Source organism: Homo sapiens, chromosome 20 (genome assembly GCF_000001405.40).
Source record: "Homo sapiens chromosome 20, GRCh38.p14 Primary Assembly".
Lineage (NCBI taxonomy): Eukaryota > Metazoa > Chordata > Mammalia > Primates > Hominidae > Homo > Homo sapiens.
In genome coordinates, this window is record NC_000020.11 from 11743144 (window position 1) to 11803354 (window position 60211).

At 38.3% G+C, this 60211-nt stretch overlaps 4 annotated features.

Moving 5' to 3' along the window:
* Nucleotides 21536-22094: an enhancer, noted in NCBI's record as "OCT4-NANOG hESC enhancer chr20:11745327-11745885 (GRCh37/hg19 assembly coordinates)". NCBI's record gives its function as "activates a minimal SCP1, AML or CMV promoter by ChIP-STARR-seq in primed H9 embryonic stem cells {active_cell/tissue: H9 hESC(primed)}" and the evidence as "EXISTENCE:reporter gene assay evidence [ECO:0000049][PMID:30033119]".
* Nucleotides 23629-24167: an enhancer, noted in NCBI's record as "OCT4-NANOG-H3K27ac hESC enhancer chr20:11747420-11747958 (GRCh37/hg19 assembly coordinates)". NCBI's record gives its function as "activates a minimal SCP1, AML or CMV promoter by ChIP-STARR-seq in primed H9 embryonic stem cells {active_cell/tissue: H9 hESC(primed)}" and the evidence as "EXISTENCE:reporter gene assay evidence [ECO:0000049][PMID:30033119]".
* Nucleotides 39844-40773: an enhancer, noted in NCBI's record as "OCT4-NANOG hESC enhancer chr20:11763635-11764564 (GRCh37/hg19 assembly coordinates)". NCBI's record gives its function as "activates a minimal SCP1, AML or CMV promoter by ChIP-STARR-seq in primed H9 embryonic stem cells {active_cell/tissue: H9 hESC(primed)}" and the evidence as "EXISTENCE:reporter gene assay evidence [ECO:0000049][PMID:30033119]".
* Nucleotides 49408-49908: an enhancer, noted in NCBI's record as "H3K27ac hESC enhancer chr20:11773199-11773699 (GRCh37/hg19 assembly coordinates)". NCBI's record gives its function as "activates a minimal SCP1, AML or CMV promoter by ChIP-STARR-seq in naive H9 embryonic stem cells {active_cell/tissue: H9 hESC(naive)}" and the evidence as "EXISTENCE:reporter gene assay evidence [ECO:0000049][PMID:30033119]".

Genomic DNA, 60211 nt, shown 5'->3' on the forward strand with positions numbered 1-60211 from the left:
GTACTTTCTTAATGGTTTCTTTGTTGCTACTTTAGCCTTACAAACTGGTGACTCAAAAATGGACTGCTCTAGCTCTTCAACTCTTTTCTTATCTAGCTAAAGATTTTAGGGTATATTCTGTTAAATCTATTTCAGGAAAGATGGGACCAAAATACATGTTTGGTATCAAAGTTCTAAAATGGAAGGTGAAATTACTCATGTTTGACTATGAATTTCATGGAGTTGCTCCCCAATAACTGGAGGAAAAAAGAAAAAAAGATGAGAGACATTCACTTTATTTAAGAAAAAAATCCACTCTTCCATTTAAACAATTACCCCTAAAAGACAACAAAAGAATGTATTTTGGGTGATTTTTCTTTAGGACATGCCCACACATTTTATCATGATACATGTACTATTCCAGAAGGGCGGGGAGAGTGGGACTGTTGAAAGTCCATGTAAAGAAATCATAATGTGAAGCAAGCAACAAGAGAGAAAACCCTTCTTATGGTTTCACATCTATACATCAATTGCTACGATTTTTTTTAAGTTTTAGTGTAAGATATTTAAGTTCATGTTTGCATATCAGTGTGCAGCGTAGAAACATACATATTTCTCCGGGCTCAACCACACATGTGGCAATGTCTCTCCAGCAGCAGACTCCTCTCACAGTAAGTCTAAGGAGCGTTGGCCGAATGAGACTTCACATTCAGTGAATTTCCACTATCTCTTCAGTTTCTCCGTGCTACTGAAATCTCATTGTTCCACTCAGAATTTATCTTCTCCTAGGAATCTCTTTCAAAGCATTTCACTGACTATGTCAAGCCAGAGTAAGTAAAACGCTGATGAGCTTGGATTTCCACTCCAGTCTCTCAGCCTTTCTGTCTTATAGTTTGGCATCTCATTTCTACATGATATCAGATGCCATATTAGAAATTCCTGCTTGATCTTGAGATACATCAAAGGTACTGACTGACAGGTCATTAGGTACAGCTTAAATTCAGTCTTTAATCACTACCACTTTTAAAACATTTAATAGTGTAATTAGGAAAAATTCATAAAGACTTGAAAACTTCACATCATAATAAATCCAGATTTTAGTGAGGCTGTCAGATGTTGTTACCTCACTCTCAATACCAGTACCAGAAGGATGAGACCGATTCTCCACATATTCAGAAATCATATTCTAGATGAAGATATGAGCTAAATGCCCTATTCTGGTCTATTCTTTTCATGTTTGTGTGTTCCCTTCTCTGTTTATTGAAAGATGTCACTGAATTTAAAAAATGATAAGATTCAAAGTTCTCACTTAAAAGTAAGGATACAAAATGTCTTAATCAGGGAGAAAATTTTGGGAAAGAAGAATACTTTTTTGTATCAAAAGATTAAAAGTTCTTTTCAAAAATGCTATTAAATATGAACTAATACCACATTTGACTTATTATACTGAAACTAAATCATCAAATCATCAAGCACCCAACATTTTGCACTTATAAATTTAAGATGTCCCAGATAAGGAGGCTATGAAGAAAAGACAACACTGGGAAATATTTATTTTTCAATTAGTAAGTTTTCTCAACAGGCTGTTCTATATACCAAGAATTTTATTTCAGTGGGAAAGAGGCCATAGTTATTTTTATTTCATTATCAAATCATAGCATGATCAATAAAACATATAGATTGCATATTAAATACAAATCTGCTGATAATATTGACTATGCAACTATGATCTTTTTCCTGGAGGGTGAAAAAGGTTCAGAGTGCATGCTATCCAATATAATCATGTGTTTGGTATCATATGCTTCTTATGCCTTCAACAAATCTCTAATTTTACATTAAAATAGATGTTGGGTTTTATGCTCCTGCAAGGAGAAAACCTGAATTCACAAGCAGAGCCATATGACAGGAGATACATTCAAAATATTTTGCAAATAGAATATGCCAGAGTTAGCACAAAAGTCTGCTTTGGGGGAAACTTCTATTATGAATAAAATTGTTGTTTGTCACTTTTATTTTACCAAGAGGCAAATTAGTCATTGCATAGCCTGTTCTATTTTTTTCTTGAAATCAGGTCACTTAATCCCTTCTGGGATGTACTCAGAATGAGAGCCTATATTTTCCTCTCAGATTAATCTGGAGAGAATTTCAAGTTGCAGGTCTTCATATAATAGGGCATATGGAAATGGAGTCTAAAGTGTCTGACACTTTAAATGATATAACTTTATTCAAAATGGCATTACTTGTGAATATGATTTAAATAAAAATGTAGGTGAATTAATCCCCACATGACCTCCACTGCAGTAAAATTATATTCCTGCAATGTGCTTTGTATCTCCTATATCCTGAATACAGCCGGTAACCTCAAAATGCCAGCATTTGTGAATGGAAACCTATTTCTGAGCACAATGTATTATTTCTTCCTAGGATGTAACAGTTATTATTCATTTTTCTTGGACAAGGATTCATGTTGAATAATATGTATAAAGTTAGAACTAGCTAAATGCAGGGAATTCAAAAGTGCAGGTGAACAGTCAATTCTTTATTCACATGCCTGGCTTTCTTCATGTTTCTAACTATTGTGGCACACTCTGAGGATGAAAGGTGAGGTTGTTTCAGTTCCATGACTTAAAAGCTGAACAACTACTGCATAATTATTCGACTGATATTATCTGTAAGAGAAATCTGCAAGATATAAGATTTCTTGTTTTCATAAAGAGTCAAAATATGGATTTGAATTCTTATTAGAACCCTAACTACATAGGAAAAAGATACAGAGAAAAATAAGCCTAGAAGTAGATAAATAGATATACAGAGCAATAATTAGCAAATGCTCTATAGTGAAGAATCAATTCATTATATTTTTAACTTCCAATCTGTCAAGGATGGATACTTTTGTAAAAATAAAATAAAAATGATTAATAGAACATGAAATAAAAAAATAAGCAAAGGGATACAAAAGACAGGCCCAGATTTTTATTATTTGTTTAAAGAGTCACAGAAATTACATTGCAATGAATATGATTATAAAAAAGCATAACAGAAAAACTGCTATAAAAGTTTCCAACTGCTCGCTTGCAACTCCTGTACTTTTTTCATCACAGATGGGCACTAGTCCACGGACCTCACTTTGAGAAACATCGAGATAGAACATATATTCTTGGTTTTTCCTTCTCCATATTTATTAGGTATTTGGTACATATCTCAGCATTTCTAAACTGTATGCTAGCAGCAGCACTTTAGGAAAACAAGTATTTCTTTTTCTATGCCTGCCTCTTCATCCCTGAGTTTGTAGCTGGGGATGATATCAGGAGGCTGGCAAAGGTATTCTGCTACAGGAAAAAAAAAAAGTAAGACGGTTCCTATCCTAAAGAAGCATAACCCAGTAGAAAAGAAAAACATCATTAACTTGCTAATGTAGTGTCTTCTCATAGTGGTCATGGATGAGTGGCATATCATAAACTTATTTCAAGGTGAGTTTCCTTATGTACACCACGTAGTGTCAGTAGACAGAAAAAATATTCTATGTATATGGATTCTCCCACATTTCCAATAAATGATGTCGCTGTGATTAATAAAATATTTGTTCATTTTTAACTGGTACCTAAATTGATAGTAACTATTTGTCAATATGTATACATTCTGTGAATAAATTCTAGAGATGCAGCTACAGTTGTAGAGGGTGGCATTCAGAAGGGGAAACCCTGGCCAGGCGCCATAGCTCACACCTGTTATCCCAGCACTTTAGGAGGCCCAGGCGGGCAAATCACGAGGTCAGGAGTTCGAAACCTGCCTAGCCAACATAGTGAAAACACCTGTCTACTAAAAGTACACAACGTTAGCTGGGTGTGGTGGCGGGCACCTGTAATCCCAGCTACTTGGGAGGCTGAGGCAGGAGAATCACTTGAACCTGGGAGGCGGAGGTTGCAGTGAGCCGAGATCACACCATTGCACTCCAGCCTGGGCAATAATGCAAAACTCCAAAAAAGAAAAAAAAAAAAGGAAAGAAAGAAAGAGAGAGAGAGAGAAAGGAAGGAAGGACAGAAGGAAGGAAGGAAGGAAGAAAGGAAGGAAGGAAGGAAGGAAGAAAGGAAGGAAGGAAGGAAGGAAGGAAAAGAAAAGAAAAGAAAAGAGGAAGCCCCAACAAGAGCTTGTAGAGAAGATGGAGCAACAAGGAGAGCTGAAGTGGCTGGAGAAGGCAATGGGTAGAATAGAAATTTGAGTTTGCAATGAAAGGATGGGTATAACTTTTTTTCATAGGAGTCTCTCTAGATGAAGGGACTAACAGAAGTCAGAATATAATGCTATAAAAAAAACTCTCCCATTGAAAACAAAATAGATTGTGGAGTTGAGTTGGTTGAGAAGAAAACATGTAACTTGACTGTGGGCAACTTGGAACACTACTTAGGGTGAACTTATCGGGCCAGAAAGAACAAAAACATTTCAATGTAAAAGTTGGAATCTCTGATTGACAAGTAGTAAATTCCTAATGCTCAATGTTGAGAATAACTCTGAAGTTGTCCCACACTCAAAGAGGAAAAGCATTGTCATTGACTACTCATATCTGCCATGGCACCTGCTAGAGAAGCAATGGTAGATGTTTATTATTTTGACCACAGAACCATGGTTTCTGAGCTTGGCTAAGAGTTAAAGAAAATAGATGCGTTTTTAAAAATTCAGCTCTGTGCAGCGTTTAAAAGCTGGTCTATATAGTGGAGGGAAATTAAAGATTTTGGGGTAAAGTGAGGTATAAGATGGAAAGCTGTGCAGTAGGCACAGAAGGGACAGGAGCCCAGAACATGAGCTGATGAAGGATTGTAACAAAATACCTTCACAATAAAACCAAAACCTCATTTCTGAAACATTTCAAAAAGTCATAGACTATTAGAGCTGAAAATTAAACTTAAAATATCACTACCCAGCTCTTTCATTTAGAAAATGTGGAAACAGAGACACATAGAAGTTAAGTCTCTAGCCCAAAATATCTGTCGGCAACTTGAAGAACAGAAAGAGAACCACAGTCTCCTGTTTCCCAGCGTTTCCACTCTCCATTTCCTATGTCAATAGAATTTAGCTAACCAGTCAATGTGGGAATCAAGATTGAAGAATCACAGATAATTCCCAGATTTTGAGACTCAATTACTGAAAAAACAATACATTAACTGTCAGTATAAATCTTTTATTTTAACTCTGATGACGAAATATTTGTCAATAAAATTAGCCATTGAAACATAATGCTTTGATGAGTAGAGGTGTTTCACCCTCAGTTAAACTACATGGTTTATTCATCAGGATAGACTGAGTTGGGCTGCAGCAACAAAGATCTCTAAAAATCTCAGCAACTTAACACAAGAAAAGCTTATTTCTTGTTTTCACAAAGTGCACTTATTGATCCAAGAAACTATCAAGGCCATCTGTCCTACAGGTGTTAACTCAAGATTCCAGCTTCTTATTCTGGCAATTAAATGCTCCTACCCAGCAATGACACACATTACATCACTGACATTTCTCTGGCTAAGGCAAGTCACGTGGCCATGACAACTTCAAGGGAGAGTGAGGTACAATCCTCCTGTGTGTGTGCAAAACGAGATGCTTCTGAACAGTCAGAATGTGGCCACCAATAACACATGCAATAAGATTTAAAGAAAATAGATTGTGCCCCAATTTGATATTTGACTAATATCTAATATATGAATGTGTTCTGCTTACTTTTTTGGGCCAGAAGTCTGGTGTGAGTTTCATGCAATCCCTGAAGGGATTCTAGTTCACAAGTATGTAAATAATCAGTAAAGCTGTATTTTTCTACTTCTCCATATGGTACATAGCTCAAAGGGAAATGCTGTAAAGGAAAAGCAAGTTTTAGGTCAAGATGAGGATACATTTTATGACAACATTATGCCAAGTAACAAACATAAATTTAAAAGACACCCATTTTAACAAAATAAAATTCTAATTTACCTATGAAGTAGAAACATAAAAATGTATTACGATTTTACAAGTTAGGAAAGAAGACATTATAATATCTAGCTAGATATACATGTGTATGTCTTTTTTGTTATTCAAAAGCTCGTGTTTGTAAATTATGTTCCTGAAGAATTTTTAAGGGATTCCTCAAAATTAGTCAGAAGTACTATGTCTACATCATCTCTATTAAGTCTTAGCCATAACCTGACAGGTCAATTTTGAAAAAAAAAAAAAAAAGAAAAGAAAAGAAAATGAAAAAATAAAAGACGTGAAGCTGGAATTCCCAAACCCCAAATACTGGTTGGGTAGCCACCACAGCAATGCAAATTATTAAAAATTGAGAAGTCTTGATGATCATAAGTTATTTGTTGCCATGGTTCCCAAGGGCCACGCTGTATTTTCTAGACAGCTAATGGACCATAGTGATACATCCTCAATTCTTGATCTTCATGTCTCAAAAATGTTAGAAACCATGTTATGTTAAGAGAAATGCCAAGAGGAAAAATTGTTGCTTCGTTTTTTATGCAGACTCTAAATGAGGGTGATGTTTGGTGACTTTTATGCCCTGAAGTCAGTTCTCTCTGGGGGTCAATGTGAGAAGCAGAAAAGGGCCCCTCCCTGATCTTCATTTGCCTATGAGGGTTGCTCCTCTGCAGGCAGGGAATGACATCTTTCCACATGTTGCCACCTCACTGGCTTATAGCATGTCAGAAAGGAGCCTGCAGGGTACCTGAGCCACTTTCTTGTAGAATGTTTTGGACACAAATGTTGTGGATGTACAACTTGAGTTCCAATGCCAACTTGTTTTTCAAAGGGGCTCTGCCAAAGTCTACTCCCTCCATCGATGTCTGAGAGTCCCTTTGTTCTATGAAGTGCAAACAAGGGCAGCTGACCTAGCAGTGAATACATCAAACCTGCTGAAAAAGTATTTGCTGGGGAAACTCACAGAGATGCGGTCTGTAGTAGATGTTCCTCCATCACACTCTGGGGCAGCACATGCAAAACTAACCTGGCCCAAAGTCAGTTTCTGGGAGAAGGATCCCACATCTTGGTCTTAGGGGGGGTTTTAACATTCATTACTGGGAAGCATCAGTCTCTCCCCTCATATGATGAGAGGCTCCAACACGACACAAATAAGATGTGGCAGAATCTTGGCCCCAGCCCTCTCCTTTCAGCTCATTGTGTATAGCTGGGGTATAGCAGGTGTCCCTCCCCTGGCATGATTTGAGGACTACAGTCCAAGCCATCAATTGATCCCTTATATGCTACACTAGAGCCAGTTTCCATGGAGCTTGAAGGAGACCGGTTTCTTTTTGGGAAGGCCAGTCTTGAGAGTACCAGTATTGGAAAAATCAGCCTTTCCCTCTCACTCCACATCTCTTTCTTTTTGGTATTATTTTGTTATTAATCTCTAACCTAATTGGCTAAATTAAATAAGTAAGTGGTCATTAGTCTGAGGCTTTGTACTTTGAGTTCCTATGTTAAAAATAAAAACTTCACCCTAACTTGGCACGTAAACAAACCAAAACCTGGTAAGAGTATTTTTTTTAAAAAACAAATAGCCTGGTTTCAGCCAATCACAAACAGCCATGATTTAGCCAATCACAGGCAGCCAGCTGATGAGACCTTGCACAAATAAGGCCAACTCCTAGCTGCAGCCAATCAGATGATTTCTCTACAATGCTTCCCTATTCAGCCTCCCTCTGCTCAGGCTGCCAGGTGTAGCTATTTAAGCCTCTTCTGGCGCTAAGTGCTGCCCAATTCATGATTCATGTTTTGAAGAAATAAACTCTGTTAAATTTAATTCTTTTAAAGTTTTTCTTTGAATGATTGTACTAGAGTATATGGTATGTATGACTATACATTTTTTAAAGTTAAGAGTTTTGGCCTAACATATCATTAATTTTCATAAATTTTCTATATATTGCCAGAAGCAATGTAACTATTATATGAAACCTTTTAATTATTTTGTTGAAAACTTCTTTGGCTTTAGTCTTGCTTGACTAACCTATTAACTCCTTAGAGAGCTATGTTAAACTTTTCTAATAGACTGGTAGATTTTTCAGCTTTCTCTATAACATTTTATAATTTTTTGGCTTATTTTAGGCCTATTTTGTAAGATGCATACAAGTTTTTAACATAGCTTTCTGGCCAGTAAAAACTTTTGTCAATATATAAATAATCCTCTTTATCTCCTATAATGCTTTTTACTTTAAGTTAATTTTGTCTAATATTTACATACTCCTACCAACTTATTTTTAATTACTTTTGGATGGGTATTTGTTCTATATTTCTATTTTCAACTTTTCTGTGACCTCTATTTTAGGTGATTGTCTTTTAGAAAACATTCCCTCCCCCTACCTTTTTTATGGACAGAAAATATTTTGAAATTTTTTAGTGGGGAATTTAGTCCTTTATTGATTATGGGTGCAGATAAACTCATTTTTTAAATTTTTCTGAGAATATTTTGTACCTACTTGTATTTTTGTTTGTTTGGTATGTGTTTATTTACCCTTTCTCAGTGCTATTTGAACTGAGGTTTATTTTCTCCATTCATTTTTAACATCTACTGGCTTGGAAGTTCTGCATTTAATTTCTATCCTGTTAGGGATTTCGCTAAAAATTTAACATTCAGTCTTAGCTTAAGATGCCTAAAGTTGATCAGTATCTTACCTCTTCTTCTGTATAACACACAAACTTTAAAACAGCTTTACTCACTCATTCTTCTAAATTAGATTCTATTTTCCAGAATTCAGGTCTCTCTTGATTTTTTTAATCTCACAAATTAAATATTATTATTGTTATATCTATTCAACTTTTGTTTAGATTTACCAAAATGGTTATTATTTTAATTTTTTTTGTTTTATTGTCTGCTCAGACACATTCTGGAATTTTCTTTCTACCTGAGTATATTCCTTATATGTGCCCTAAGTAAGGGTCTGCTGCTTGTAAACTCTCCCAGTTTTTGTCTGCGATTGTCTTTATTTCCCACTCATGCTTTCTCAAGTCATACTTTTATAGATTGACGGTATTTTTAGATCTTGCTCCCTGACTCCTGTCTTCCCCTGTTGCTGCAGGAAGCCAGCTGTCAGTCTAATAATCATTCTTCTGTAGGTGATTCTTGTCTCCTTTTTCTATAGCTAATTGTAAGATCTTCTGTCTTCAGTGTACTATGAATTCATTACAATGTGTCTAGATCAGTTTCTTTTTATTTACTTATTTTTTGAGATTCATTGAAATTTTTAATCTGGGACTGTTTTCTTTAATCGATTCTAGGGACATCTTAGGTATTATCTTTATGAACATTCCTACTCCCCTTTCTTTTTTTTTAATCTCTGTTTAGACATACTTAGCTATATCTTTCATGTGTCTTAACCTGTCTTTCATATTTTCCATTTCTTTGCCTCTCTGCACTGCATTCTAAGTAATTTCTTCAGATCTTTTTTCCAGTTCACTAAGTACCTCTTCACTTGTGTCTAATCTGCTGGTAAAATCTTCCATTGCGCAGCAAATTCATATCTGAAACTATATGCCTTAGAAATACACAAGTGCATGTAGGTTTTGTGTAAGTAATGTTTCTTGCAGCCTTATTTGAAATAGGAAAAAGAAAACTCACACTTCTCAGTAGGAAAATGGTTCAATAAATTACACACATCTGTTCTATTAAATTAATACTATATAGCTACAAAGCTATCTCAACCAAGGATGTTGCTTTAGCTATTCCAACTTGGACCAATGCCAGCCATCTATACATAGTGGAAGAAGGTAGGCTTCTGCATGTGTGTGTATGTGTGTGTGCATGAAGAATTGTCTAAAAGCAACTATTCCAAATTGATATTGTGCTGTAAGTATAAAATCCACCCAGAATTTCAAACTTATGAGAAAAAATGTAAATTGTCCCATTAATAATTTTATATTGATTACATGTTGAAATAATAATATGTTAGATATATTGGGTTAAATAAAATACATTATTAAAATAAATTTCACTTATTTTTACTTTTTCATACTGCTAGTAGACATTTTTAAATTACATACTATAAAAGTGTTGATTTTCTAAGTTAATATTGTGTTTCATATTTCTATAATTACTATTTGCTTCATTCACTGGTAAGAAGAACTTGTATTCTCCATTGTTTGTGACACTTTCAATACTCTTATTTCTCTGGACATATCCTTATTTTCTGTTTACTACCTGGTAATTCCAGTATCGACTGTTATTGTAGGTCTCATTCTGAAATATATTGTTTCTACCGACTCACTCCCATAGTGACTCATTTCTTCTTGTACTTATTAACCTTTAGCACTTTATCTATGAATATTCTGAGTTTAATTTACATTTCTCCAAAACAAATATGCATTTTCTTCCCCCAGGTATGTTAGACTCTACCACCCTGGGGCCAAATTAAGACAAATATTCATCTTAGGAGTTTGTGAAGAAGTCAGATAGGTAATATAATATTTTTATTTTTTATGAAAGTAAAATACGTATGCACAAAAATGTGCACGTATTACAATGAAAGGGAAAAATGAATTTTCACAAACTAAGCATATCTGTGAAGCCAGTACCGAAAACAAGAAACAGAAAATTATAGGTACCTAGATGCCCCCCACACGCTCTGCCGTGTGTGTGTGTGTGTGTGTGTGTGTGTGTGTGTGTGTATATAGTTTGTTTGCTTTTGTTTTATTTTTCTTGGCCCTGAGCAAAGGCTGAGTTCAGGAGGTGCCCTCCACGTCTCCTGTATGGGTTTAGCTCACCTGTCCTGGGGCTGGGCTCTGTTTTCTCACCTGTTGGGGTCCCAGATATTATCCACCCACGGTCCCAGGTTGTATCCACTCTTCTGTCTGTGATTGGCCAAATTACGCTTAGGGAATTAGAAATATGTAAATATCCCCAGGGCAAACATTGTTTCTAGCACTTGAATATTCTCCAGATTTAAGCTTTTCTCTAATTTTGGGTTTAGAAAAAGTCCTTGTTTTCCCCTAAGCTCAGAAATGTAAGACAGCAAAAAAGAGAGAGAGAGGGAAAAAAGGAGAGAGAGGAGAAATACTGATTTTTTAACATTTAACCCATAAATAGAGACTTGGTTCAACAAATTATGAATAATGATAAAAATGAAAATTCTACACTATTAAAAACCTTGTTATTAGGATCTAATGATATGTTAAAATATCTATGACATTATTGAAAAGAAAGCAACGATTCAAACCTGTAAAGTATAATCCAATTTTGTAAAAAATTTAAAAAGATATGAATTTTTACATACCTACAAAACATAAAATAAATGAATTAAAGCATTAACAGTGATTTTCTCTTGGGAATGGACTCACACGTTCTTTTATTCATATGCTTTTCCATTATTTCTGCAAGGTTCACATCCTTATTGTGTAATGCGAACAAAAAACAGGAAGAATTCAGAAGAAAAACCAGGAGCTAGAAAACACTTTTTCCACACACCTGCACTCTTAGTCACACACTCAGGCTATGTCAGTGGCATGACAGAAACTGGAAAAAAAAATGGAATGGCTCCAATAACATTCGACAAGACAAACCTACAGCCAAGCAGGCACAACACTGCTGTGCCTTCTACTCATGCTGATTCTCATCAAATGGAAAATGCGACTTCATCCAGGAGGAACCTTTTGACTCTTCCCACCCAGGGCTTTTCTTTCCTGTTGCACCATTAAGCTGCCTTTCTCTAAGCAGCGCACTGCAGGTGTGGACAGAATATAACAAAACTCTTCATAATCTTTAATTTAAGATTGACAATTTTTTGTCCCTCAGCTTGATTGACTTTGTGAAATACTGGAAAGCCTGAGATTCAGGCAAGGAGGCAAAAGCAAGAATACATTTTTACCAATTCACATTGTTTGTAAATAAGTTATTAGAACTGTACCCTTTTTTCAACCTAGCATGGTTGATCTGCAGTCATCTTTTTGAGCAGCGATTTGAAAACAGGACCAGTATTTAAGACCTCCCTTTTAGGACAGACAATAATAGTAACAATCATAATGTGCCAGTGAGAATGCTTTTATGATTCTCTCTCTTTGGCATTGTTAGTAGAGATACCTCAAACAGACCAGTGCCAACAGCAGCTTCTGGGAGCGTGCTGGGAATGCAGACTCTTGGGCCTCACCCCAGACTTACTGAGTCAAAATCTCCAGGGATAGACGGTTTAACAACCTCTCCAGTGATTTGTATGCACACTAACATTTTGAAACCACTTGAGAGCATCCAAAAATAATGTTGAACAATCACAGTTCAAACCGAAAAGAAAAGACAGTTTTATTCCTCTGTTTATTGGTCTCTCCTCTGGGAGGAATTTTGCTATAAACCCTCACCCTAGTGGCAACAGTTAGGTGTGGAAACTCTTAAGTGTATCACGGAGCAGAGGTCAGGGCTTCATATAAACAGCCTGGTCCCTAACTGCTTCCCTTCTGCAGTCAACCCCAGGAATGGACTTTTTGTTCAGTGTCTCCTTTCATCCTCTTTGAAGAGATGCAAATTTGAACAGACAGTGTCGCTGTTGGGAACTGTTTTGTCCCTGCCATCAATTGTATGTTCCTCTCTGTGATTATCTGGTGAGACAGTGCAAAAATAGGGACAAAACTAACAGGAAAAAATACAAGGAAACAGGAAACTCTAGCGTACAGGAGTTGGCCAGCATAATTTATTTTTTTCTTATGCATGGTCATGCTATGTGGTTTTGTAAACTTCCTTTTTAAAATCATGGTTGATTGAACATTTAAGAAAAGTTTTGACTGGACACGGTGGCTCACGCCTGTAATCCCAGCACTTTGGGATGCCAAGGCAGGTGGATCACCTGAGGTCAGGAGTTCGAGACCAGCCTGACCAACATGGAGAAATCCTGACTCTACTAAAAATACAAAATTAGCCGGGTGTGGTGGCGCATGCCTGTAATCCCAGCTACTCAGGAGGCTGAGGCAGGAGAATTGCTTGAACCTGGGAGGCGCCATTGCACTCCAGTCTGGGCAACAAGAGCGAAACTCTGTCTCAAAACAAAATAAAATTTTAAAAATAAAGAAAAGAAAAGTTTTGATAGCAAGCATATACCAAACTATGAAAAATATGCAAAAAGTCTAAATGATGCCTTTGGAATCTTCATTTACAGTAGTTTTACTATTATACTAAGGACTGACACTTTTATTAATCCAACTTTTGACAAATGCCGATTACTTACTATGTGTAAGGAAGGTTTCAGAGTAACAATTTCCTCTAATCAAAATTTATCTCATCTATTTCCCATTTCTTTAGAACTCTGGATTATGATAATATATTAAATTATTCTATAATAGTAATTGTGTATCAATGATGCCTTTGTCACTTTGGATCGCTTAGAACAGAATACCATAAACTGGGTGGCTTAAGCAACAAACATTGATTTCTCACAGTTTTGGAGGCTGGGAAGTCCAAGTTCAAGGTGCCAGCAGATTCAGTGTCTGGTGTGGGCCCACTTCCTAGTGTGTAGATGACAGCTTCTCATTATGTCCTCACATGGTCGAGAGAAAAATCACTTTTCTCTTGTCTTGTTTTATAAGAGCACTAATCCCATTCATAAGGGTTCCACCCTCATGACCCAATTATTTCCCAAAGGCTCCACCTCCTAATACCATCCCATTTGGAGCTAGCATTTCAACATATGAATTTTGGGGGGAACACAAATATTCAGTTTATAACAGATGCTTATATCCCAAATATTTTTCTCCCTTTCTCCTGTGTCAGTGTGTCTATTGCCACAATAATGCTATATAACTAACAGCCATAAAACTTCAGTGGCATAATACAATAGCATTTATTACTCATCTATCAGGAGCCTGCTAGAGATCTGCCAGGTGGCTCTATGTCTTTTGGTAGGGCTATGTGCCAGTTGGCTACGTATTGATCTAGACCAGCTTCGACTAGGACACCTGCGCATCTTGGGTCTACTTCACGCATCCATCACATTCCAGCAGGCAACCACAGGCACGTCCTCATGAAACTAACCAAAATACAGCAAAGAGCAAGGCCTCTCAAATCATAGACTCAGAACCACCACCTTAGCACTTCTGCTTCATTCTGTTGGCCAAAGGCAGGCATATAGTCAGGTTTAGAGGCAGAGCCAGATAATAGTTCAAAATTACACGGCAAAGGGAGTGGATGCAGAGGGAGTGAAGGATCAGGGTCCTGTTTGCAACCAATGTACCACACCCTCTCATCCAAACCATCATTAAGACCTGTCAGTTCAACCTTATCACATTCATCCAATTTTCTCTATCTTACTACTGCCACCACTTCAGGGCACTGTTACCGCTTGCCTGTAGCCTCCCAACTGTTCTGTCCACATCTACCTTGTTCACTGCTCCTTAGATTATTCTCAAGACAGCATTCAGAATAATAACTTTAAAACAATCTTATTGTTTTAAAAAAACTGCTCTTGCCACTCATTTGCTGAAATCCACTCAATGGTTTCCTATTGCTTTCAGGATAAAGGTAGAAATCCTCCATATGGAGTATATGGCCTTGTCCCATGTGGATGTGGAGCATGCCTCTCTCCCCAGCCTTATTTAGCCCCCTTCTCCTCTCCGGGCTCAAACTATCCTGGCCTTCCTTCACTCTCCCAGTGCCATGCTCCCCACCTCACAAGGCCTGCGTAGATATGGGTTCCTCTATCTCAAATAAGTCTTTGCCTGGTTCAATTCCATGCATCCATCAGATCATTATTCAAACATCATTTTCTCAACCTCATCATCCCACTGTCACTATAATAGGGTGTCCTAGTTTCATGCTCTAAAATCTGTTTGTAATTTTCCATCACTGTCCTTAGTTTGTAATGAACAATTATCTGTGTTGTTAATTGATTACATCTACCCCCCACTAAACTGTAAAACTCCATGATGTCATGTCTGCAAGATCAATGTGGTTTCCTAAAGGATTTACCAAACTACAAAAGAAAAATAAATTGTACTTTCCTTCTTTTTGAATATAAATTTCTTATATCTTGAATTTAAATTAGTTTGTGCAATTACACTATGTAACTGAGCTCCTTAAAAAGGGCATTATAAATAAGATACTGCAAAATATCAATCATTCTTCCACTTTCCAAATTTACCAGTAAAATCTTTAATCTTCTCTCTACTTTGCACAAATATTTCTTGCCCAGGGGAATAAAACCATAAACCAGATTAGTCAGATTGATAGTAAAATTACTCTTAAAGAGTTTGTGTTATTTCTTGGTCATTTCTTTAATGATTTCTGATATTCTCTGTAGGGAGAATGCCTAAATTAAAGACTGTGAGACACAGGTGTGAAGCAAGTGTTGGATTTGTGTTCTGACAATGGAGAAGCACTATCTACATGTTCAAAATAAATAGTATTTCCTTCCATTACAAAAATGTAAATTATAATAAACCTGTAAGAACATATGCATGCAATAATATTTAACAGTGATTTGGTTTGTACCGTTTGACCAAAATCTCCCCACTTCCTCCACCTCCAGCCCCTGGCAGGCTCTATTCTACTCTGTTTCTATGAGTTTGACTTTTTAGATTCCACATATAAATGATATTTTATAGTATTTGTCTTTATTTGTCTGACTTGACTTCACTTAGCATAACATCCCCAGTGTTCATCATGTTGTCACAACTGGCAGGATTTTTTTTTTTTTTTGGATACACAATTTTGCTCTGTTATCCAGGCTGGAGTGCAGTGGCACAATCATGGCTCACTGCGGCTTTGGCCTCTCAGGCTCAAGCAATCCTCCCAACTCAGCCTCCTGAGTAGCTGGGACTACAGGCCTGTGCCACCACACCAGGATAACTTTTGTATTTTTTATAGAGACAGGGTTTCACTCTGTTGGCCAGGCTGGTCTTGAACACCTGGGCTCAAGTGATTCGCCCACCTCTGCATCCCAAAGTGCTGAGATTACAGGCATGAGTTACCACGTCCAGCCAGGAATTTCCTTTTTTTTTAGATTGAATAACACTCCATTTTGTGTATATGTATGTGTGTTTCTATATATATTTAATATGCCTATATATACACATTTTTCTTGTCCATTCATTCATTGACAGACACTTAAGTGGTTTCCATGTCTTAGTTATTGTGCATAATGCTATAAAAACATTACTAGAGTGTGGATATCTCAGGGGTAACAGATTTCATTTCCTTCATTTCCTTCAGATACATATGCAGAAGATATCGTAGTTAGATTTTTAAAGTTTCGAAGAACCTCCATACTCTTTCCCATAATGGCTATACCAATTTATATTCCCTTCAACAGTGCACAGGATTCCTTTTCTCCACAACCTCACCAACACTTATCTTTTTCTTTTTAGATAACAGACATGGTAGCATATGTGAGGTAATATTTCATTCTGATTTTGATTTGCATTTCCCTGATGATTAGTGATGCTGGGCACCCTTCCAATTACCTGTTTGTCACAGTCTGTCTTCTTTTGAAAAATTTTTATTCAGACTCTTTGCCCATTTTTAAAATTGGGTTATTTGTGGGGGTTTTCTTCACTATTAAGATATATGAGTTTTTTTATACATTTTGGGTATTAGTTCCTTATAAGATAGATGGTTTGCAAATATTTTCTCCCATTCTGTAGGTCGTCTTTTCATTTTATTGAATGTTTCCTTTGTTTTACAGAAGCTTTTTACTTTGATGTAGTTGGACTTGTTTATTTTTGCTTTTGTTGCTTGTACTTTGGGTGTCATATCCAAAAATAATTATTACCGAGACTTCTGTCAAGCAGTCTTTCTCCTGTTTCCTTCTAAGAGTTTTGGAGTTTCAGGTCTTACGTTAAAGTTTTTAATACACTTTGCATTGATTATTTTGTGTAGTGTAAGATAAGAGTCCGATTTCATTCTTCTACATGTGGATATCCAGGTTTCAGTATGGTTTATTGAAGAAACTATTCTTTCTCCATTGTGTATTCTTGGCACCCTTGTCAAATATTAGTTGATAACTATGTATGCATGGGTTTATTTATTTCTGTGCTCATTATTCTGTTCCATTAATTAATGTGTCTGTTTTTATGACAGTACCATACTCCTTTGATTACTATATTTCTGTAATATAGTTTGAAATCAGAAAATATGAAGCCTTCAGCTTTGTTCTTTCTCAGAATTGTTTTGGTTGTTCTGGGTCTTTTATGGTTCCATTGAATTTTAGAATTATTTTTTGTATTTCTGTGAAAAATGTCATTGAAATTTTGTCAAGGATTGTGTTGAATCTATAGATCATTTTGGATAATATGGACATTTTAATAATGCTGATCCTTCTGATCTGTGAAAATGTAATATCTTTCCATTTACTTGTGTCTTCTTCAATTTCTTTCAACACCTATGGTTTTCAGTATATTGATTTCTCACTTCCTTAAATTTATTCTTAAGTATTTTCTTCTTTTTGATGCTTGTCTTACTTCATTTTGTGCTGCCAAAACAGAGTACCACAGACTGGGTAATATATGATGAAAATAAATTGTAGGCTTATGATTCTGAAGGCTGGCAAGTCCAAGATCAAGGGACTGGATCTGGTAAAAAGCATTCTTTCTGTGTCATCCCATGGCAGAAGGGCAAATAGAGGGTGCGTGTGTGAGAGAAAGAGAAAAGGTGCTGAATTCATTCTTTTATAAGAAACCCACGCCTGTGATAACTAATCCAATTCACGAGGGCAAAGCTCTCACTGGCCTGTTCACCTCTCTAGGCCCCATTTCCCAACACTATTGCGTTTGGGATTAAGTTTCCAAAACATGCTTTTTGGGGGACACATTTAAACCACAGCAATGCTATTATAAATGGAATTTTTAAAAAATTATATTTCAGATAGTTTATCACTATTGTATAGAATTGTAATTGATTTTTGTATGTCTACTTTCTATAGTGTAACTTTACTAATTTGTTAGTTCTAACAGTTTTCTGGTGTAGTTTTTAGGGTCTTCTATATATAAGATCATGTCATCTGCAAACAGACAATTTTATGACTCTCTTTCTGATTTGGATGCTTTTAATTTCGTTCCTTGCCTACCTGTTCCGGCCAGGACTTCCAGTACTATGTTGAATAGAAGTGGTTAAAGTAGGCATTCTTGTCTTAGTCTTGATCATACAGAAAAACTTTTCAGGTTTTCACCATTAAGTATGATATCAGTTGTGAGGCTATAACCTTTATTATGTTGAGATACATTCCTCCCATATTCAATTTACTAAGAGTTCTTATCATGAAAAGATGCTGAATTTCTTCAAATACTTCTCCTGCATCTCTTAAGATGGTTATATGATTTTTATTCTGCTATTTATTCATCCTGTTAAAGTGATGTACTGCATTAACTGATTTGTGTATGTTAAACCATCTTACAGCCCTGGGATAAATCCCACTTCATCATGGTATATAATCCTTTTAATGTGCTGTAGAATTTGGTTTACTAGTATTTGTTGAGGATATTTGCCTCTATGTTCATCAGGGAAATTAGCCTGTAATTTTCTTTTCTTGTAGTGTTTTTCTCTGGCTTTGGTATCACGGTAATGCTAGCCTCATAAAATTAGTTTGGAACTATTCTCTCCTCCTCAGCGTTTTGGAAGAGTTTGAGGATTGGCATTAATTGTTTAAATGTTTGGTAGAATTCACAGTGATGCCATCTGGTCCTAGGATTTTTTTGTTGTTGGAGGATTTGACTACTGATTCAATGTTCTTACTTGTTTTTTCTTTTTTTTTTTTTTTTTTTTTTTTGGTTTTGGTTTTTTGTTTTGTTTTTGAGACTGAGTCTCGCTCTATCACTGAGGCTGGAGTGCAGTGGTACGATCTTGGCTCACTGCAACCTCCACCTCCCAGGTTAAAGTGATTCTCGTGCCTCAGACTCTTAAGTAGCTGGGATTGCAGGTGCCCACCACCATGCCTGGCTAATTTTTGTATTTTTACATGTTATTGGTTCATTCAGATGTCCTGTTTATTTATTATTTAGTCTTGGTAGGTTGTATATTTCTAGTACTTTATCTATTTCTTCCAGATTATCCAATTTGTTGGCATATAATTGTTCATAATGGTTTCTTATTATCCTCGGTATATATTCTGGGGATCTAATGTACAACACAGTGATTATAATTAACAATATTGTATTGTGTACTTGAATTTGCTAAGAAAGTAGATTATAAATGTTCTCACCACAAAAAAGTAACAATGTGAGATGACAGATGTGTTAACTAACTTGATTGTGGAAATTATTTCATAATACATATGTATATCAAATCACGATACTGTACACCTTAAATTTATGCAGTTTTGCCAACAATACCTTAAGAAAACTGAAAAAAGCAACAGAGATTTGATATGATCAAATTTTAAATATTTTAGAAATTTGGTTGATGTATTTCTATGTGTTGATCTAATGAAAATCTAATAGATTGTTCTAGAAAAGTCACTCCTTACATTCATTTTTTTTTCTTTTTTTATTTATTATACTTTAAGTTCTAGGGTACATGTGTGCAACGTGCAGGTTTGTTATATATGTATACATGTGCCATGTTAGTGTGCTGCACCCATAAACTCGTCATTTACATTAGGTATTTCTCCTAATGCTATCCCTCCCCCCTCCCCCCACCCAACAACAGGCCCCAGTGTGTGATGTTCCCCACCCTGTGTCCAAATGTTCTCATTGTTCAATTCCCACCTATGAGTGAGAACATGTGGTGCGTGGTTTTCTGTCCTTGCGATAGTTTGCTCAGAATGATGGCTTCCAGCTTCATCCATGTCCTTACAAAGGACATGAACTCATCCTTTTTTATGGCTGCATAGTATTCCATGGTGTATATGTGCCACATTTTCTTAATCCAGTCTATCATTGATGGACATCTGGGTTGGTTCCAAGTCTTTGCTATTGTGAATAGTGCCACAATAAACATTCGTGTGCATGTGTCTTTACAGCAGCATGATTTATAATCCTTTGGGTATATACCCAGTAATGGGATGGCTGGGTCAAATGGTATTTCTAGTTCTAGATCCCTGAGGAATCGCCACACTGACTTCCACAATGGTTGAACTAGTTTACAGTCCCACCAACAGTGTAAAAGTGTTCCTATTTCTCCACATCCCCTCCAGCACCTGTTGTTTCCTGACTTTTTAATGATCACCATTCTAACTGGTGTGAGATGGTATCTCATTGTGGCTTTGATTTGCATTTCTCTGATGGCCAGTGATGATGAGCATTTTTTCATGTGTCTGTTGGCTGCATAAATGTCTTCTTTTGAGAAGTGTCTGTTCATATCCTTTGCCCACTTTTTGATAGGGTTGTTTGTTTTTTCTTATAAATCTGTTTAAGTTCTTTGTAGATTCTTAATATTAGCCCTTTGTCAGATGGGTAGAAAATTTGTAAAAATTTTCTCCCATTCTGTAGGTCGCCTGTTCACTCTGATGGTAGTTTCTTTTGCTGTGCAGAAGCTCTTTACTTTAATTAGATCCCATTTGTCAGTTTTGGCTTTTGTTGCCATTGCCTTTGGTGTTTTAGACATGAAGTCCTTGCCCATGCCTATGTCCTGAATGGTATTGCCTAGGTTTTTTCCTAGGGTTTTTATGGCTTTAAGTCTAATATTTAAGTCTTTAATCCATCTTGAATTAATTTTTGTATAAGGTGTAAGGAAGGGATCCAGTTTCGGCTTTCTACATATGGCTAGCCAGTTTTCCCAGCACCATTTATTAAATAGGGAATCTAGGTATTGATGGGACGTATCTCAAAATAATAAGAGCTATTTATGACAAACCCACAGCCAATATCATACTGAATGGGCAAAAACTGGAAGCATTCCCTTTGAAAACTGGCACAAGAGAGGGATGCCTTCTTTCACTACTCCTATTCAACATAGTGTTGGAAGTTCTGGCCACAGCAATCAGGCAGGAGAAAGAAATAAAGGGTATTCAATTAGGAAAGGAGGAAGTCAAATTGTCCCTGTTTGTAGATGACATGATTGCATATTTAGAAAACCCCATCATCTCAGCCCAAAATCTCCTTAAGCTGATAAGCCACTTCAGCAAAGTCTCAGGATACAAAATCAATGTGCAAAAATCACAAGCATTCCTATACACCAACAACAGACAGAGAGCCAAATCATTAGTGAACTCCCATTCATAATTGCTTCAAACAGAATAAAATACATAGGAATCCAACTTACAAAGGATGTGAAGGACCTCTTCAAGGAAAACTACAAACCACTGCTCAATGAAATAAAAGAGGACACAAACAAATGGAAGAACATTCCATGCTCATGGATAGGAAGAAACAATACCGTGAAAATGGCCATACTGCCCAAGGTAATTTATAGATTCAATGCCATCCCCATCAAGCTACCAATGACTTTCTTCACAGAATTGGAAAAAACTACTTTAAAGTTCATATGGAACCAAAAAACAGCCCACATTGCCAAGACAATCCTAAGCCAAAAGAACAAAGCTGGAGGCATCATGCTACCTGACTTCAAACTATACTACAAGCCTACAGTAACCACAACAGCATGGTACTGGTACCAAAACAGAGAAATAGACCAATGGAACAGAACAGAGCCCTCAGAAATAATACCACACATCTACAACCATCTGATCTTTGACAAACCTGGCAAAAACTCCTTACATTCATGAACCATTTCCCCTCAGCCCATGATTTATTGTTTATGAACCTGTTCTCAGACAGGTCCAGAGGGGCAGCCCTAGAGAACATGGCAGCACTCCCTGTCATGGATGGTTTGACCCAGTTTGCACTTCTAATTTGAAGTGGACCAACCAGAGTTCTCCTCCTGGCAGTTTGTAATTAGGACACAAAAAGATTAAGTTCCATGCAACTGGAATGTCAGGTAAATTCCAGGGCTGAATCTCTCTGTAGGGGCTAATGGGCAATCAGAGGAAGGCAGTCTTTGAAAAGGAAGAAAAGAAAATAAAAGATGTGTACAGAGGAACCAGGAAATTCTTGTGGTGGGAGAGGTAAGGTGAAGTAGAAAGTGTGCTGGAGGAAGCAAGATATCCTGGGTTCCTGATGCCACTGATCTCCAAGTCCATGACTGGCAAAGCTCGGCTGTATTTTCTGTCATGCATTCTGAGAGAATTTCTTGAATCCATGGAATAAATTCACTTACTTATGCAGTGAGTTTCTATTTTTACAAGAAAATAGTTACTGGCCAACACAGAGATCTTCAAGAAAAGTAATATGCCAGTAAGTGTGCTCAGGCTCAGGGCATGTTGCCTTTTCCTGAGTTCACTATGGAGTCTGGGTTCCTTCTTTCTGCAGATGGCCTAATGTAATTCCAACTTTATCTGGCCCTTTACTTACTATGTGCCTTTAGAGTAGAGTATAACCTTAAAAAGGTGTCTCAGAATAATACACTCTGAGTGCCCGAAGAAAACCTTGAAGGAATTCTTTCATTCTGGCTGTGCATCAGAGCCACTTGTGAAATTTATTAGCACATAGAAGTTGGAGCCGTCACCCTGCTTCAGTTAGTCTGTAATAGAAACAGAACAGGTTGATTGATATCCACAGATAATTATAGTGCACAGCCTCAGTTAAAACCACTGTGCCTTAGATATCAATCACTACCCTTCCCTTAAAGGCAAAATAACTGAGGTCATTATCAGTTAACTCTTGCTGTTGACAAACAACCCCACAACTCAATGGCTTAAAATAATAAGAATTATTACTCATGAGCTTATGGGCCACCTGGGCAGCTTTTCTGGTCTTGGTTGGATCCATGCATTCATATCGGGTCAGTTATAGTTTGGATATTTTTCCCCGCCCAAATCTCATATTGAATTGTAATCTCCAGTATAAGAGGTGGGGCTTGGTGGGAGATGACTGGATCGTGAGGCTGAGTTTCTTTTTATTTTATTTTTTTGAGATGAAGTCTCATTCTGTTGCCCAGGCTGGAGTGCAGTGGCATGATCTTGGCTCACTGCAACCTCCGCCTCCCAGGTTCAAACAATTCTCCTGCCTCAGCCCCCCGAATAGCTGGGACTACAGGCACGAGCCACCACGCCCAGCAAACTTTTTATTTATTTATTTTTTTATTTTTAGTACAGGTAGGGTTTCACCGTATTAGCCAGGATGGTCTCGATCTCCTGACCTTGTGATCCTCCCGCCTCAGCCTCCCAAAGTGCTGGGATTACAGACAGGAGCCACTGCGCCCAGCCCGTGAGGCTGGATTTCTAGCGAATGATTTAGTACCGTCCCGTTAGTGCTGTCATTTAAAAATGTGTGGTAACTCCCCCTACCCCTGCCTTCCTCTCATTCTCACCATGTGAGATGCCTACTCCCCTTTCACCTTCCACCATGATTGTAAGCTTCCTAAGACCTCCCAAGAAGCCGAGTAGATGCCAGTACCATGCTTCCTATAAAGCCTGCAGAACCGTGAGCCAACTGAACCTCTTTTTTAAAATAAATTACTCAGTCTCAGGTATTTCTTTATAATAGTGCAAGAATGGCCTCATACAGGGTCACATAGGCACTCTGCTGTCATAGCTGCACTCTCTGACATGTTTGAGGTCAGTAGGTTGGCTGGTCTAGAATGGTCTGAGACAACTGTGTTCTCTCGATGTCAGTTTTTACACTCCAGCAGGCAGCTCAGGATTACAAGATGTGTGCAAAGCTTCTTGAGGATAAGTTCAGAATTGGAGCATCACATCCACTGAATTCTATTGCTCATAGCCGGTCATGAGGCCAACCTAGATTCCAGGAGTGGGGGGAAATAGACTTTATTTTGGGATGGGAGGAGCTGCACAGTCTTACAAATAATGTGAATACAGAGAAGGAGGGAATAATTATGGCAAGTCCTTGAAATCAATCTGCCAGAGGCCCAGAAAGAGTTAAGAACAGCCCAAAGGAGCAAAGAAACAAATTCCCTATAGTTAGTTGAGTGTTTTCCTACCACCAACACTTAAGATCCCTTTCACATGTATAAATGTGGGCTCTTCTTTACAGCTTCCCCCGGACAAATACTTGAGTGTTCTAATGGCAAAGGTTGCTTCAGTTCTCTTTTTTTTTTTTGAGGCTCCCTGTCAGCTCGCGCCAGCTAGCACTGCCTGAAGAGCGTCACTAACTGCCAGGTGGCTTAGAAGGACTCAGCACACAAAGCCAAGAATGCTTCTCAAATTCAGCCTAAATGACTCAGTCACCTCCATTAGGATGAATGCATCTCGGAATAGTGCAAATTATGAAGATTTCATTCTGCTTTCAAATGCAATTCCTGGGAGTGATTACTGTGTCTACTAAGCAGCCAACTAAGCTCACGGCAGCAAAGGCAGAACTGGACGCAAATCAAGTGAAAACTAGATGCAGGTAGTTGGTCGAAGTGGCAAAAACAAGAAGACAGTGGCAAAATCAAATGGAATAAGAAGGTGTTTACATGACAGCCCTGCCTCTGGGAAATAGTGTGGAATGAGAAAAGGCCCAGAGTTAACATTCCACATCTTTTTACATGGATGTTACTATAGCACTTGCTGCTTCTTGCATCTCACATCCTATATCATAGAAATGCAATTATATCTTAAGCAGAACCAGCAACTATTAGCCTGCCTCCCTCAGAGCAGGAATTTGTAACTTTGGCTGCCCAGAAGAATAACCTGGGATGCTTTGAAAATACTGACGCCTAGGCCCAGCATGAGTGATTCTAACTTAAATCACTCCAGTGTGTGACTTGAGCATTGGGACTTTTTTAAAAATTAAAAACTCCCTGATTGATTTTAATATATGCCTAAGGGTGAAGACTTAACTAGGTGCCTGGGTAACTCTTAATTCATGCAACTAATACATTCTTTTGAGCATTTATTGTGTGCAGAGAATTTTGCCAGATGCAGTGTTCAACAAGAAGTTGACCTTTTGGCGCAAAGGAGAAAAAAGATGCCTATGCAGTTGAAGTCACCACGGGTTGAGCCACCATAAAGACAAATCTAGTGTGAAAAAAGAAATGGCACAGAGGAGGGGATAATTCTCCACCTGTTGCTAATGCCCCAATTTAAGAATTATCCACAGACTTCCACAGATCAATCAGCCACAGGTTAGATTAATGAATCACTCTGGACCCAGCGCCTAGAATCCCAGGTATAAACCCTCATTCAAGCTCATATCATCTGAGTAGCCCAGGATACAGAACTGAAGTCCTCAAAGTTTCCATTTCTCAGTTATAAAATAAGAGCAATTGTCTCCCCTCATATAGTTGCCATGAGGTTTACACAACATAATTTGAATGAAGCAGTAGGCACAATGCCTGATACATAGTAGATGTTCAGTAGAGATTAAGGAGCAGCTGGTAATTTGTCATAATTAAGAATAGAATAACAACAGTAATATCTGATTCTTGAACCCTGTCATGAGTACATTTCCTTGTCCAGAGGAGAGGAAAAAAAATTAAATCCTCAAAGATAGCAGACGTGAGAGGTAAGACAGGAACAGGAGAGAGAAGAGGGAAAAAAACATAGAATTTAAGTAAGGATCAGTGAAGAGATATTTTGCCTAATTTCAGATGTGTTGCAAGAAATCAAAAAGTCCTGGCAAATCCACCTCCCTCTGCCTTGATATTGTGTACTAAGGAGACCCCACAGATCCTCCTTAATGCTCGGCAAGTCCCTCTTCACACTCCACTAAAAACTGCCTGAGAGATCAGGCACAAAAACATGACAGAAACAATCCCCTTGTGCCTTGTTTTCCTCTTTACTTTGATTGCCAAAAATGTCCAGGTTATCCTGCATGTCCTGGGCACTCATCCTTAACTAACCCCATTTATCCTCCTATCTAACCCAATCTAATCTCTTTCTGATCCTCTAACCCTTCCTCTGTCATCTTTAACCTACACAGTGCATCAACAGCAAACCTCCAACAGCCACGTCTTTCTGAAACAAATCCTGTTCCCTATTTGGCTCTATTTGGAACCATGTGGTCTCCTAAGACTACTTCTCCCTGTAGCCATCGCCAGGACTAGCTGCAATTTTAAAATTATCACTCTATTTACTGCTGAATTTGGAAGAATCTGGAAGAATCTCTACTCCTCTTCACTTGCTTCCAAATAATTGTTCTCTTCTGTCTTCTCCTTAGACAACTGTATCATTGAATCTCTCTCGCTTTTTTTTTTTTTTTTTTTTTGAGACAGGGTCTTGCTCTGTCACCCAGAATGGAGTGTAGTGGTTCAATCACACTCATTGTACCCTTGACCTCCCAGTCTCAAGGGATCCTCCCACCTTCTGAGTAGCTGGAACTACAGGCAAACACTACCATGCCTGGCTAATTTTTAATTTTCTTATAGAGACGGGGGTCTCACCATGATGCCCAGGCTGGTCTTGAATTCCTGGGCTCAAGAGATCCTTCTGCCTTGGGCTCCCAAAGTGCTAGGAATATAGGTGTGAGCCACAAGTCTGGTCTTTTGTGAATCACTTGCTTAGGCTACACCATCTGCTACCCCTTCTTGTTGCTGCCATGGACAGTTCTAGCAGAAATTTCTTCCTTCATTGAAGATGTTAACAATCTCCTTACTTATTGAGCTCCAACGTCGTTCCAGTTATCATTCCTGGTCATTTTGATGCCATGCATTATAACTTGCCCGTCACTCGGACCTCTCAGATGTTTGCTGTGCTCGTCCTGCACAATCTTCCCTTGCACTGCCCCCCCACCTCAGCCATGCATTTCCATGACCATGCCCTCTGCCTTGTCATTTTCTTCTCAAGACCAATAACTTTGCCACGTCCAAATCTCAAGTTTAAGCATCCCATTCTTTAAACACTACTTCCTGTCTTCCCAGCTTACCCCTTCTAACAGCCGGACTCCCTCACTCTGTGATGTGACTTCTAATCCATTGACACTGCCACTTCTTTACTGTCTGTCTCCTCCTTCATGGCTTTACTTCCCTCCTCCTCTGGCTTGGAGTCCATTCATCATTATGATGACACCCTCATACTTTCATATGTGTGATCATTCTCTCCTGTATTAATCAGAATTCTGCTGAAATAATATTGCATAACAAATACATTCCAGCACTTTGGGATGCGAAGGCAGGAAGATCACTTGAGCCCAGGAATTCAAGACCAGTCTGGGCAACATAGTGCGTCTTCATCTCTACAAAAAAAAAAAAAAAAAAAAAAATTAAAAAAAATAGCCAAGCATGGTGTTGCACACCTATAGTCCTAGCTACTCAAGAGGCTGAGGCAGGAGGACCACATGAGCCCAGGAAGTCGAGGCTACAGTGAGCCTTAATCATGCCATAGCAGCTTGGAAGACAAAGGAGACCTTGTCTCAAAAAAAAAAAAAAAAAAATATATATACACACACACACACACACACACACACACACACACACACACGCATATATCACTGTGGCGGATGAGAAGAGGCATTTATTTCTGAATCATGTATCTGCAGGGCAACTGGGCAGCTGTGCATCAATCTGCGTGCTTGGTTCAGGTCTACTACACATTGCTTCATTCTAGGACAGGACACTGCCTGGAGCAGGCTTTTCTTCTGGTAATTACAGCTCAGCAGAGCCATCAAAACATGCAAGCATTTGTAAAGTCTCTGCTCACATCGCATCTCCTCCTATTTTATTGGCCAAAGAAAGTCATATGACTGGGCCCTTGGTCAAGAAGACAATGGTTAGTGGCAGATGCTACAAGTCACATGGCAAGAGGTGTAGATGTATAATCCTATTTACAGGAGAAAGTGAAAACTGGAAACAATAATCTAATCCATGCCATTTTCATTCTATTATTTCACCCTCTCCCTCTATTGTAATCATGAAAGGAAACTTCAAGTCCTGTTTAAATTCTCTGCACTGACTCTCAAAAAATAGTTGAACATGGTAGGAGAAAAACTACCAAATGGCCTCATCTTATATTCATGACTGCTGACCTCAGTGGCTACCTAAGTGATGTCCAGAAATTCTGTAATTCCCTCGTCAATCTGTTCTTCTTTTTCTTTCTTTTTTTTTTTTTGAGATAACTATTTTACACCTCCTCAGTAAGCTCACTTCTAGCTCCCAGCCCCTTCCTTCCCATCAATGTGTGACTTCTTATTTCAATAAGAAAAATGAAACAATCAAAGGGAACTCCATCTTCTGTAAAATCCAATTTACCAATATTTCTGCTCAGAGCCTGTGTGTTCAGTCCCCTCTATTGGAAGACGCTTTCTTTCTCCTTGTTCCACATGGATTCTGGACCTTATCACTACTTGCTCATCCAAGTATTTAACTCTTCCAGGTGTTTGTCTCATTTCTGCATCCTCAATTTTCCCCCTTTCTATTGAATTATTCTCAGGATATACAAACATTCTATAATATGTTGTAACATATCTCGGTTTCAACAATATTTCCTTCAACCCCATATGTCCCTTTAAATACAATATCATTTCTCTTTACATTGCCAAATGCAATGGTTGACTCTCATTCCTAAACTCACTGGATCCACAAGCACCATTTAAATCACTGGATGACTCTGTCTTCCGTAAGTCATTTTCTCCACGCCGATTCTGGGACATTGCAATCTGCTGGTTTTCCTGCTACTTTGTGGTCTCCTTTCATATTAGAGCCCGTTCCTCCTCTTCATGTTAGAGTATTCTAGGGCTCAGTTTAATGACATTATGTTTTCTCTAACTATGGTTATTTCTTAAATTATACTATTCAACCATATAGTTGTAAGCATCATTTATGTTTTGATTTCTGTCAATTTTATTTGTTCAGTTCCACTTTTACCCTAAGCTGCAGTCACATGTAAGTATATCTCAAAACTCTAATCTTCACAGGAGTACCTACTAGAAATCATAAACATAATATGTTCAAAACCTGCTCCTCCTTCCATTATCTCCCAGATACTCAGTTTAGAACCCCTGGAGTCATTCTTGACTAGTATCATTCTCTTGTACCCCATGATCTATCTACGAATCTTTTTGGGCTCATCTTAAAGCTATACTCAGAATCCTACCATATCTTCTGTCTTATATACCAAAACCACCCTACCCAATGCACTCTCCTTATTCTCCTGCGCAACTATAATAGCCTCAACTTTCTCCACCCACTTTTGCTTTGCTATAGTTTATTCTCCGTAGAACAGCCAGAGTTGCCTTCTTAAAATATAAATTCAATTATGTCATATTCCAAGCTTCCGATGGCTCTGTTCTAGTTATTGTTGTTGCATAATAAAGTATCCCAAAACCTAGAAGCTTAAAACAACCATTTTATTTTGCTCAAAGATTCTGTAAATCAGAAATTCAGATTGAGCACAGAGGGAATGGCTTGTCTATTTTATGATGTCTTGGGCCTCAACTGGAAAAATGAAAAAGCCTGGGGGCTGGAATTACTGGAGGACTCATTCACCATTCACGCACTTGAGCTGGAATGACAGGACACTAGGCTAACATAGCCATTCTAAAATAGACTAGAGTATGCTCCATAACAAAGCCTCATTCTCCAGGAGAAAAAACTGTACCAGAGCCCTATCTTTCCCAGTAAAATAGCAATTGCTCAACTCTAGCCCCTCTAGCCTTCCTGTCTCACCTAAGAGGAAAAAGAAATTTAAAAAGACTGACAAACACTTCTGGACTTCACAGTCCAAGAGCTCAGAACTACTAGAAGACTGAGATTTAGTGATAAGATTATAGAGAATGTTCACTGTCTACCACAACAGCGCTCCAGCATAACAGTAAATTAAAGCTGAAAGAGATAAAAGACACAGATCTTACTTTAAAAGGAGTTCTTAGGAAAACCTAAATACCAAAGAAGAGAAAAAAGGAAACACTAAAAGAAACCTTAAACTACAACAACCATTAAACTACACCTTAAACTACAACAACCTTAAACTGCAACAACCATTAAACAAACCTCAAACATAAAAACATCACACTAAAGTGTTATTTACCACATAACTCAATACATTATGTTCAGTTTTTAACAAAAAACATTTTAAAAGGCAAACACACACACGCACGCACACACACACACACACACACACACAGACACACAGTCTGAAGAGATAAAGTAAGCATCAGACCAAGAATCATATATGACAGAAATTTCTGGAAGTATCAGATAAGGAATTTAAAATCACTGATTAATAAGTTAATTATACTTTAGCTATGTTAAGATCGCTAATGGAAAAAGTAGACTACATAAATAAACACGGGTAATATAAGCACAGAGAGGAAAATTCTAAGAAAGAATAAAAAAGAAATGCTAGAAATAAAAAAAATTATAATAGAAATGAAGAATGTCTTTGACAGACTCATCATTAGATTACACAGACAATTTAGGTGACCTAGGGTTTGGCAGTGAGGTTCTGATATAACACCAAAAGCATGATCCATGAAAAAAACAAAAACAAACACAAACTTGATAGGTTGAACGTTATTAAAGTGGAAAAAATTCTGCTTTGTGAAAGATACAAGAATGAAAAGAAATACTTGGATAAAATATTTGCAGAACATATAAGGGACTTGTATTAAAAATATATAAAGAACTTGTAAAACTCAACAATAAGAAAGCAAACGACACAATTTCAAAATGTGCAAGGAATATAAACAGACATCACACCAAAGAAGATATAGATATGACAAATAAACATATGGAAAGATGCTGAACATCATTTTTATTAGGGAATTAAACAACAAATTAGAACAACAATGATATCATCGTACACCTATTAGAATGTATAAAATACAGAAAACTGATATTACCAAATGTTGATGAGTATGTGGAGCAACAGAAACTCTTTTGCTGATGGAAATGCAAAATGATACTGACACTTTGACATGCACTCTGGCAGTTTCTTGCAAAACTAAGCATAGTCTTATTATTAGATACATCAAATGCACTCCTATGTATTTACCCAATTTATTGGAAAACTTATGTCTAAACAAAAACTTATACACAAATATTTATAGCAGTTTTATTCCTATTTTCCCAAGGCTAAAACCAACTAAAATACCCTTCAATAGGTGAACGGATAAATAGATAAACTTTGATGCACCCATGAAACAGAATATTATTCATGAAAAGAAATAAGCTACCAAACCAGAAAAATACATAGAAAAATCTTAAATGCATGTTAATGAGTAAAAGAAGCTAGTCTGAAAAGGCTATACCTTATATAATTCCAATCACGTGGTGTTCTGGAAAAGGTAAAACTACACAATGATATAAGCCAAATTGTGTTCCCCGCAACATTCAGATGTTGAAGTCCTAACCCTTGTCAGAATGTGACTGGATTTAGAGGCAGGGTCTTTAAAGAGGTAACTAAATTAAAATAAGTTTATTAAAGTCAGCTATCATCCAATATGACTGGTGTCCTCATAAGAAGAGGAGATCAGGACACAGACATGCACAGAGGAAACACCATGTGAAGGCCCAGGGACAAGACAGCCAACTACAAGACAAAAGAGAGGCCTCAGAAGAAACCACCCCTGTCAACACCTTGATTTCAGACTTCTAGCCTCCAGAACTGTGAGAAAGTTAATTTATGTTGTTAGAAGAAAGTACCAGTCTAAGGACTTTATTATAGAAGCCCCAGCAAACTAATACAGAAAGCAAAAAAAAAAAAAAAAAAAAATCAGTGGCTGCCAGCGTTGAGAGAGGGAGAGGGATAAATAAGATGAAAAGAGCAAGATTTTTTAGAGCAGTTGAAACTATTCTGTATGATACTATAATAGTGGATTCATGATATTATGCATTTGTCATACCCATGGAAATTAATAGCACAAAGACTGATATTTGATATGTGCAAATTTTAAATGATTATTTAGAAGATCCTGGAATTGCAGCAAAAGAGTACAGATTGTGACAACACAATATAACTTTATTACAAATGTATGAAACAAATTCAAACATTAGGGGTGGGGAAAATGGTGCTGACCTAAGTAACTTTGAAAATGTATAGAGCCTTTAAGGATAAAGGCAAGAGTGACTCTACAAGAGAACTGCACTCTAGTTGGTAAACTTGTTCCCTAAGGAGACACAGGTTAACAGTTCTGCCACTGCTATAATTTACCCTAAAATTGAATAACTAAAGTCAGTGAATGGCTGAGGTAGGTGCTCACAGATAAGCAAAGGGAGAAGGCTAACATGATCCCTATGGTAATAGACTAGAGTTGGAGACATCAATATGAACTCCTGTGTATATTTACTATCACCTGAAATTTAGATACAGATGGTTACATATAGAAATATTTACAGATATGTGTATATTCGATGTTTGGTATATGTGTATATACTTTATTGCTCTGTGAGCTGAGAGGGCCTATAGGAAAGGACACTACAGTAGTAACATTCATAGCTAGTGCACCCCCGCCCCCCCGCCCCTGCACCTATCTTATTTTGTAGTGCTAGAAAGTAAAGAAGTACAAAAACAAAAACGCCCCACAACAACAAAAGAAACAACTTCACACTGATAGGAGTTTGTCCGATGGCACCGCCGAAATAATTTTGGTAACAAAACAGGATTGGATTATACCCTGATACAGTTTGGGTGTTGCCCCTGTTCAAATTTCATGTCCAAATGCAATCATTAATATTGGAGTTGGGACCTGGTGGGAGGTGATTGGATCAAGGAGGCAGGTTTCTCATGAATGGTTTAGTACCATCCTCTTGGTACTGTCCTTTCGGTAGTGGGTTCTTACAAGATCTGGTCTTTTAGAAGTGTGTAGTACTCACTCCCCCTTCCTCCTGCCTTGGCCATGTAATGTGTCTGCTCCCCCTTCACCTTCCGCCATGATGGTAAGTTTTCTGAGGCCTCTTTAGAAGCCAATCAGATGCCAGCATCATGCTTCCTTCACAGCCTGCAGAACCGTGAGCCAATTAAATCTCTTTTCTTTATAAGTTACCTAGTCTCAGGTATTTCTCTGTAGCAATGTGAGAACAGAATACTATATACCTCAAAGTATAAAATAAATTGACATGAGTCTTTAACAATATTGTTTTTTATGAAAGAATAATCTTGCTGAAAAAGCTGATGAATACCACTTCAGCCTGGTGATCAAGGTCAATATCAGCAGTCATAAATCATGTTGATAGTATTATATGTACCATTGTTATGCTGAAATTATCTTTCTCTGTGACCTTTTATTCCCCAAAACCCATAACCTCTGTCTAATCCTCAGAAAAACATTAGACAAACCTCAATGAAAGGCATCTTACAACATAGCTGACCAATATTCCTCAAACTGTCAAGGTCATCAAAAATAAGGAAGCCTGAGAAACTGTCACAGCCAAGAGGAGCCCGAGGAGATAAAACAACTGAATGTAATGTAGAATCCTGGGTGGGATCTTGAAACAGAAAAAGGACATTAAGCCAAAACTAAGGAAAGCTTGAATAAAGTATAGGCATTTCAGGGAATAAAAATGTATCAATATTGGTTCATTAATTTTAACAAATGCACTATACTATTTAAGGTATTAATAATAAGGTTAATTGTTTGGGTGAGAACTCTCTGTATTATCTACCCAATATTTCTGTAAAACTAAAATTAGTCTAATGAGTAAAATCTCTAAATTTTTTTTAAAAAGTCTGATGTGTATTCTCCAAAGAAAATATACAAATAGCCAATGAGTGCGTGGAAAGTTTCTCAACATCATTTAGGCATTAGGGAAATGCAAATCAAAAACCATGATGAGATACCACAGCACACCCAGTAGGATGACTGTAAACAAAAGATAAACAAAAACAAGTGTTGGTGAGGGTATAGAGAAAGCAGAGCCCTTGTGCACTGCTACGAGGAATCTAAAATGGTTCAGCCACTTTGGAAAGCAGCTTGATAGCTCCTCAAAATTTTAAACGTGAGTTACCATATGACTCAACAATTCCATTCCCAGGCATTTGCCCAAGAAATTGAAAAGATATATTCACAAACATATTTGTGTAAAAATGTTCATAGCAGCCTTATTTGTAATAGCCATAAAAGTGAAAACAACCCAATGTCTGTAAGTGAATAGAAAAATGCAATGTGGTGTATTCACTCATACAATGGAACATTATTCAGCCATAAAAAAGAAGAAAGTACTGATATATGCTGCAATATGGATGAATCTTGAAAGCATTATGCTAAGTGAAAGAAGCCAGATACAAAATGCCACATATTATGTGATCCTATTTATACAAAACATCCAGAATATGCAAACCCTCAAAGAAAGAAAGTAGATTAGTGATGGCTGAGGAGATGGGGATGGGGATGGGCAGGTGATAGCTAAAGTGTACTGGATTTCTTTTTAGTGTTAACAAAAACGTTCTGGAATTAGGTAGTGGTAATGGTTGCACAAGCTTGTGAATATATTAAAAATCACTGAACTGTGCTTTAAATGGGGAACGTTTCTGGTATTGAAATTTTATCTTAATTTTGAAAACTCTGATGTACATTTGACACTTACAGCTCATCTCAATGCGGTGCTCACTATCCCCTGCAGCGCTTACATTCTGTGTTAGGTAATGCAGCTCTAGACTCTTGCTATTCAGATCAGAGTGTGTTTTACAAACCAGTAGCATCAGCGTCACCTGGAAGCTGGTTAGAAATGTGGAATCTCAGGCCCCAGCTGAGACCTACTGAATCAGAATCTGCATTTTAACAAGATCCTCAGGTGACTGCGATGCACTCTCAACTTTGAGAAGACCGACTGCGATAATGTCGCTGGCGGCTGACACTGCTGAGAAACTCTATGACTGCTCACAAAGAGAAATCATTCTTTTGTTAGACTAAATTATCTACCATTGTCCAATCAGCATTTCAATTCTTTTCCACTCACCTCTCACCCCACATGCCAGAATTCAATCTTGTTATTTTTCCCTAATTGCTCCTTAGACGTTGGTCCACTCCCGGGTGAGAGTACCAGTTTGGGATTGTTCCAAACTCAGGGTCACTGACTAAATTTAATGACAGCCTCTTTGTGACTGTAAATCTACCAGCGACGACAGTTTTGAAAACCATCCAACTTTGCTTACCCGGAGTTCTGTCTCCAGCAGGCAGGATGCTCTGGAAGAGCAGACACTTTATCCATAGTGTAGCCAACTGGGTTGAGCAAACTGGGGCCACTTGTGGGTCAGATGTTTTCTGTGTGAATGGAAGGAATGTGTGCTAATTTTACAAACAATTCCTGACATTCCGCATCTCTCTTCTTTTAATAATAATAATAAAAAAAAGCAGAGGTACCGAGTAAAAAACCACTTCTGTTTCTCAATTATATTTTAGTTTCACTTAGAACAAACTGTCCTGTGTTCCTTCAAGGGCATTCATTATTCATTAAACACCATTCTATAGCAGTTTAAAATACATTTTCGTATTATATTTACCAGGAAGTGATTGTATCTCGAAAGAACTCTCAACTCTAGTCCTTTTCCTGTTACTGCAGAGTAGGAAATTTCAAACAAACAAAACGTGATTGGTATTTATGGTGTTGGGAAGTTTCCTTTTTTAGTTGTGTGTTCTGAACTCACGTTCTTTATGTCACCAGAACTTTTGTGTCTTTTTTTTTAATCTGAGAAATACAGAATATTAAGACTATATTAATTATAGTTTTCATGAAAAACCTTGAAATCTACCCTGTCCTAATCCCCAATGTGTTCCTATGTATAAAATTGAAATATATCATGAGTACCATAAATATATTTATTCTTCATCCATATGCAGAGAGCTTCCTTTATACAGTGAACTTTGCTGAATGGAGTGGAGAATACAGAAATGCATGAGACATATGCTCTGCCTTCCAAAAGTATGCAGTATACTAAGAACATGTACATAATGTGGCAGAGCCGAAAATATGGGAGAAAATTCAAGGTATACAGAAAGTATTGTTCATGTTCTATGTGATAACAGTGAAGGAAGGGCAGGTCACTCTGGCATGGGAGAGGAAATGGATGGTTAAAGGAACTCCTGGGAGAAAGTTGCTTTTGAGCCAAAATTTCAGGGTGGGTGAGTAGAATTTAGAAAAATGGCAACCACGTTGAGACACAGCACTCTATGAAATGGGAAAAACAAGTTTTTAAAGAGTCATGGAAAAAGATAAATAAAATATTAATCAACTTCTGTGCTAGGAACAATTTTGATAATGTTTTTCCACAGGAGTTATTACCAGATCAGTTGTAATTGAGGACCAAAGAAGAGGAAAACAAAGGTGAATTGTAAGAAATAATTACTTCCTACTGTAACAGTTGGAAAAGAAGACAAACTTAGCAATTTTAATTTTAAGGAAATATTCTACCGCCAGGCACAGCGGCTCATGCCTGTAATCCAGCACTTTGGGAGGCCAAGGCAGGTGGATCACCTGAGGTCAGGAGTTCAAGATCAGCCTGGCCAACATGACAAAAACCCATCTCTACTAAAAATACAAAAATAAGCTGGGCGTGGTGACTGACGCCTGTAATCCCAGCTACTCGGGAGGCCGAGGCAGGAGAATCGCTTGAACCCGGGAAGCAGAGGTCACAGTGAGCCGAGATCGTGCCATTGCATGCAGCCTGAGTGATAGACCGAGTCTCCGTCTCAAAACAAAACAAAAAAAAACCAGTATTCTACCATTGAGCAATCTGCTGACCAATTAAATATGATTTCTCGGGTTTTCATTTATGTTTTGTGGTAGTCTCCTGAACTCTGTAGACAATAAATATTAATTAATTAAATTAGTATTAAGTAGCTATGGCTGTAATATATACTAATAAAACAGTTATAGTTTAAGAGAATTGCAAAATTGTTTTTTCTTTGTTCCTTAAAGTTTAAAAAAATTAAAAAGGAGAAGAAAAGTATTGGTGCACAGAAAAATTTGAAGGTACATCTTCTTATGTGTAAACCATGTTCTTACAAAAGTAAAAATAGTAATTTAGGGACATAGTTGTAATCTTTAGGTAACCATTAGAATCTTTTTTTTCCTTTTTTTCTTTTCTTTTCTTTTTTCTTTTTTTTTGAGATGGAGTTTTGTTCTGTTGCTCAGGCTGGAGTGCAATGGCATGATCTCGGCTCACTACAACCTCCACTTCCTGGGCTCAAGCCATTCTCCTGCCTCAGCCTCCCAAGTAACTAGGACTACAGACATGCACCACCACGCCCAGCTAATTTTTGTATTTTTAGTAGAGATGGGGTTTCACCATGTTGGCCAGGCTGGTCTCAGACTCCTGACCTCAGGTGATCTGCCTGCCTCGGCCTCCCAAAGTGCTAGGATTACAGGCATGAGCCACCATGCCCGGCCCCATTAGAATCTTAATAAGGGTACTGATACATTCACTGAAGAGCTTTCTAGAAATCTAAAGACCCTTATACATTCAGGAGAAATGAACTTTTAGCTAAGGAAGAATTCAGGAACTAAGATAAGCAAACACTTATTTGTATTTGTATATGCGTGGCTGTGATTTATATATATAAAGCAAGCATCTCTTTGTTTTTTTTCCTCAAAAAATAATGTATTGCAAAAATGTTTTGATTGTTTTCAAACCTCCAAATACATTTCTCTTTTTTCTTCATATAATGTTGGACATTATTTTTGGCAGATGATGCTGATAGCAGAAAATGTTTAGTTTAACCACTTGGGCAGCTGTGGGGTCTTTTTTCCTTTTCTTCCTCCTATTAATGAAAAAGCAGTTCCTTGCAGCAAAGAATGGGAGTGAAGTTAGCAATTAATTGACAATGTAAAAATCTTGAATAAAAATAAGTATCTGAGTAGGAAGAAAAAATGTCCTCAAAAATATATTTATGCATCTCACATAGACATAGCCTCTCTGCACCTGTTTTCAGAAGGGAAGAATTCCAGGTCATATACAATAAACTTCTCCTTTCAAATTGATTGTTTCTAAATGGTAGCTCAACATAACAGATCCTCACAGTCTGTATTTCTTTTTAGCAAAACACAAAACTCTGTATTGGTTTTGTTTTGCATGTACAGTCATAGCAACTTCAGAATATGTGTACATCTTTCATCCCAAAACTTTCATTATTAATCATAATGGTTAGCTCTCTCTCCCCTCAATCATTAACCCTGTCTGGTTAATATTGTTTTTTGTTGAAGCCATTAGTTATTTTATTAAGGTGTGTATGGGGCAGGGAGCAGAGGGGTGCATCCTCTCTGCTTAAGTAAATGGCAAGTTCAGCAATATTTTCAAGGTCACCCTCACTATGTTCATTTGGGGTAAGGATTGAAGTTTTTGCATTTGTGAAATGCTGCATGTGCAAAAAGAAATGGTGTCAGAAAGGAAACTACCTTATTTCTCTAAAACTTTGATGAGTTTGAAATGTCTGCCGTTAGCAGTTTGAAAGATCTTACCAACAAATGAGGAGTTCCAGGCTTTACTCTGAAACGTGCCTGCAGCACAGAACTTTTATATTTATGGAGCATGACCTCCAACTATAAATGATCACTCGTTTTTTAAAAAGCTATTTTGGGGTAAATGCCAATTGCTTGAGAAGTCAGGAATACGTTAGGCTCTGGATTCAATATTGTGCTAGCAATAGACAGGGATTTCACTTTCATCGGGACAGCCATCACTGTTGATCACCAATGGACCACTCGGGCTTTGTCACAAAGTGGTGATGACACCAACACATTATAACCTTCCAAAAACAATCAGAACTTGTTTTATCCAAAAGAACAATCATATCACTTGTATTCCATGTTCTTCTGGAAATGGATGAAAGAGCAAACTTCACAGTTATCTAAGTGGTAAAAATACAACTGAAGAAGTAAAGTGTCCACAATAGGATATTTTAAGTCCTTAGGGTATTACTTTTTTCTTTAAGGTGAAAGAATATTAAAGTTTGAAGGAAGCATCCTAATTTTAAAAATTGAAGAATTACCTTTGAAGGGAATTGAAACCTTTGTTCAACAAAACACAAAGTGTTCCGGAGCCTGTAGAAATCTTCAGAAGAGGTGTGCACCAGAAATCTACCTCAATTCCCCAGAGGCCTGCACCTCAAAGCGAACACTGTCATATTCTGAGCCGGCTTCCTCCAATGTTTTCTTTTTAATCCATATATATGCTTACATGTCTTTTTATGAAGTTGAAGAGATTTATTATGATATAATCACTTCCTTAGCAGCTTGGGACTACACTGATGAGCAAGCAAGATGGAAATAGGCCATTAGCATTTTAGTCCATGGGAATGTGGACTTTGTAGCACCCCATGAAGTGTGTATTCCCATTTTGTGTAGGAACGACAAAATGTCATTTGACAGAGTAGAAAATGCTAACCTAAGAGGGAAAAAATATTTGTTTTAAATTTTCAGATGAGTTAAGGTGGTTAGCTCATCCTAAAATAGACCACCTGAGGTGTTTCATTTGAAATTTCCTAAGTAACTGATTTTCTATTGTGCTCTTCTTTAGCTGCTAATCAAATAAAAGTGATTTTTCCAATGTCCTTGATTGATATGTGATGCAGTTCTTCAATGCTTCAAGGATGAAGTTTTACCTTAAAGGGAAAGGAAAAAGAACAACTTGATAACAGGAGCAAAAGATGTGTGTGTATATGCATGTGTGTGTGTGTCCCTATGAGCACACCTGTATGTGTGTGTTCACAAGCACATTCTCTACTTCAGTGAACTCAATAGTATAATCATATACTGGGGAAATTTTTGCTTGTTATTTCCCTGGTCGTTCAACTTCAAAATATTATTCTGTACAGCTCCCACATTGATCAAAAGGCTGATACTCAAACTGAAACAGGGAAAGTTCATTCAACAAATATTAAGTGCCTACTGAGTGCTGGTTTATTATAGGCACACATGGGCCATATCAGGGACCAAAAGCAGACAAAGACTCTGCTCTCATGAGGTTAGATTCTAGTGGAGGGAAGGGTAAAATATTTAAAAATAATAAATAATCGTCATCCTATATTGGAAGAAGGTAAGGGCTATAGAAAAAATGGAAAGTAAAGTATGATAAAGAAATCATTTGTTTGTTCGAGTTAAGGCCATTTAAATAGAAAACTCATATTTTAGCAAAAACCCAAAGAGGTTGAAAAAGGGAGACATACGGATATCTCGAGAAACAGTGGCCCAGGCAGAGAGAACCATCCATGGAAAGGCTCTTCTGCAGAAGCATGTCCAGTGTGTTTGAGGAACAGCACAGGCCAGTGAAAAGGGAGTGGAGAGTGAGGGGGAAGAGCCATAGGAGAGATATCACAGAGGTAGTGGGTTTGGAGCAAGTCCTGTTTTGTAGGGTCTTGTAGGTCACTTTAAGCCTTGCCTTTTACCCTGAAGGAAATGAGAGCCAGCAGAGTGATCTGCCTAACAAGAGGATTGCTCTGGCTGTGGTGTTGAGAATGAACTGTATGTAGCACAGGGAGGGGGACCAGTTAACAGGCTTTTGCACCAACCCAGACAAGGGATAATGGCAACTCAGACCAGAGTGATGACAGTGCAGGTGGAGAGAAGTGGTCAGATTCTAACTATATTTTGAATGTCAAGAAACAAAATTGATTCTCTGGTGGAATCGAGGTAGGGCATGTGAGAAAAACAGCAATCAAGGGCGCCTCCAAGGTTTTTGGCTGGGCAGTTGGAATGATAAAGTTGCCATCAAATGAGATAGAGCAGGCTGCAAAAAGGGCAGCTTTCAGGGAAAACAAAGGGTGGAGTTTTAGATATGTTGCGTTTGAGATGGCTTCAACATCTGAATAGAGATACTGACCACCTGGAGGCAGCAATTCAGATGTAAGACTTAATTTGTGCTCACCAGCTCAGTTTAGGTAGTGAAATGCAGAGACAGACGGAAGAGTGTTTTAGTTATCTCAGCCGCCAACTCTCAATAAAAATTACACTAAGAAATCGCTTGGGAAAGTTAAGACAGGTTTTTATACCAGATCTTTCATGTACAATCTGGGATAACCTTGATCAGTTTCTAACCTCTGCTAAATTCAGTAATCCCATTAATAAAATGGAGTATCTGAAGTCAGAATCCTAAGAAACAGAGCTTGAGATGGGGAATTTTGTGTGAACAATTTGTTAAATGTGCTCTCAGAAGAAAGGGAGTGAAGACAGCAGAAAACAGTTAGGAGAAGGTGCTAAGAAGGGCTGTGTGCTTTCAGCTAAAGTCAAACTTCTGCCTGATACTATGAATAGCTCTGGAGCTAGAATTACACTGCAGAGTTGGTCCCACCTTGAGACAAGGCAACCAACAGCATCTCTTACACAGGGCTGTAATAAATACCACTGTACTGTTGTGTAATATTTGGAGGAGTATTGTGACTGTCACACAGTAGGCCTTTTGTGAAAGTTTATGAACTTCCCTCACTACAGCTTTATGTAAATTCTAATTATTTGATGGGTTTCTTTCTTTCTCTCTTCATCAATGAATGATTTGCTGGATTGACTTCTAATTACATACAGTTCTATTGCCATTCCCTTCCATTAGAATTTCATTATAGAGATAATTATTCACATATTTTAAAACATAGCCCACCTCTTCAGTAATGAAGCTACAGGTATACTACTCTTTAACAGGCATGGCAAAAACTAAGGCTGGTAAAGTCCTCTCTCCACCAGTTGTGAGCAAAACACTTTCATTTCAGAATCAAGAATCTGCTGCATATCAAAAATATTTCGTTTACTTATGGGAATCCTTCCTCTCAGTAAAAAAAAAAAAAAAGGAAAACACAGGTAAAGAAAAATGGAGGAATGGATTCTAAAACCATTTTATGTTTATTGCTGATCTAGAAACCCAAGCATTTGTCCATTATATCAGAAAAGGACTCAGTGGGACTTGCTCACAGTCAAGAAGTAATTTGACAAGTAGAATCAGCCTTGATTCGTAAAATGTCATAATGCTGTAGATCAATGTACTTTGCCTCTTGTCCATTTGCTGGGGAAACAGGAGAATGTTGTGTGTTCTGGTTACCTGAGCTTGAGTGCATATCAGAAAAAGTATTTTTCTGCCCCAATCTTTGTTGTCAAAAATTATTTTAGGCCAGGTGCTGTGGATCACACCTGTAATGCCAGCACTTGGGGAGGCCAAGTTAGGTGGATTGCCTGAACTCAGGAGTTCGAGACCAGCTTGGGCAAAATGGTGAAACCACATCTCTGCCAAAAGTGCAAAAAATTAACTTGGGCGCGGTGGCACACGCTTGTGGTCCTAGCTACTCAGGCGTCTGAGGTGGGAGGATTACTTGAGCCTGGGAGACAGAGGTTGCAGTGAGCCAAGATCATGCCACTGCACTCCAACCTGGTTGACAGAGTCAGAACTTGTGTCCAAAAAAAAAAAAAAAATCATTCTAAAGTCACCCTAAAGTGTGTGTCTTTGTATATCTGCAGATGGACACTTAAAATACTCATACTCTCAGCCCTAAGGTGATCCTTGGTGGTGTGTGAGCCAAGCATAGCCCCAACATCCAGTCACCTCCAGCCTCATCCGTTTACCCTGAGGGCCACAGAGATATCATTGCTTTTGCTGTGAGCCAAAGCAGCTCAAAGGAAGGAAGCACCGAGCAAGCAATCTGAGTGAAGGAGATGTAAGAGACTGGGTTGAACGTGTCTTGACCCAGTGTCTTACATTGGTTTCCTCATCTGTAAAAATGTAAAAGTATCTACTTCTAAAATACACCACAACAAAGAGAAGAAATGTATGCTTTGTGGCCAAAATGAAACCAAAAAACCCCCCAGAATATCTTGGGTAAGAGGATGAGGGATTGATCATGTACCCCAGTGTTATTCATTGCTATAAGGTTTTTCCTGTGATTAAGCAGAAACCAGCTCCTGAAAAGCATTACTGAAACAACTACAACTGGAAAATTTCCTAAGCAAATCTGATAGACCAGCTTGAAGCCAGTGGACAACAACCTTGTGGTCCTGCCATAGCTCTAGTTAGACAGAGGACCAGTTTTATAAGCACTCATTATTGATGAATGGCTGCAGACCTTAAGCCAATTTGAGCCCCTTTGTGGAGACTGCACACAAATTGTCTTTGTGCCCTGTAGTTCGCCTTTTGACCTAAAGAGCTGAATTCCACCTCATTTTAATACTAAAACCCCACCCCAAAGTGAACATAGGGTGTATGTAACACATATGCTTACCCAGTGAGCAAATAAGTGCCTGACTTTCCCAGTGAATATTCATAGAATTTCTGCAACACTGCTCAATATGTATGTAAGACTGTGTAAGTGAAACTGAGGAGTTAATTTGATCAGGTCTGTGTGGCCTGCTTGCTTGTGGTTGCTTGCTTTTTAATACCTTTTTAAAATTCCTTTTTCCATGAAGCTGAAGGTTGCAGTAGCTGAAGGCCTTCCTGCTGAACACAGCAACTTAACCTTCACTGGCTACGTCATAGATAACGTGTATAGGTCACCGTGGTACTTGTCACTTCAATTGTTATTTAGGAACTTGGGCCAGCTCCTGTCCAGTTCAAACCAATTGAGGCCATGGATCCTTCAACTGGGCCTGCACAAGTGCTTGAAAGGTGGCCTTTTGACATGAGAGGGCCAAAAGCTCCACCCTCAGATCATGCTAACTTGTCCATTTTCTACATGTACATCCTGTGAAATGCCATGAACCTCGACTACACTTGTGAAAAACAAACCTGTTATTTCATTTTTCCCCACTGCCAATCACTTTTCCCATGCCTTAGGCCTCCACACTTCCCTAACCCATAAATATCTCTGAGACTTACCTTCAGAGAGGCGGATTTTTGAGAGCTGTTCTCCCACCTCCTTTCTTGGCAGTCTTGTGAATAAATCTTCTTTCTTTTACAAAACTTATGTCACAGTAATTGATTTACCGTGCACCAGCAGGACAGATCTGAACCTGGCTGGTAACATAAGGAATATAGAGCAGCTCCCCCCTCCCCCTTCTGAGCCCTTTTGGACTTCCCTGAAAGCAGTGTTTCCCCATCCTAGGATTGTTTCTCCCTCTGAAAATAAAGTCTTCTCCTTTCCTTCCTCCATGATCCTCATGGTCTTTAGTTAACACTATCCAGGACATTGCTGTGAGAACTAAATCAGTCACTATATACAAATCACTTAGAGTGATGATATATAAGTGTGATGATACTGTGACATATATACAGTTGGCCCCCCGTATCTGTGGGTTCCACACTCATGGATTCAAACAGCCCTGGATAGAAAATATTCCAAAAAATGGATGGTTGCATCTGTACTGAACATGTACAGACTTGGTTTCTTGTCATCATTCTCTCAAAAACACAGTATAACAACTATACATAGCACTTGTATTAGGTATTATAAATAATCTAGAGATGATTTCAAGTATACAAGAGGATGTGCCTAAGTTATATGCAAATACCATGCCATTTTATATTAGACTCATGAGCATCTGTGGATTTTGGTATGAAGGAGGGTATCCTAGAAGCAATTCCCCATGGATACAGAGAGAGATAGAGACAACTGTATTTGCTCTTCATCCTAGTTTTCTGAAATATAGCTTCCAAAATCCTCAGAATTTCCAGAATAATGAATGTCTTTTTATATGCTAATGAGGTGACTGGGGACAGCTGGTCCCCAGAGAGCCTCAGGATGGGGGTTGGTCACCAGAAAGACCAAGGCAGCCACACCCTCCAATCTCGGGGAAGCAGAGAGGGGCTGAAGGTTAAGCTGATCACCAATGGCCAATGATTTAATTAATATGCCTACATAAAGACACTTCCATTCAAAAAACCAACAAGACTGGGTTTTGGGGCCTTCCAGACAGCCGAACACGTGGAGGTCCAGGAGGGTGGCACCCCCAGAGAGTGCATGGAAGCTTCATGCCCCTTCCCACCTTCTCTGCCCTGTGCATCTCTTCATCTGTATCCTTTGTAATATCCTTTGTGATAATCTGGCAAATGCAAGTAAGTGTTCTATGAGCCATCCTAGCAAATTAATACAACTGGGAGGGTCATGGGAACCCTAACTTACATCCAGTTAGTCAGAAGTTCTGGAAGCTGGGAATTGCAACTGATGTCTGAAGTGGGAGGCAGTCTTGTGGGACTGAGCCCTATGGGATCTGACACGATTTCCAGGTAGATAGCGTCAGAATTGAATTGAATTAGAGGAGATTCAGCTGATATCTGCTGCAGAAAAGAATTGCTTGCTTGGTGTGTAGGGAGAAACCCTCATACATTTGCTCATAGAAGTGTTCTGTGTTGTGTTGTGAAAGTTTAGGAGAAACTGAGTTTGCTTTTTCCTATATCCTAGGAATAACAATTCAGTATTATTCTTACCAAGTAAGAATTATAACAAACTTCTTAGCATGTAATAGGAATTTTATATGGGATCTGTTGTAAAAATGGTTAACCCCCAGATTAAATATTTGGTGAAAGAAGATCTATATAGAAGAAGAAGAAGAAATGAAACAGCACACTACTATTGAATATTTCATACTCAATACCACATTCAATATCTTTGTTAATTTTTTAGAGATAGGATCTTTCTATGTTGCCCAGGTTGGAGTGCAGTGACTATTCACAGATGAGATCATTGCACTCTACAGCCTTGAATGTATGGCCTCAAGTGAGCCTCCTGAGTAGCTGGGATGCTCACCACCATATTTAATATTTTAAACAGCACTGGGACGGAGATGTTGTTGTTTCCATTTTACAGATATAGAAATTGAAGCGTGGAGAGATGACTTCATACGTCTTCATACCTCTCACAAAACAGATCTCTGTACTTGGCTGGAAATATGCTCCACACCATGTAAATATAACACTGTATGTTTTCAGATCACTGACTGTCTTGTTTTTGTAGGGAATGAGGGAAAACGTACCTTTGGTCTGCTGTAGTTTCACTGAAAAATCAATTGACAAAAGGCAGACTAATAGGCAAAAATGCATACAAATTTATTATTAATATGCACAAGAGTCTTATAAAATATGAGATCTCAAGGAAATGGCTAGATGGTTGATGGTTTTACACAATCTTGAGGTTACAGAGAGAATGAGGACTCAGAGCATGGCCAGAAGCAGGTTATGGTGGTAAATTCAGTTATGGTGGTGAAACAAGTTACAGGAGGAAGAGAAGAGCAGGCCTGGCTAGCGAAGGGGGCCTTGTTACACAGAGGAAACCTCACAGGCAGCAGCCTTCAGAGAGATAGATGGCAAATGTTTCTTTTAGACCTTTAAAGATGTCAGACACTCAGTTAACCTTTCCTAGATCTGGACAAGGAAGAGCCTCAGAGAAAGCCATGCTGCATCAATGCAGATTTGCTTTACAGATGCAAATCTTCCCCACAAAGATAGCTTCTCAGCTAATCTTGTATTTCCAGCCCTCTGAGAGGTAATCTTAAAATATGTCAAAGCAGAATATTTTGGGGTGAAATATTTTGGTTTCCCTCAGTCCCCTTTTCACAAATTTTGGGAATTTACTGGCCACCCTTATCAACTGTACTTTGGCCATGACTTAAGGTGTCCTTGGAATAACCTGTTGGCTCCCCATTAACCTTGTGGACAAGGGAAGTGTCAATTCCTGGAGAATGGCTACAGGGCAGACCAAACCAAAGGTATTTATACTCTAAGAGAGCACACTCTTAACTACTCTTACATAATAAAGATGGTCAGTGATTACAGGATTCTTGCCTTCATTCAGCCGCTCAACAAACTTTTGAAAGTTGGGAGTGTGCAAGGTCCTTATGACAGGTGTTTTACCTCAAGAAAAACAAAAAAGAATATTGATTGAAGGATACTGAAAAGTTCCCAATATTGAAGCTTTAAAAGAACAGGCTTCAAGAATGCAGTGAACCTCAGCTTCAATACATATCCTCCTTACGTGGACCTGCTAGATTGAATTTTCTAAAGAAAGAGTCTCATTGTCACAGCCTGAGTTTTATTCTGGTTCCCTGACCCATGGTTTGGGTTAAGGGTAGAGGAGCATGCCAAAGGGTGAGCAAACAGCTATTATCAGGGAAAGAAAAGGGGAAGAGATGCTGTGTTTAGGTATCATTTGAAACACCACTGTTCATACTAGAATACAAGCCGATAAAATATTATCTATCTTCAAGAAGGTTTTAGACTGACAGAAAGCAAACATGCATACAACATATAGATGTAAAATATTCATCATTGCAAAAGAATCTCCAATTCTCCACCCTTCTCTGAACCACGTTAATTGTAGTGTGGTTTTACAATTCCTCCCACTAAGAAGTAGAACCCATATCTTACTCCTTGCACCTGGTCTGCCTTGTGATTTACTTCAACTAATAGAAGGTGGAAGTTTCAAGCCCAGGCCTCCAGCAGCTTTGCACACTTAGGCTCTCTATCAGAAGCCTGCCCAGCTGTCATGTGAGCAAGCTTAGCCTAACCTGTTAGACCACAGAGACCACATGGAAGGCAGCCCACTTGTCTCCTGACTATTCTAAACCACCTAAAACCTGCTGGGTCCAAAACATGTGAGAGAGCCCCAAATAAGGAGGAGAACCAGCTCCCAATCTGCAGCTGACATCAAACACATCTGCAAGCCCAGATGAGAGAGAACCACCTAGCCGATCTATAGTGTCATGACCAATGATTCATTTTTATTATTTTAAGCCACTGAGTTTTGGGGTGTTGGTTATGCTGTGGTAGCTAATTGACACAATATGTTTATGTAGTTGAAATCCAAGAGGGTATTAGATGGCAATTTGAAAAGGGCTGAACTAAATTTTACAGGAATTCAGAGAAAGAGTTGGCTTCTTGGTTAGAAAAACAGGAATAAACATTACCTTCCTCATCCTCCTCTCATAAATGAATGAAATTTCAACTTAGCTTTGAAGGTTAAGTGGAATTTCCTTAGCTAAAAATAAAAAGGGAGCATAACATCTTTATTTATTTATTTATTTATTTGTTTATTTATTTATTTATTTTTGAGATGGAGTCTTGCTCTGTCGCCCAGGCTGGAGTGCAGTGGCACGATCTCGGCTCACTGCAAGCTCCGCCTCCCGGGTTCACGCCATTCTCCTGCCTCAGCCTCTTGAGTAGCTGGGACTACAGGCGCCCGCCACCATGCCCGGCTAATTTTTTGTATTTTTAGTAGAGACGGGGTTTCACCGTGTTATCCAGGATGGTCTCGATCTCCTGACCTTGTGATCCACTCGCCTTGGCCTCCCAAAGTGCTGGGATTACAGGCTTGAGCCACTGCACCAGGCCAACATCTTTATTTTTAATGAATATTTCTTCATTTGAAGTTTGCAATGACTTTCTTATGTATTTCATATGTTAAAGATAAATTACCTGCCTCTGTGACTAAGAATAAATTATATAAATACATAAATTTCTCGCTCTCACATGCCAGTGATCAAGACCAGAGTTACAGTTTTGGAAAGACAATTACATTTGCAGTGAACAGAATAACAGTCTACAGCAAACATGTACAATCACCCCAGCACCTATTGGATGAAAACACACATATTTTATTCATAAAGGTCAACTAATGGGATGCGTTACATTACAGAGCATAAACAGCACAGGCCTCATCTTGAAGCATGCCACAGGCTTTCATCTCCTCCAGATCAGTCAGCTATTTGTTGCAGATTACCCCAAGAGGTGAGGGCTCTATCCCCTCAGGCAGTTCTGGGTGAGGTGGCTCCTACAGACCAAGGGGAATTCTCTGGAGGAGGAAGCCATGAGCCAACTCTCAGGGCAGCTGGAGGGAGAACACACTGGCCCGGCAAAGGGGACCTGGGTGGGGACCAACAGCATCTTCTATGGTTTTATAATCCAGCCTGAAATATCTGGCTGTCCCTCACTCCTGCTCTTCTTTCCAAGTGAGACACAGTAGGAGCAAGGCTTGGCTTCAGCTCACCCCCGACTAGAGCATTTTTTTTTACGCATTTCCACTGGTCACAAAACTCACATCACTATTTCACTGACGCCACAGCCATTAACAGTCATGCAAAGAAAATAGCCATTCTATATTGTTCTCCTGTACTTGCGTAATGTTTAACCATGCCTTTTACTTGAAGAATTCCAGAAACTAGTCTTAAGAGATCCAAAATTGAACAAAGGTTGTGGAGTGTCCCACCTTGAGAAGGAATTCTGAACAACTGATTTATAGCCTTGTTGCTGCAGGCAAGACCAGCATGCGGCCCATCACTAAAGATAACCATCGCAACCAGATACGCTGCCCTTATACCCTACCCCATACAGGCTTTGCCCAGCCCAGTCTGCATACCTAATCTCTGATGTCAATTCCTGTGCTTTGCCTAATAAAAAAAATCCCTACCTACTGACTCTTTTCAGGGAGCCAGCCTGAAAATCCTTGTGTCTCTGCTGTCTCCCTTGTCCCGCAACAGAGACCTATGTGGGAAATCTACTTGATGCCCCGTGTTAATTTCCATTACATGAGGAGTGTAAGACCCTGTGGTCTGTAACACAAGCCCTCTATCAATGATCAGTGGTCAGTGAACAGCACAAACGCTTTCACAGTGCTGACTTTGCAGAGTCTGTTCCCTCAGGCTGGACTCCCCATTCCTCTTTTTCTCTTTGAAAGCTCTACTTTATTCTCTACAACCAACCCCAATTGTTGCGCTCTCACTCAAGTCTCCTTTGATCCCTGGAAAGGATCAATTACTCATTTTTTTCTATGGTTTCAAGGCCTTTTATATAATCCACTCTTACGGTACAGACATCATTTTAGATATGTTAAATGAGTTGACTTCCTGGCTAGATTATTAGTTCCATGAGGACAGGGATTACATGTGGCTTTTTTTCTCTATCCCCAGCATTTACAACAGTGCCTGGAGTACAGGAGATGCCCTGTGACTGATTGATGAATAAATCGATGCCTACATGAGAACAATGTTCTTCTTTGTGGAAGAACAAAGTAATTCATTCAGATTCTGCTTTCTATTTAAACTAAAGAATCCTGCTGAGCTGTGTCCCTGAAATAGCCTGTGTAAGCACCCTGTTTACTCATAACCTGGGAGGCTTTTAGCTTTTAGCTAAAATTGTCCATGTCAGTGGCATAGGGCATGCACACAATTAAAAGAGGACAATAAAACGTCCTTGTTCAAGCAAATGCTGATTCAATTATTGGGGCTCCCTGGCATTAGCCACTGGATTCAATTATCTCCAAGAGCAAAAGCTGGAAATCAAGGGGTTGAAAGAAGGCACTGACATTTAAGCATAGAGATCAGACTCACCTTGACCTCTCATCTTTTTGGATATAGTGATCATATAGAACGTGATGATCCTCTCATCAACTTTTGGACCAGCTTTCCCCCGTTATTCCCCTCCCATCCATTATAAAAGAGACCTAAAATTTCTGATAACTTTTATCGAAATATAATCTACATACCAACAGTGCAAGAATTATAATGGATTTATAAGTAAATTATAGATTAATTTTTTTAAGTGAGCACACCCATATAACTAACACCCTTATCAATAAGTAGAACATTAAGCAGTTCAGGAACTTGCTTCATTTCCTTCCTGTCACTTCCCTCCCAAGCACTACCAGAATCTAGTGTCTAACATCGTTAAACAGATTAGGGAATAAGGAGACTCATACAAGGGTGATTTTTTTTTTCTTCTTAGAACTTGTATTATTTTAAATTGACAAATCATAATTGTACGCATTTATGGAGTTCAATGTGATGTTTTGACAAATGTTTATAATAATGTGATTCATTCAAGCTAATTAACGTATCTATTGTCTCACTTGACATTTTTTGGGGTGATACATTTGAAATTTACTCTCTTGGTTATTTTGAAATTTATAATATATTATTATTGACTATAGTCAAACAAAAACCCCAAAACATAACAAAATGTTGAGACTTCTAAGTCTAATAAGGTATGGAGGATGCAACGGAAGGCTTCTCCCAGGTGGGCAAGCCACCTAGCGATCCTGTGAGGTGTCATGGCAACATGTGGTAATATCTTTACCAGATGATGGATGCCTGCTTTTTTTTGTTTATGCTGTGATGTGAATGTGTGTGTGTGTGTGTGTGTGTGTGTGTGTTCTAACCATGTATTAAGAGAACAGAAATTTTTATTATCCGTGTCTTTATTTGAAAACCACTTGGCAAAGAGACATCTGGGGAAACGCGGCTCTATCTTTCAAAAGCAAATTTCCATTTTTACACATAGAAAAGAGATTTCGTGTGTGTGTGTGTGTGTGTGTGTGTGTGATTTGGTTTGCAATGGGAGCTCTCCAAGGCCCCTTTCTTATTTCATGTTTTAAAATGCTGTGATTCTACATCTCATCAAATATAATAGAAAAGTTCAAGTTTAATATATCTTACAAAAATTGCCTTCCTGTAGATTATGCCCTTCAGCTATCATTTTAAATTGTAATTTGCAATTTTGAAATTCTCCCATAAAAGAAGATGCTTTCTTTAGTCAAAATAGAAGTAACTTAATTTTTATTGTCTGGCTAAATTGATCCACTTTTCTTTTCTTTTGTTTGATGGACTTGTCATGAAATTGTAGAGGTGCACTGTTTTCTAAGGAAATGAATATATTCTTTGGGTCTCAGTGAGTGACTCTAAAATGCACTTATGGTAAAATAGCTATAATTCTGTTATAGTTTTATTCTTGAATCCAGTTTTTAAAGGACAATAAGTATTAATTAGTTCCAGTGGCCTTCAATGCAACTAAACATATATTTTGGAGTGTGTAATAAGTGTGATACACTGCAGACACTGAGATAAGGTAAGAAGGCACAGGGTCTCTTCCCTTAAAGAGTTCACAGAGGAGCAGGGTTAGGGAAAATAAGGGGTCTGGTGGGGTTGTCTTATGATAGATTAAATGAGTACTTTGGAGATTGCGTAAGTTGCCTTGCTGCATGCCTGTTAACTTAGTTCAATATCAGTGCTCGAAAACTACATTGAAAGAGTGGATGGCCTAGTGGTAGACACCTGGGGACAATTTTGTTTCATCCACATCTTTAGTGAGTTCTAGAAAACTTGAAAACTGTGTGCCTTTCATCTGCACTTTTCTCAGATCGCCTCTCCTTCCTGGATGGATGTGAAAATCATATGGAATTAAAAGGCCAAAACTCTTCCTGTGATATTGCAAAGTCCTTGTAAAAATACTTTTAAGTGGTATTTAAATAGCAACTTTAAAGGTAACAAAACTACGTATGATTGAAAGAAAAGTAAGACAGATAGAAAACAGATAGGTCAATGTAAATCATGTGCGAAAAAATTAAATGGAGAAGAGAAAGGCACTTAAACACAGTTCACATCATTCATTTTAAAATTCATCCAAGAGTAGTTACAACAGCTTGGGAATCTCTGTGGTTACTCTCTAGAAACAATATCTTGAAACTTGAAACTTATCTTGAAACAATATCTACTGATAACACAGCGGACTGAAGGACAATGACAAAATACCGTAAGGCACACAAAATAGCCACACCCAAATCTGAGAATTATTGCTATGTTCCCATATGAATGTCCTCAGGCTGCCATAACAAAATACCACAGACCAGGTTAAACACTGACATTTATTTTCTCACAGTCCGGAGGCTGGAAGTCCAAGTTCAAGGTGCCAGTACAGTTGGTTTTTGGTAAGCGCTATTTTCCTGGCTTGCAAAGAGGCATCGTCTCATTGTGTCCTTATATGGTCTTATCTCTGTGCATGTGCAGAGAGAGGAAGAGAGAGAGAGAACGCTGATATTTCTTCTTTTATTTATTCGGACCTCAGTCCTATTGGATTAGGGCATCACCTTTATCACCTCATTTAACCTGAATTAGCTCCTTACAGGGCCTATTTCCAAATACGTCCCATTGGGAATTCGGACTTCAACATATGAATTCACGGAAGACAGAACTCAGTCTATTAACAGTAGGCCTCATTATCATTCTCAGTACTAAAGTTCTAACATCTTAGAAAATCAACTTCATAAATTAGCTAAGGTGTCTGGGCCCAGATCCTTGAGAAAGAAAATTTTCGATAAAAATTGTTAATCCAAAAAATTAGCCCCTCTCATGTATCAGCATGATCTTGATTGGAATGGGAACGTCCTGCCGGCTAATTTGTTGAGCAATTCTGCACTTATTCTATCTGGCAGGAAATGGTTTAATTTATATTTAAACACAATTGGCCTCCGCTGCCTTCTCCTCCTGCTTCTCCTCCTCCTCTTCGTCCTCCTCTTTCTTCTTCATCAAATCCACAAGTTTCACCCAAATCGTTTCAACACTAACCATCTTTTCACTGGAACAATTCCAGCTTCAACAATGCTTTTCTCTCTAAAATGAAGCCTCACATAGGCAATTATCAGCATTTCAGGTTTTGAAAGCGACTTTCTTTCCCCAACTTGGGTAAATGAACAGGAAGCAGTTGTCACTTCAGCTACCATACTGTAAATTATTACGTGAATAGCCTTATGAGTCAAGTTTCTTTTGCACTCTTTGTGCCCTTTGCATGCAGGCATTTTTTTTTTCCATTCTCCCAGGTTGCTCATTGTGATTGTGTAGGACCCATTAACATGTTAACAGTAAAAATGCCTTTTATCATTTATTAATATTTGCCTTTTTCTTTGAAGTTTGTTGTTGTTGCTGTATTGGCCTTTTCTACTTACTCAAAATTAGTATGCAGACATTTTGAGGGTCTAACTAAGAAATACGCTTCTACAGATGGCATGAGACAGGGTGAACTGAAATGAGAATTGTATTTTGGATGAAGAAGATCTGAGTTTCAATTTTGATTCTGCCAAATACTATGTGTGTGTTCTTGGGAAAGTTGCTCCACCTTTTTTGCCTTACTTTTTAATCTATTAAATGGAGAGAGTGAAAACAACCTCACAGAATTGCTTTAAGCACCATAGACAAGAATATATTGCATTGCTGGGCATGTAGGGGGTGCTTAATAAATGGAGACTATTACAATGTCTTCAATCCTCATTAGTTTACAGACATTAAAGCAGTCGTATTCACTGCAATTTTCCTGATTGGAGCATAACACCAAGGGGGCAAATGTAGGTCCTCAAGTCCCTTCCTCAAGCTTCACACAATTATTTCCAGGATTCCTAAGGGGTAGGTCTCAAACTCACACATCACTGCTTTGGTTTTTGATAATCCTTCTAGTTGAGGGCCTCTACCTGAGAGCAGCTGCTGCATTGTCCATTGCAATTCAGTGCCAACTTTGCTGGGGGAATGTCAAAGATGAACAACACAGGGCTCTAGTTAAAGTGGTAAAGACAGATTTTAATCAATAAGAAGAGTTGCAATAGAGAAAAGAGTGCAGCATGTACTGAACTCAACTTCCATTTGTTCAGATGTGAATGCATGTTTTAAAGAGAGAGTAAGGGAATATGGAGGGGGGAAATGGTGGTGGAGGGGAGTAGTAGAGTCAGAGAAGTGAAAAATTACAAAGGGTTAGTCAGTTTAAATGCCATTAGGCCAGCTGTGTCTGCCAGCTAGCAATTAATCAAAGTTAGGATTCTATCTTCCCACTGAGACTGGAAGTCAGAGGCCCTATCCTTGGGTGTCAGCCACAACAAACAGTGAATCTTCTTTGGCAGCCTTGAGTTTTCTCAGGCAGTCACTTTAAAGAGGGGTAGGGTCATTTAGGGATGTGGCCTTAGCTGTTAGAAACTGTGCTAGTGTTTGCTCACATTTATAAGCCAAGGTTAGACCTAGTTGAGAGGAGGGCTCAAAAGAGCCTCACTAGAGTTTGGTAAAGGAATCTTTGGGTCGTCCTCCTTGAGCTTCCAAGGCTTCAAACCCTGGGGCCACTCAGCATTCCCTGGAGCCTCCGAAGCCTGCAGATGGAGGCCATGCTCTGTTCCCAAACCTGGGCCCCTGAACACATGTGCAGGGCACCTTAGTCAAGAGAATGACTTGGCCTGCCCCTTCTACCTTGGCATCCTTGTAAAAAGCCACTTTTTTTGCTTTTTTCCAATCAAAAATAAAATAAAAACCCATCATGGAGATTGGCATCTGGCAGCATGTCCCCTGATTTTGTCAAACTTGCTTCTTCATGTCCAAATGCCAGTTTCAGCCTAAAGTGGGTCTTCCATTTCATTGATAAATATAGGTATTCAGCCTTCTCTTATTTACTCTTTAAGACTACTAGATCTATCCCCCAGAGATTTTAGGTCAATTGATCATAGATTATTAAGAGCTGCTGTTATTTTAGGTAATTTTTATTCTTTGAAAAATTAGAATATTCTCTTTCTACATTCTGCTCCAGGACATGGATAGCCACCTCCCACAAGAGTCTCTCCCCACAGGATTCACTAGTCCGGTTCACACTTCCCTATTCCATGTAGACTGGGGGTTGTTTTCCAATTAGAAGATGTAGGTAAAATGTCATTGTCAGGAGGCTCCCAATTTCCTCCTATGTATCTCACTTAGAATCAGAATATGCTCTCATTGGCAGCTTCACTATGAACAGCCACAGTCCCCAGAAGTACAGCTTACAAACTAAAATGGAAAGGATACTTTTTTCTACTCAATTAGGTTTTTAAGGGGAAAATAACTTTTTTTTTTTAACTTAGAAATGTTAAATTGAAGAAGGAAGGGACCCTAAGTATGAGTTAATACCTTGGTTATTACGCTGTTTGTCTCCATTCACTGTTTAGAACTAGCCCTCCTTTTATACCCAGGTTTGAGTAGAATGTATTTGTCTGCAGCATGCTACCTTAGAGTTTAAAGCCCTCTGCACGGCTGTACTTACTGTGTTAAATCTGTGAAAATACATTTTAAATGCTTTTCTCAGCTATCAATGGCTTCATAGCATTGTAGCTTCAAATAATCTATTCACTGTGCTCCAAATGGAAGCAGAAGAGAGAAGCCACTCTTGGGGAGGACAAAAGAAAAGGATAATAATAGCTAACACTCATAACTTACATGCTTATCATGTATATTTACCTGCATATGCCCAAAATTATATATTTACCTATATATGCCCAAAACTCTTCTAAGCACTTTATATTCATTAAGCCATTTATTAAGTAAACTAAGCACAAGGATTAACAGCCTGAGTATTTTACTCTGAGATATCTGAGTTTAGATTTTCTAGCTGAAACAGTGGAATGAGGACCTTGGCAAACCCTCTTCCCTATAAAATAATAAAAATACAAGCAAAAAAAAATCACATACAATCATTTCTTTAAAACAGTGAGTCTGTGTCATTTTCACTTGGGACTATTCCCATCCCACCGCCATTCCCAGCTCAGTGGCCAGGTGACTATAAAATGCCTGCAGCCTGGCAGCCAACAGAGAAAACTGACCTCTTTGGAGCTCCATTAAAAGCTGCAGCTCCAGAGGATAGTCAATATGTTGATCAAATTAGCTGCTCTCCAGTAAATCCCCATTCTAAGGCAGGTTGTTTTTTCTATTTGATTTGACTTGAATCTCAGATCAGATAAAAAAAAAGTACTATCCTGAGGGCATGAATGAAAACAATAGCAATCTCCTGGTAACACTGTCACATAACAGCTGCCTAAGGCTGTAATTTCACTGGGGGCAAACAGAACCCTGGACAAAAATGTAAAAGGATGACTTAGAGAACTAGATGACCATAGGGAACTTTAAAAAGCTCTGACATATTTCTGAGACTCTAGAAGGGATGTGTGCCTGTGCAGGGTTATGCACATGAGTAGGGCGTGCCCAGGAAAGACCTGGGAAAGGTGAAAGCTCCAAACACTCAGCTCTTATTGACCTTGAAGTCATGCATAAGCAGGAGGTGAAAGCTAAAGCCGACTCCTATGCTGCCTGAAGATTGAAGGTGTGTCTTTGCATAGAGAGCTCCATGACTCCAGGCAGTTAAGGAAACCTGACAGATCAGTGGCTAATCCCTAAGTGTACTGACCCAGGAGTGAACTCTAACCCAGTCTTAAAACTGAAAATAACACTTAAATTAAACAAACAAACAAAAAATGCTAGTAAGGAAGTCATGGGCTGCATACTGCAGGGAATATAGAATCTAGAGGATTCCTCTAGGAAAGCTGATGACAAATAAGTAACAACAACAAAATGCAAAGTGGAAACAACCATTTTGTTAAGTGGGGTGAGGGGCAAAGGAGAGAAGTCTGATACCAGAGTTGCTACTATGTTATCTACAATGTCTCAATTTCAGCAACAAATTATGAGACATGCAAAGAAAGAGGAAGGTATGGCCCATATAAAAGAAGACAAGCAGCCAATAGAAAATGTCCCCAAGTAATTCAGATGTTGGCTTAACAGTTAAGGACTTTTTAAGTTAGCTAGTATAAATATAGTCAAAGAGCTAAATTATGTCTAAACAATTAAAGAAAATTTTGATGATGTTTCATTGAATAGAGATAGGATTATAGAAAGAATTCAAAAAATTCTTGAGTGGGGAAGTTCAATAATTGAAATGAAATATTGACTGGAGAGGCTCAACAGCAAATTTGACCTGGCAGAAGAATCAGTGAACATGAAGATTGGCCAGTTGAGATTATCCAGGTTGAGAAAAACAGTTTGGCAGTTCCTCAAAACTCAAACATAGAGTTATTATATGACATAACAATTTCACTCCTAGGTATAAACCCAAGTGAATTGAAAACATACATCTACAGGAAAATTTGTACATAAATGTTTATTGCACCATTATTTACAATAGCCAAAAAGTGGAAATAATCCAAATGTCCATCAATTTATAAATTGATTTTTTAAATGTTATATATCCACACAATGGAATATTATTCAACTATTAAAAAAATTAAGTAATGACACTGCCACCATATGGATCAACCATATGCTTAAAAGCACTGTGCCGGCTGGGTGTGATGGCTTACGCCTGTAATCCCAGCATTTTGGGAGGCCCAGGCAGGCAAATAACGAGGTCAGGAGATCTAGACCATCCTGGCTAACACGGTGAAACCCCGTCTCTACTAAAAATACAAAGAATTAGCCGGGCGTGGTGGCAGGAACCTGTAGTCCCAGCTGCTCTGGAGGTTGAGGCAGGAGAATGGCGTGAACCCGAGAGGCGGAGATTGCGGTGAGCCGAGATCGCACCACTGCACTCCAGCCTGGGAGACAGAGTGAGATTCCGTCTAAGAAAAACAAAACAAAACAAAAAAAACACTGTGCTAAGTGAAGAAGCCAGTCACAAAAGACCACATATGTATGATTCCATTTATATAAAATATCCAGAATAAGCAAATCCATAGAGACAGAAGGTAGATTAGTAGTTGCCTAGGACTGGAAGGGAGGATGGAATGGGATTTATTGCTAATGGGTGTGGGGTTTCTTTTTGGGGTGATAAAAGTGTTCAAAATTAGATTTTGGTGATAGTTGCACAATTCTGTGACTACACTAGAAACCACTAACCTGTACATTTTAAATGGAAGAATTTTATGGTATGCAAATTATATTTCAATAAAGCTGCTAATAAAAAAATTCTTAACCTCTCTGAACCCAGGATCCCACATCTGTATAATATTACACTGTGTGCTGAGAATTAAATGAGATAGTGAATAAAGTGCCTGCCAAAGCCCAAGACATAGTGAGTAATTTAGATAAGGAAGTTTTCTAGCAGTTTTCCATGAAATGTAACAGGAAAAAACAGTAATATGGTGGGTTTGATTGTTTTGAACTGTAGGATCTAGTTAAAATAGAGTTACGGTTTCTTCTTAATCAAGAAAGTATATCCCTTTTCAGTAGATATTAAAGACTGATATTTAGCCAAAATCATTCACAAGCTAAAATATCACTCTTCTTTTATATAAACAGTTTGCTTTCAGATGAACAGATTTCTTCAGGAATTTGAAGTAGTAAAATCTAAATATACGGACAAATGAGACTTCAACAAAGATTTCAAGCAAATAAATATATTGCTTTAAATTCACGTTGCATCTACAAGATGCACTAACAATATATTTCCAGTGAGAGTTGGAGTCAAGTATTTATCTATCAAATAAATTCAGTCGAGGTCTATAAGATGTAAAAAATAGTAATGTGTATTAAGAATCTCCAAAAGTATATGTAGTTGAATACATTCCCCATAATTTCATCATGGAATCCTTTTCCTCTTAAATATGCATATGTGACCAGTGTTCTATAAAACACACTTTGGAATACTGATATGCAAATAATATATATGAAATAACTCTGGGCCAGGCAGGGTAGCTCACGCCTGTAATCCCAGCACTTTGGCAGGCTGAGGAAGGTGGATCATGAGGTCAGGAGTTCGAGACCAGCCTGACAAGCATGGTGAAACCCCATCTCTACTAAAAATACAAAAAATTAGCTGGGCATGGTGGCGCGTGCCTGTAGTCTCAGCTACTCAGGAGGCTGAGGCAGGAGAATTGCTTGAACCTGGCAGGTGGAGGTTGCAGTGAGCCAAGATGGTGCCACTGCACTCCAGCCTGGGCAACAGAGTGAGACTCCGTCCCCCTGCCTCCCGCCCCCCCCCGCCCCGCTGCCAAAAAAAAAGAAAGAATTCTTCTCCACAAGTACCAAATGCACAAGTGGGCTTTTTTGCATCTACGAAGGCATACCTGTTGTCTTTGTGATGCTGATGAAAGGCATGTTCCTTATATCCAGGAAAAAAAGCACACTAATTTTGCCTGTAACTTCAGGTGTCTATATCTCCTCTCCAAGGGACATAGCTGGTTTAAAATTCTTCCAAAAAGTGAAGAATCTCCTTAAACTATGTGTCTCAACTTTTGCCGTGAAAATTAACAATCTTCGTAATTCCTTTCAATTTTCTGTGTTTCAGACATTAATGATGAGAGTTTTACACATGAACATTGCTATCTCAGTAAGAGCAATCTGTCTCATCTTTTCAAACAAAAATATGAAATTCTTAATCCTTTTCTAAAGAATATAAGCATTGTGAAAATTACATGATCAAAAATAACATTCACAGTAATACTGAAGTGTCTCAGTTCAGAAAACAATGCAGAATAATTACCTTTTGTATTAGTGTCACCTTTCATCCATACTCCTTGAAGACAACCAAACTTTACATTTTCCTAAAGTATTCTGGCATTTGTTCATATGCACTAAACTTGGGTTTTGAAAACTGAGTCCTTGTCCTCACAGATTCATTTTAAAACAAAAGATTTATCCACCACATCTTCCCTGGCTCTAACAAAGGAAAGGAATAAGTCAGAAAGAGGAAAATGTATCAGAGAGAAACTTGAGGGCGCCTCATGATTGTAGGGGGATTGGCAGATAGGCTTAAAAAGAGAAATGCAACACCAGCAAACTTTTTAAATTCACATATGAATCTACTATGTGTTTGATAGTTATGAGGGGTGTTTCCCATCAGCCACTGTTCTAGATATTCACAATAAAAAGTTGTTTCCTACTTGTGAGATGGTCTAAATCACTGTGTTCAATAGAAATACAAGGTGAGCCACATATGCAACTTTAAATGTTTTTAATTTACTTGTAAATTTGCATGAGTAAACTTAATTTCTTTTGATACACAGTTCTATGAGTTTTCACAAGTGAACGCTGTATTAATTTTCTATTGATTCCAGAACAAAA